The sequence below is a fragment of the Oryza sativa genome, chromosome 1, assembly GCF_034140825.1.
Source record: "Oryza sativa Japonica Group chromosome 1, ASM3414082v1".
NCBI lineage: Eukaryota > Viridiplantae > Streptophyta > Magnoliopsida > Poales > Poaceae > Oryza > Oryza sativa.
This window is the reverse complement of record NC_089035.1, coordinates 22,070,885-22,142,973: the sequence shown is the minus strand read 5'-3', so window position 1 is coordinate 22,142,973 and position 72,089 is coordinate 22,070,885. Positions and strand designations below refer to the sequence as shown.

The window sequence follows — 72,089 nt, the reverse complement described above, 5'->3', positions numbered from 1 at the left end:
AAGATACGCAAATAGTAGATCAAATAGTTGATCGGCTGACAAGCCGATGCAGTAGTTCCAGCCGATGCCGATTCCAGCAGATGTCGATAGGGTTTTTAGCAATCGGCTATATGTCCAATGTAGATAATGATAAAAAGATAATCGGCTGATGATAATAAAATATAACAATAATATAATCCAATAGAAACCAATCGGCTAATAATGATATGATAGATAAGCATCGATCCAATGGTCAAAGCATACATCGGTTGGAGGTCCGATGTCATAAAATCCACAAGATTAGATTAGATAATGAAACCTTTGTTGCGATCGGCTAAACCCAACTTGTATGTAATCCTAGCATGAATCTATCGGTTTAACCAGACTTATACTATCAACAACAATTTAGTAGGTCAAACCTAACCGATGCAGCATGAGATTGTATATGATAATCTAATACTCGATGAGCCGATAGATCTGTCTAATGTGATGGATATAACAAATCTATTTAGAACATCATTGTGATTGTAGAGATATATCGGCTAAGACAGAAGATCGGACTTAACTGAGACAGTTCTAACTAAACCGATGCATCTCTAAACACAATGCAATTAGAGATAGAATTGAGATATCAGGTAGGCAAATATATCAACCAAACTAGAGCGATCCAAGAGATCGAAGCGATGCAGCCTTAAACAACACCAATGTAGTCAACAGATTCACCAGGGCCGACGGAACGTAGGACTTACCCCTTCGCCGGAGATCGAACTGAACCGATGCAGCCCCGCGTCAGGTGCCAAATTCCGCTGGATGATAAGTAGTTATATTGATCGAGAGTAGTTATATTGATCGAGAGATATTTTACAATGACGCCGGGTGTACATATTTATACCCATGGGGAGATACTAGTCCTTGCAGGACAAGAAATAAACTTTCGTAAAGATAAAAGGAAAACATAAAGTCCTTACAGGACACTAAACACACTTTCCTAAAGATAAAAGGAACTAACAAACTACCTAATTAATAGATACACTTGCCATGTCACATCCTCCTTAAACTCGGACTCTTCTGGTTAAATTTCCTTTAATTGATCCGACTCCACCAAGAACACAACTGCTGGCGACTTGACGACTCCCATCGGCCGATTCCAAGACTCTGAAGCCAATACCGACTCTAGGCCGATGATGACTTCGGGCTTACCAAATTTTGGCGTTAACACATGCCCCCCAGTTTTGGAGTATGAAAACTCATGCTTCAAAATTATTTTCTGTCTGGTCTTGATAACTCTAAAATTGATCTTCCTTTGCTTCTTGCAATCGGCTTTCATGAGCCGATACTGTCTGCATTAGATGAGCTAGACTGTCAACCTCGTGGCAAAAGAATCTATCTCTGATAGGTGCTGCCAATAATTGGAATGCAAGATCTGCTAGCTATGAATCACTTAGGCTCAAACCATAACATCGGCTGCGGATATTACGAAACCTTTGAATATATTCCATAGCCGATTCTCCTTCTTGCTGCTCAACCGATATTAAGTCTGAAAGCTTCAATTCATCGATTCCAGCCAAGAAATACTCGTGGAATTGCTTCTCAAGATCGGCCCATCCTTGGATAGAATCTGGTGGTAGCGATGAAAACCATGTGAAGGCCGATCCAGTCAAAGACAATGGAAAAAATCTAACTTTCAGAGCCTCTTCAGCCGATGCCTCCCCACATTGTGCTAAAAACCGGCTGATATGTTCCTTCGTAGATACATCATCTTGCCCTAAAAACATTGAGAAATCTAGAATCTTGTATCGGTGCGGAAGTGGAACTCTATCGAACCATTCGGGATATGGCTGCCGGTACATATGGATCCGTTCCTTAGGTCTATGTCTAAACTGCTCCTATACTAATGTTGCAATTCTGTCGGCCCAATCTTCTATATTCGGATGTCTTTGAGATTCTTCTGGCCGATATTGTTGATATAGCGCATCATGCTGACACTGATGTGCTTGCCCCTCGAGACGATGCGGTTGTTGTTCTTCAATCTGCCCCCCGAGCTGGCTTTTTTGAATAATTAACTCATCAACTGTTACCTTGATCAAATTTTGTAATGTATCCGCCAAAACACCAGAATGATTAAACAATGCGCGATGAACTGCTTCATCAACTGTATCTTGAAGTATTTCAACTATCGGCTTGGGGAATCGAGTCTTTTGAGTTTGCCCTTCTGGTGTCATGATGAAACATTGAAGACAACGCATTTGAAAATCAGCTACAAACTGCTCCATTTGTTGCCTCTGTTCCTCCGTTAAATTCTCCACTATGACCATGATCTTGGCATTAACTTCTTCTTCAAACATGTGGATATAAAATTCGTGGTCCCACCGGGCGTGCCAAAAATGTGTTCATGCAAAAACACACACTGGCCTGGGAGATCTGCTTGGCTCCAGTGCAGATCCAAAACTTGATGAGATGTGGGCATGCCAGTCAGTTTGATCCTGCAACTGACATGATATGCAAATAGTAGATCAAATAGCCGATCGGCTGACAAGCCGATGGAGTAGTTCCAGCCGATGCCGCTTCCAGCCGATGTCGATTGGGTTTTGAGCAATAGGCTATATGTCCAATGTGGATAATGATATAAAGACAATCGGCTGATGATAATAAAATATAACAATAATATAATCCAATAGAAACCAATCGGCTAATAATGATATGATAGATAAGCATCGATCCGATGATTAAAGCATACATCGGCTGGAGGTCTGATGTCATAAAATCCACAAGATTGCACTAAACAGTGAAACCTTTGTTGCGATCGGCTAAACCCAACTTGTATGTAATCCTTATAAGCCGATGCAACGTCCAGAGATAACTTATCGGCTAGCACCCTGATAGAACACTAGCATGAATCTATCGGCTTAACCAGACATATTATCAACAACAATCTAGTAAGTCGAACCTAACCAATGCAGCATGAGATTGTATATAATAATCTAATACTCGATGAGCCGATAGATCTGTCTAATGTGATAGATACAACAAATCTATTTAGAACAATATTGCGATTGTAGAGATATATCGGCTAAGACAGAAGATGAGACCTAACTGAGACAGTTCTAACTAAACCGATGCGTCTCTAAACACAATGCAATTAGATATAAAATTAAGATATTAGGTAGGCAAATATATCAACCAAACCAGAGCGATCCAAGAGATCGAAACGATGCAGCCTTGAACAACACCAATGTAGCTGACAGATTCACCAGGGCTGGCGGAACGTAGGACTTGCCCCTTCGCCGGAGATCGAACTGTGCAGCCCCATGTCAGGTGCCAAATTCCGCCGGATGGTAAGTAAAAACCTCAGGAAAGAGGGTGGCGATGCACCGTGAGTAGTTGTATTGATCGAGAGATATTTTACAATGACCCTGGGTGTACATATTTATACCGATGGGGAGATACTAGTCCTTGCAGGAAAAGAAAGAAACTTTTCTAAAGATAAAAGGAAAACATAAAGTCCTTACAGGACACTAAACACACTTTTCTAAAGATAAAAGGAACTAACAAACTACCTAATTAATAGATAAACTTGCCATACTACATCCTCCTTGAACTCAAACTCTTCTGGATAAAATTCCTTTAATTGATCTGACTCCACCAAGAACAGAACTGTTGGCGACTTGACGACTCCCAATGGCCGATTCCAAGACTCTGAAGCCGATACTGACTCTAGGCCGATGATGACTTCGGGCTTACCAAATTTTGGCGTTAACAAACCGGGACTAAAAATTCATTTTTTAGGGAGTAAAGATGGAGCCAGGTACGGTTACGGTTGGTTTTTTTTTTCTTTTCATTTTTTTAACTTTGAATATTGATTTCACTACATCCCTAACTCGAAATCCCCAAATCAATCATCATAGAAAAAAAGAGATCATCTCCAATTCCCCAAATCGATCATATCCAAATACATCACAAATTCTAAAAAAAATTACATCACAAATTCAAATACATCGCATATTCACATCACACACAGATCAAATATATCACAAATCCAAAAAACAAACAAATCTTCCCCAGCCTGGCCGCCACCTCCCTAGCCCCGACCGCTGCCGCCCCCGCTTCGGTCGACGCCTCCCCAGCCCGGCGGTCGCCGCCCCCGCTCAGTGGCCGCCGCCGCTTCTCCCGTCGAGCCCGTTGCAAGATAGTGAGAGAGGGAGAGAGGGAGAGAGAGAGAGAGAGAGAGTACAGAGAACAATGAGAAAAGAGGCATGGAGAAGGGAGATCTCGATCTGGTCTTGGGACTAAATATCTCAGCGAGAGAAGAGGATGAGGAAGTCGAGAAGAGGATGAATGAGAGAATAGGATAAGGAAGTCTAAGTCGGATGAGGAAGAGGATGAGGAAGTCGAGAAGAGGATGAGGAAGTCAAGTCTCTAGTTCAGACGTGGGAGGGAGATATTTAGACGACGATGTTAGGGCGCTGAGGATCTTCAGTCTTGTTGGTGATGCATATAGTCTTGTGCACTTTTAAACTGGGACAAAAAATGGTTTTAATTGTAGATTTCGGCCAACCCATGAAAGATGATTTCTCTAGTAGTGCAGAAAAAAGGCGAAGGAAAATAATGAGTATATACGTATGGGCTTGGTCTGCGACGTGCGCGTGCACCACGTAACTTTAAGATGCCAAGCGCCTTCCACGTTAAGATGCCAAGCACCATCCTCGTTAGATCGTACAAAAATTGTAAAAAACATAGTATACGCAGCATTTTCCATAGCCTATACTGTTCGTGATATGCCCTAAAGATAATCAAAGAGATAATTGTATCACATACTATGTTTACATATTTATCCGACATTGTTCCATAAAATAGATAACTCATTATTAGTTAATGAATATATTAATCTTTAATGAGACTCTTTATGTTGTATGTTGCTATTTCTAAAGGATCCATTGCGCAAGCCAAGGAGCCTAGATCGCATCAAAAGTCCAAACACATTTTACGGCGGTATCACCTCATTCGCGAGGTAGTGGGTAGAGGAGATGTAAAGATATGCAAAATACATATGGATTTGAACGTTGCAGATCCGTTGACAAAGCCACTCCCTCAGCCTAAGCATGAGGCACACACTAGGGCAATGGGTGTAAGATACGTGCATGATTGACTCTAGTGCAAGTAGGAGATTGTTAGTGATATGTCCTAGAGACAATCATAGAGATGATTGTATCATATACTATGTTTACATATTTGTCCGACAATGTTCTTTTAAATAGATAACTCATTATTGGTTAATGAATATGTGATTCTTTCATGAGACTCTTTATGTTGTATGTTGCTATTTCTAAAGGATCCCTGATCAAATATCATATGTGTAACAAATATGTTTAGATGATCAGCACATGTATGGCTAATAGTCTACTATTCTATCTGCTCTAAGGGATAGCCTCATTGGTGGAGAAATGCTTTTTAGTCACGGTTCACAACCCCCTGTAGTCCCGGTTTTTAAACCGGGATTACCAATCCGGGACTAAAGATCGCTATCTTTAGTCCCGGTTCAAATACCCGGGACTAAAAATAGATCTTTAGTCCCGGTTAGTAACACCAAACGGGACTAAAGAGAGGGGATCTTTAGTCCCGGTTGGTGTTACCAACCGGGACTAAAGAGAGGGTTGCGGCAGTGAGATGATCCCCTTTTTCTTTCTTTTTTCTTTTTTATTTTCTCCCAAATCAAGTGGGATACATATCCCAAATCAAACCCCCAATCCACAAATCAAAGTAACATCTCAAATCTACATCACAAATCAAAGTTACTTATGCACACAAATAAATACATCACAAATCAAATACATCATAATATCCTAAAAAATTACTCAAATACATCACAGATCCAAACAATAAATCACAAATTTGTAACTTCTCAGTCAAATACATCTAAGTGAATCATCACAAATTAAAAAAAAAAGAATGCCGCTGCCGCCGCCGGTCGCCACGAACGACAGGCGCGGCCCCACCGGCCGCCCGCCGCCGGGCGCGACCCCGCCGCCCGCCGCCCTCCGCCGGGCGCGACCCCGCCGGGCGCCGCCCCGCCGCCCGCCGCCAGCCGCCGCAGCGCGCAGCCCCGCCGCCGGCCGGCCCGCCGGATGGGAAGGGGAGGCTGGCCGGTAAGGGGAGGAGGAAGGGGAGAGAAGGGGGAGGAGAGGAGGAAGGGGAGGAGTTGGAGAAGAGAGTTAGAGAGGATAGATCTGAGGAGAGGGGGTGAGATTCGATCTGTTAAGTTGTAACTGTGGAGGAGAGGATAAGGGATAGGGATTATATACTACGTGTTTAATTTTAGTCCCGGTTGGTACTATCAACCGGGACTAAAGATTGATCTTTAGTCCCAGTTGGTAGTACCAACCATGATTAAAGTGGTGATCTTTAGTCCTGGTTGGTAACACCAACCAGGACTAAAGATCCTCGGTCTCCTGACATACATCTGACAGGGGATGAACCGGGAGTAAAGATCATCTTTAGTCCCGGTTGGTGACCGGACCTAAAGATCAAAATTTTTATAACCGGGACTAAAAATAATTTTTACTCCCGGTTCTTTTTGGATATGGGACTATTTTGGATTTTGCCGGACCGACCAAAGATAGTTTCTCCACCAGTGCCTCTACACAAAATTCAAGAACAAAAGAAATGAGAGGGGTTGATGGGTGGTAAATGTATTGGGATTAGTGTATTAAATACAATGCATTTATATAAGTTAGTTTATTTATATGGATGGATGATGTGGATAAAATTAGAGGTGGCCACCACCTTTATTACAAAAGGTAGGTATGGGTTTTTGCACACTGTTGAAAATAAAAAGTAGGTGCACTCCGCTGCTATAAGTGCCATCTGATTAGTGCTGGACTGCTGGTTGGAAAATTCGACTTCTATATATATATATATGGAAAATTGGAACAATGCCATTATAATTTTGTAAAATTTAAGATATGTCATCCTGACCCACATGTCATCGACTCATATGGGTTCTACACGTCATTAAGATACCAATGACATATCTTAAACTTTACAAAATTATAATGACATGGTTCCAAATTACCCATACATATATGGATTGGAAAATCAAATTTCTACGTGGGGTTCTCAACCGGTACATAATCAGGATGACTAGCTTAGCATTTAGAGGTGGTTAATCTATTGTTGATTTGATGGCAGTAAGGCATGTTGATGTTGACAAGTTGATCGATGGCCACCAGGGCAACAGAATAAAGAATTAACCATATAAGGATTGAGCAACACTACTGGGAGGATGCAGGATCGGTGCCATCAAAATACTACTTCTCGAAAATATTTTTTAATAGATGATATTGTTGATTCTTTCTAAATATTTAACCATTTATCTTATAAAAATCTTTTATATAAGTATTAAAAAAATTAAGTCATTCTAAAAACATTTGATAATAAATCAAATCATAATAAAATAAATAATAATTATATAAATTTTTGAAATAAGATTAATAGCCAAACATATCATAAAAGGGAGTATCAAATAGAGCGCTTGCCGTCGTGGCAAGATTCCAGAGTCGATGATTTTGCCGGCGATGGATTGATCCACCTGCTATCGCCACGACTCGGAGGTCCTGTGCCGTTGGGTCACGCATACCAACAACCTGAGATCCAACAATCTGAGATAATGGTGCATTACACGGGCATAATAACAGATCTGACAGACTGTAATTAGACTAGCAATAAAAGAATAGAAGGGCTTTTCCACAAAATGGTATTCCTTTGTGCAATTTATCGATTGTCACATCTGTAAATAAAATAATACGTAGGTACACATATCATGATAATTTTATCGCATGTGCACCCAGATAAATATATACTTCATCTGTCCCATATTATAAGGGATATTGTGTATTTTGGGTAGATATGTATCTACCCAAAATCTCTTATAATATACGATGGATGGAGTATATAAGAAGAGATGCAGCCCATAAACAGGAAGGATATGAAGAATACAGTGAATTGAAAATAATAGAAAAATAAAAATAAATACTAAGAAGAGGTTATTCGCTCATATAGTATGCCTCATTACCCCTTATGCGTGCTTGCGGCATTCTAACTAGTTTCAAACTTAGAATTATTAGTCAAAACGTGCCATTTTGGCCTTATTTCACTGGCATGAAAACGATTATATCCCGGAACAACCGTTTTGCAAGTTTATGTAATAGTATGTTGCACCAACCTTTCATGTTCATGTACCAACAATGTCGGTTATGTAGGATCGAAACACAAGAACTAAGCCAACCAGAGGGAGTGAATAGTTGGTATGCCCAAAAACTAAAACTTTTAGCGGAAATAAAAGTTATCCTCAAATTCGACGGATCGCGGTCCAAATCCCCAAATACTTAAAATGCATTTTACGATCATCGAGCTTATCCAAGTGTGTAGGATTCTATGTGGCGCTCACATGACATGCCATACAGGCCTTGACTCATTTTGTTTAGTTTTATCCCTTTTTCTTCTCTTCTTTTGTTCCTATCCGTGTGGAAAAAAAGAAGGGAAACTTAGAGGGGAAGAAAAAAAAATTAGAACTGGAATAACCGTGTAGCATGTTACTTTAGTGTCCATATAGCATCCTGCGTAAGTGCCACGTATGATTCTAAGGAGTTGTGATAATTTTTGACCAAAATAACACACGTTAACAAATCCAGAAATATGAAAATACATCATGAGAGTTTGTAGACGTTGATAACCCTGTCGAATAAGTTTAAATATCAATAATACACTTTAGTCTCTTTTTATAATCTAGCCCAGGGCCCTAGGCCGAATCTCGGTGGGAGGTGAGGATTGAGATCCTCCTATTTAAGTCATATATGATTTTGAGTAGCGTGAGGATCTTTTTACGATAGAATCATATGTAATTAACCTAAAAGCCACATGACTTACATTTAAAATTCTCTGGAGGTGAGCTGGTGAACGAGTATTTTGTTTTTCTTAATCCAACTTATTTTTCCCCATCCAACCTGGGCCCCAGGCCGGATCTCGTTGGGAGGTGAGCTCCGGAGCGTGGAGGCGCACGCGAAAATATAGCTTGTCGCGGTTACCAAGACAGGACGGACGATTCACAGGGTGCTTAGTAAGTTTAATGACACAGCCAACTACTAGTTCCAAATCATTTATAGTCAATGTAATATCAAATTCATACAATAGTTGCTTACTATACTATTAATATCTGGCCCTTTCTATTATACAACTATTACGTCTTGGAGTCTGTGCATCTATAGCTCGCAGCTCATCTCTCTATTTTTTCTTTATCTCTTTAAAATATATTTATAGCTGGCTTATAGCCTGCTATTGTACCTGCTACCAGCTCCAATCCATCTATAGACAATCTAATAGTTCATTCATACTTACCTATAAGCATATACTTCCTTCATCTACTTGTGATAGTCATATTTCATCTTTGCACACAGATCAAGGATAAGTAATTCTACTTATCATTCATTTAAATATGTTACTAGTCATTCCTCGTAAACAAACGATTTATTAATATTTACATTTCTCGATGACTATGCAGCCAATCTTATGTGGAAGAATGGAGAGTCACACATTAAATCCGAGAAAGTCAATAAGAGGATAAGTTGTTGGATTAAAATATGCCTATCAAAAATAAATTTTTCAGATTTGGAAATATAACTATCAAAAGTAGATGGAGGGAGTACTACTCTATTAATATATGGTCCCACCTCTCATACACATACAATGTATTAGAGTCCGTACTGCAGCTGGCTACAAATCTGTAGCACGCTGTCTTTCTCTCATCTTTTCTGTCCTCCACATGTGCTTATAGTTGACTTATAGTCTGCTATTGTACTCGCTCAGTCACACGAATGTAGGACTGAATATAAGAATTTTAATAGAATGTGTTATATATAATAGGTTGGTTTTTCATCTAACAAAAGGAGTAACACTGGAGGAGCAGCAATTAACCCAATTACTGAGGTAGCTAACCGAAGGCATTTCGTTTTTCTTCTATTCAGAACTTCAACATCCTCACTTTCCGTTAGCATATTTTTCAAACTGTTAATTATTTTTTTAAAAAAAGTTTTTATATGGAATTTGTTTAAAAAATAGAATAAATTCATTTTTAATTTTTTTTTAATAATTAATATTTAATTAATTATGTGCTAATAATCTTTCTTGTTTCGTGTGTGTTCAAAATATCTCCCCAAGAGACTGAACACAGCCTAAGAGCAAGGTTAATAATATAGCCGGTCAATTGCTCCAAAACTTTTCCACATCACCTATAGCAATAGTTAGAGACACATGATACAGTAATAAACTGCAGCAAACAGACTTCTGAATATTACTTTTCATTTTATTTATTGCATTGCATATTCTTCATTTGCATATAGCAAGGCCAACTGCTGCTCATCTATTTGCTAGCCAATCACTAAAGCTTTGCAGTATCTTGAAACTCACGAGGAGTTGGCGATAATTTAGTCGCTGGCTGAATCGCTCTCTCTTCAATCTTTGCTTTTAACTCAGTTTTTTAAGCCACGGTGGACAACTATCGCCGACTTGAAACACTTATTGTTGCACCTGCTCTAATAATCTACAGCACAGTTGGTATGACCTAGAGCTCACCGGCAAACAGGAATCAATGCAGAGAACTAATCCATCTGTTTAGTGATGGGTTTCTTTCTCCTATATTTGATCCTCCGTCTTATTTTAAAAATTATGAAAAATTAAAAGAATTAAATTTGTTTTACCCTGGAACCAATTTTTGTATGTTGTATATACAATTTCTCTTGGTGTAATATGAACTGGTTTAAATTTAGTCTGATCTATGTAAATCCCGATCATAACCGATTTGATGCGGACTTAGGATGATGTCAAAGAGACACAAAATATGCTATGTGCTTGTATATTTGTGTATCTTGTTTAGCAACCTACTCAATCCTCTCATAAAAAATTAATCTAGTACCGGATGTGACACATCCTAGTACCATGAATCTGGATATACATATGTCCAGATTCATCGTACTAAAGTATATCATATCCGGTCCTCGATTCATTTTTTATGGGACGGAGGGAGTATAGCTGACTGATCATGCTTGCGCTGGGTGAAAACAGAAAAAAAAATAGCGTTAGAACTGGAAAAGACGTGGGAAAGGCACATATGCAACGCAAACAAAACAAAGCTTCTACTTGCGTACTGAGCCATCGAAGACAGAACAAACGAAAATAATGGGAAAAAAAGGACGCCCGGTGAAAAATCGAAGCGACGGACGAAAAGATGTGAGGAACGGAAAGAGACAGATATTTTAATTAAGTATAGATATGATTTTGAGTAACTATCCTAACGATCTTTTTTTTACTATATACCCATATCATCTCTTACTTTAAAGTTAATTAATACCCACTAACTTCTAAAGCTGAATGTATTCAGGTGTGACACAATGTTGGTAAAATGGAAATCAGGGTATCCATTCCCCCAATAAATTAGTATTCTCTTATAGTTAGAATAAATGACATGCTTAAACCATCCTTAAAACCGAAACGCATCTTCAGAGTAAAACGGCCAAGGACCCACCTGGGGGGTTGGGTCTCGACCCCTTCCTTGTGTGTTTCGGGATTGTCATAGGTTGAAATGTTCAAGTCCCCGGGTTGACCGGGGAAACAAACCCTCTTATGCACTTTGTAGATTACGCGGCATTCCTGTAATGAGTGTCGAGACCTACAAGATCTATATATTGAATATATAAGGCGAAGGGAGTCCAGGGTCCCAGCCTGCCCTAGGACCCAACCACAGCATCGCCCTAGTACGTCACAAGCACATCCTTTAGAGGAGCATGGAGATATATATAAGATCTACATCTTAAGATCTTAAACTAAGGGGAGCCTGGATTACGGCCTAGTCCGGGCTCCAGGGACCCTGACTTCTTGTAGGATTCACGGCGTTCCTAGAGAGGAGTGTCGAGACCTACAAGCTCTACATCTTAAATATATAAGATGAAACTTGTGCCTCTTATTTGAGCCTCTTGTAATTCAGCTCAAAGTTGTGTGTCCGTGAAGTGAGAGAGAGGAGTTGTATTTATAGCCTCCATATGACGGTTACAGGTATGGGGAATGACCAAAACGCCCTCAACCGTCATTGGGAATGCATCAGCAACGTATACGTGGAAGGCCAGGATCAGAGGAGACGGTGATGGTTCGGCCGAACCCTAGGCCCCACCTCCTGGCCTCTCCTTTGGCCAGGAGACTGATTGGATCGCCCTGATAGCAGTTATGGCATTTATGACCTTTTCCATGGTGGTTTCACCTGATTTGTGGGCCCTCCAATCCGTGTGCTCGCGTATGATTGGCCTGGAACTGTGTTTCCTCGCATGACAGGTGTGTTTTCTACTTAAAATAAATGTATACACTTATTTCACCAACACTAGTGGAGTTGATTAGTAATAATCTCTACCACTAGTTTGATACCATGTTTTATTTCATTATATGCATGTATTGACGGTCAAATATTATGATTTAAGGACCGTCAACAGCGTCCCGGCCTGTAATGGGACCAGAACCCTCCTTATACCCTTGTGAGATGCATCAATCTCTTTAAGAAGAGCGTTGAGACATATAAGATATACATATTTGTTATCTTTTCATCAAAGATTTCTTCGAGAAGCTCGTCCAAAAACAACATAACTATCTTTTCAATGACACATGCAGGGGCATAGACCAGAAGGCTTGTAGGGGTGATGAATGTATTCCACAGCCAGCTGTGAAGCAACATTCTCTGCCATAAATGAAACATGTTTATGGAAGAAGCCCCAGCTATTTTGGAGTCGAAAAGACGTGGACATCATGTTAGAGTCATTAGGATTGGTGGTGCCCAGTGACACCCGGTCTGACTGAAGGACAGAAAAGGAGCCATCGCCGTTTCAGGTATGTTGGGAGTTGCCTGGCCCACCACTCGCCACGTGACGGGTGAGCTAGAGTAGCCCAACTGGCCCAAATGAGTGCCCAGGGAGCCCGAGGCAATGCAATTTTGTGTTTTGGTAGGTTTCTTGGAGAGACTACGAGGGAACTAGCCGACATTGACAAGACGTCTAAAATATAAAACATAAGGGAAATAGAAAAATAGCACTATGAGCCCCTCCTTAAGCTATAAAAGGAAAGGGACATGCTAAAAAAAGAGGTTGCTTGTTTCTTAGTTTGAAAAAGGTATAGTTTGTACTTTCCAGATCCAGGTAGCAATAAAAAGGACAGGAGTAGGGTTTTACGTCTCCGGGTGGCCTGAACCTATATAATTCCTAGTGTTCATTGCTTCCTGTGGAGCTCGGACCCCATAGGTTTCTGTTTCTTGCACGTCGTGCACTGCTAACCCCCTGGTCGGATCTTCATTTCTCATTTCTAGTAGGGCTCTGCACTTCCCCGCTGACGGAGAATCACTCCCCCGACACACATCATCATCTACTAGCAATTATTATCTAGAGTATTTTAAATTACATGCAGGTGTGCCAGCAATTATTATCTAGATCGTTTTTAATATTATATAAATATGACATATCATTTATAATTTTATTGTTTTTTAGAACTCACTATGCAAGCAATGTCAAATCATTATTTCCACATCATTTTCATATTATATATATATATATATATATATATATATATATATATATATATATATATATATATATATATATATATATATATATATATATATATATATATATATATATATATATATAGTAAATTTGTTTGGTGCTCCATGGTGCCCGGGCATCATTGTTGAAATTGAGTATATACCCAATTCAAATGAGTATGAAACTTTTTCAATTACTTAGGTATTAACATTAACTACTTTACTAACTAGTTTAAAGCAAGTTTGAACTGAATTTGAACTTGTTTTTGTTAGATTTTGATTCTAGGTATATAGCATCCATACATATAATTAGTTAGGTATGTAATTATGGATTGTGAAATAAAGTTAAATTTGAGTTGTTTTGTTGATAAGTATAGGTATGAATCAAATTATTATAACTAGGTATATACTCACAATTTGAAAATTTTGAAAAATTTGAGTAATTTTGTGCATTAGATACCATGGTGCCCGGGCACCATGGTGCCCCATATGAGTGTCCTATATATATATATATATATATATATCAAATTTCTATAATGTATAACATTCATTCATTCACATATCCCGCAGCAAAGCACTGGGTATCTATTAGTATCATTGATTCTAAAGCCACGTGACTTTAAAATTAAAATTCACTGGAGGTGAGTTGGTGAAGTAGTATTATTTTTGGTTAATTTAATCCATGCCATTGTAAATGTAGCTATATAGATAAATGCCATTTCAATTCACTTATTCGTAGCCATGCCATTCATATTTCACAAAATTGGGACCATGTCATTGCCATCTTCTTCCTCATATGTACGTGGGACCTACCCATCCATCAGATTCATCTTTTTCCTCCATCCTCCCTTCTTTTTTTTCCATCTCTCTTCACCATTTCTTCGTTTCTTCTTTCTTCACAGGTAGAGGAGTGGAGCGGGGTGCCGGTGCTCCAGTGGCTGGGAGGTGGTGACGCTTCTTTCTTCACACTGTTCTTGTGAAGATGGCGATGAGAAAGAGATCTGCACGGCGACAAGGTCCTTGAACACCACCCGCTCGATTTGCAGCATGGCGTACCTCCGCGCTGGGGAGGCCACACTGCTGCTGGAACGACGTTGGCCTGCGGTGGTGGTCAGCGGCGGGGTCACGCACGCCACCACTGGGATTAGCTCATTCAGGTCCAGGTCAGTGTCCGGCGGCGCCACAAGCTCACGCGCGCGCCTCACCTCGGCTCAGAGCTCTTCAGCGAGGAACGCCGGTGCGTCGAGCACAGACACCGAGCTTGGCTACTAGTCGTTGCTGGCCTTGAACGCCTGGATGCTGCTCAGTAGCTTGCCGCAGTGCTGGAGCAACCGCGGTTAGTCCGGAGCTTGTCGGGGAGGGTGCGCTGCTACATTGCAAAGAACCAAAGATTCCAATGCTCCTGTGGCTGAGAGCACCGACGCCCTGCTCCTTTCCTCCTTGTGCTCTACCTGTGTTCACGGAAAGAAGAAACAGATAAATGGTAGAGAGGTGAAAGAAAGAGAGGAGAAGATGGAGGAGAAAAGGAACCTGGCATGTGGGTCCTACATACAGGTGAGCGGGAAGATGTAAACTTGATGTCGATGGCATGGTTCTAATTTTATAAAATATGAGTGGCACAGCTACGAATAGACAAATTATAATGTTATTTATGTGAATAGCCACATTTGCAATGATATGGATCAAATTAAACTTTTTTTTAATCCATCTCAGGGGGCACCAGGCATAATCTCGGTAAGAGCTAGTAGAATAATAGTACTTTCTCCATCCCATATTAGTTGACGTTCTAGGTTATTTATTATAGAGTAAGGTTTGAGGAAAAAGACTTTACTACCTCTCATTAAATATGATATGTTTAGATGTAGAAGGGTGGTTGAGGGTAAAAAGGAGATAAATTTGAATTAGAAGTGATTAATGAGACAAATAGTACTTTATTGTGACAAGTATTTTAGGACAAAATTTGAATTCCGAAGAGACAAGTCAACTAGGACGGAGAGAGTCATTTTTTTTCCCATCCAGCCCAGGGCCCCAGGCCGGATCTAGTTGAGAGGTGAGCTTCGGAGATGGATGGAGGAGCGCGCCTAAAGGTAGCAATGATGCAGTTACTGAAGACAGACGATTCGCAGGCTGCCTATAAAAGGGAAAGAACATAGTGGAGGAGCCGCAAGTAACCCAATTAATACTAGCTAGGTAGCTACCGACCCAAGGCATTTAGTTTTGCAAGCTCGCGCTCGGAAGGCAAGATGGAGTCCTCGAGCAAGGTTCGCGAGGTTGTGGCAGACCTTGAGAAGATAAGCCTGTTCCCCGAGGGAGGTTTCAAGCCACTCATCCATAAGATCCCTGCGTTACTCCGTAACATGGAGAACGCAGGTAGCCTCTTCGACCCGGACGTTGTCGCTATTGGCCCATGCCACCATGACAACCCGGATCTGCAAGGCATGAAAAATATCAAGAAGATGGCCGCGAAGGAGTTCTGCTCCAAGTCTGAGCACAAGGTCTCAGCTTTCTACCTCACTGTCCAGAAGGTTTCGGGGCAAGCTAGCAAATGCTATCCCACCAGCATTGACTTAAACGACTTCACCGATATGATGTTCTACGACGGCTGCTTCCTCCTGCAGTTCATTAAGTCCACGGCGGACCGTCGCGCGCGGTCCCCCTGGACTGATCTGATACGGAGAATGGGTTTGTGGGACAGCATCGCGCGCGACGTCCTCCTCCTAGAGAACCAGATCCCATGGGTGGTGCTTGAGGCCCTCATGAGCCTCAAGCATGTATCCGTCGACCGGTTCATTGCATACATCATCAGCTGGTTCGACGAGCAGATGGTGAGACCTCAGGTCCAACTTGACAAGTACAGACCGTCCCACCTCCTAGACCTTGTTCGTCACTTCCAGATCGGCTCTCGTCCAACAAAGGTCGAACCCATTTCAGAACCTCGGCTGGCCATTTCGGCTATAAAGCTAGCTGAGAACGGCATCCACTTTGAGCCGAGTGAGACGACGCGGTTCGGCGACATCACAGTAGTGAAGAAACGGTTCCTCTTCGGCAAGATATCTCTACCTCCATTGTTCCTTGGCCGGAGGACTATGTGCTGGTTGGCAAACATGGTGGCATTTGAGCGGACGAAGGCAGGGAGATGCGATTGTGGCGTGGGCTCTTATATGCATATTATTGCAGGGCTCATGAATAGTGAAGAAGACGTGCGCGAGCTGCGCACCAAGGGGATACTATATCCGGTGTTTAGCGACAAGCAAACGCTCAAATTTTTTAAGTCCATTACCCAGCACGTACCCTACGGTTACGATTATATGCGTATACGGACAGGAATCGATGACTACCACCGGCAACGGAAGCTGGCGGTGACTCTGCACAGGTTCCTGTATAATAACTTCAGATTCTTCCTCATGGCTGGATCAGTTATCGGTATTCTGTGGTAACCATTTTAAAAGCCATTATGTCCGTCAAACAGGGAAACACAATTACTCCATACGCCCCACCTCGCGGTTCGTGAATGTTGTGCCATATATATCGTGTTTCCAGCAAGTTTGTGGTCACCGTTTTCCAAAGCTTTTATTCTGATTATTGTACGAGTAACTCCAGAATGATATGCCCGCTCATTTACCTATTTTCATTTAGTTACTGTACCTGGCTATCTTTTTATCAATTGAGTACTTTTTTCTTATTTATTAATCACTTTGTTTGTATTGACAACTTAGACTTATGTATATATTTTTTCTTATGGTGACACACACACATATATTTGTTTGGTGCTCCATGATTTAAATTGAGTATATACTCAATTCAAATGAGTATGAAATTTTTTAAAATATTTAGGTATAACGTTAACTACTTTACTAACTAGTTCAAAACAAGTTTGAACTGAATTTAAACATGTTTTTGTTAGATTTTGATTCTAATTAAAATTTGAAAAGAAATTGGCAAACGTTAAAATGCGTACAAGAAAAATTCGAATGTGGCCCGAAGAATTTTTGTTAAATTCTCCTTGGTCTAAAAGGAGCCCTCAAATTTTACTTGAATTTTCATAACACCGGAAATAAATATTAAGCAACAACAACAATTATCAGAGTTTTAAAAAAAAGAAAACTAAAAATAATCCTCCTTCCTCCTTTGGGCCGAGTCTAGCCCAAAGTCTTCCTCTCTCTCTCGGCCCACAGCTAAAGTCCTCCCTTCCTCCCTCTCTTTCTCTCCCTCTCCTTCTCTCCCTCCTTCTCTTGGGCCTCCCCTTCCCCCTTGGCCCAGCTCCCTCCTCCTCTCTCTCCTTCTGGGCCGCCCCTCCCCTCACTCCTTCCCTCTCGGCCCAGCCGCCCAGCCCAAACCAGGCCGAGCCGAGCCAGCCGCGTGCACGCGCGCTGACCGCGCGCCCACGTGGGGCCCACGCGCCGGGTCGTCGTCCTCCTCCTGCTCGGCCTCCTTCCTCTCTCTCTCCCGTGTAAACCCTAGCGCCAAACCTCCCCAAAATCCACGCGATTCAAACCAGGGTTTCCGAAATTGATTAGGGGGTTTTAATCCCCATTGATTCCTCATCAATTCCCCCTAATTTCCCCCTTGATTTGTGGCCCCAATCGCCGGGAACGGACGCGCCAACCCCGGCCACCTTCCATGGCCGCCGGCCACGAATTCCGCCGCCGTTCCCCGCCTCTCCTGTGGCCGGCTCCCTCTCCTCCCCTATAAAATGGAACCCCCTCGATCCGTTCTCCAGTTTTAGCCCCTTCCCGCGTTCTCCCGTGGCCTCACCACCTCTCCCCGCCGCCCTCCTCTCTCTCCCACGCCGCCGGCCAACTCCAGCCACCCTACCGCCACGTCAATGCGCCGGCCGACGTCGCCGTCTCCACCTCCAGCATCGCAGCGTCAAGGTTGCCCTCGGCGTCGCCTCCCCTTCGGCCGAACCCGCCGGCGTTCGTCGTCGCCTCCTCGCCGGTTCTCATCGTCGTCCTCTCATCGCTCTCGGTCGTTGTGGCGTTCGTTCCTCCGTCAAGCCAATCCTGTCCGCCGCCCGCGTTTCGTCAAGTGTGCAGCAGCCCCGTCGTCGTCTTCGTCCTCGGCTCCACGTCGTCAAGCCTCGTGCCGGCCACGCCTCGCCTTCGTCCAAGGATCGCCGCCGAAGTCGTTCCCTCGCCGTTTGCTTCCGTCGTCCCCGAGCCGCCTCCGCCGCGCCCGTTCGTCGTCGTCGTTCCCACGCCTCGTTGCGTGGTGGTAAGGATCCCTCCTTCGTTGCCCGCCCTCGTCCTTTCAGTGCTGCCATTGTGCCCGTTGTGCGGTTGTCGGCCCCGGTACCCGTGTACCGGTGTCGGTAGTCGTTCGCGTGTGCGTGTGGTGACCGTGTTAGTGTGCCCGCTCGGTAGCCACGTAGTTTCCACGTGTGCAGCCCGCGTGGTGTCTGGTGGAGTCCGTTTGTCGGCCATTCGCCTCGGTTAACACACGGGGTCCGCTTCCGTCGACCCGTGGACCGTCTCTGTGTACCCGGTCCACCGTGGTCCCTTAGGTTGACATGTGGAGTCCGCATGTCAACAGTGCAGCCTTCCTGTCTTTTCCAGGCTAGCGCTTACACATGTTTTATAGTTGCAAAACCTAATTATAATAATCCGCAAATCTCCATATAACAGCATTAAACTTCGGATGACCATGTCTTGGTCATACGAACTCCGAATCGATCCGTTCAAGTCTCCTAATGTTTGTTATAACCTAAAGAACCCTGTGCTTTCTTTTTATGTATTGTTATTGTTTCTTTATAGGCTTGTAGCTTTGCTTGTGTGCTTCACGTAGCTCCTATCGTTCCGGAGGTTCTCAAAGCGTGGGTCGCGGTCATCGCTGAAGGTTCGGAAGGCCGTTCTCTCTGAGCAAGGCAAGTCGCATCATCCTTGAGCATATTGAATCCCAGTTTATAAAATTATTTTGATTTAAATTAATGTACTATCGCTTTATTTAAATTCCCGCTTTATTTAAATTCCCGCGTTATCACTGTTTTATTTAGCCATGCCTATTTACCTTTGTTATGACCTTATTATTATTGCTATTGTTATTATTACCTTGTTCACCCTAGAATAAATAAAACCCCAACTAGTGGATACTCCATTCATGGTTCCACTTGTATGAATTTAGGTAGATGCTTCGCTGATTAATTAGGCAACATTAGGTGGTTTTATAACTTTAGACTTTGGGGATTCTCATATCACTTGGACACTGTGGAATGGTTGGCTTATGGTGGAATTGGACATACCCCTCTCTTCCTCTTTCAAAACCCCTAAAACTTGTTTTCCGGTGGGGTTTGGGTGCATGCCAGCTGTGGGAAGTAGCACCCCGGCCAATATAAGGATTAAGCTCGGGCCTCTGTTGCAAAGCACTACCGTACTAACCACATGTCTAATGGGTAAGGCTTAACTTGGTGCTCAGTCTAGTCCTGAACAAAAGAACACGGATAGAGATGGATGAAGTCGTTGCGACGATGGATATCTCTGAGGCAAATGAAGGCTACGCGAGCTGCGGCTCGGTAATCAAGATGTCTAGGCAAATGAAGGCTACACGGGTCGGTGCCCGTTAGTCGAGATGCCATGGCACTGGACTAGTACACGGGTGGTCTCACCCCTATGTGTGTGGCGCACCCGGTCTAGATCCTGTTGATAGGGGCTCAATCCTGGCCTGCCTGTCCCGGGATACCGGCCATAGGCAGGGTTGGGTTGGTGCTTTTGTTCACGGCTAGGATGGGTAAAGGGTTATGTCACGTTTTTTATGATGGGTTCCAATTGCAATGGAATGCAGAGTAAAGGTGTGTCTTGTGGGTAAACATGTACACCTCTTATCAGAGTATAATCTATTCGAATAGCCGTGCCCTCGGATATGGGCAAGCCTAGCAATGTACCCAAGTTAGTGGTTTAATTCTTAAAATTTGCTTAACAACTAAAATATGGAATGGTTGGCCTGGGTTGGCTTGGGACGAGCTGGGACCCAGGTCAGGTTGCCAGTTCGGTCCGAATCATCGTAGGCCTTGGGTTAAGGCAGGTTCGTGAGGGTTCACGGCCTTGATTAATAATATTGTGTAGCTCTAGGATCATGTTTACAAAATAGCTTTGAGCAACTAAGTGTCTTTTAAACGCTCTTTACTGCAAAACCCAACCCTATTATTATTACCCCTTGTACCCTCTTTGCATTAATCATGCATCTACCGGTGTGACTTGCTGAGTACTGTGGTGGTACTCATTCTTGCTCAATCTTTCCCCCTCTTCAGTAAGAGAAGCTTTGGAGAAGAAGTCTTAGGTGGAGTCCTGGCTTATACCCCAGTTGAGCGCCTGTGAAGATGGAGCCGTAAGCCCGCTAGTCCGTTGCTGTTTATTTTTGATTGTCAGGCCTTAAGCGCCTTTGTAATAATGTAAATATTATCGATATAATAAAGATATGCCTTTTGTATCATGTTTGTTTGGTGTACCCCGGCTTTTCCTGGGACGGGGATTAATACACTAGCGTTCGGGAAAAGGCAATTTTTCCGGGCGCGACATCACGGTTCCAGTTTTCGCAAAAAGAGCAACAAACCCGGGTATGGGCCCATAGGGGATAGCGGGCTTTGGATAAGGGGTACATTGTGAACTTACATTAATTGATTCAGATTTTGTAACCTCCGGAAGTTTGGGAAATTCCAAATTCGTCACCGTCGGATGAAGTGGAAACCTCACCGAATCGGAAGACTTCACCGGAGAAAAATCTGACTTTTGAAACCACATCTTCCCCGCCGGAGGAGATTGAAATCTAGCCGGGGTAGAACTAGAAACGGTCGCCGGGAAAACGGATGATACCTTCCCTTGCAGCGCTGAATAGATAGCCTCACCAACAGTTCTCGGCGGAGACTTCCTCGGCGACGGCAGCGGCCCGCTCCATGGCTTTGATGCGCACTCCAGAGAAGATGACACCAACGGCCAAGACTCATTTGTGCTCACCAGGGTTTACCTTATCGTTTGGGCGGGGTTATCACCACCCCACGATAGCGCGATAATCGCGATAATCGCACGATAATCCCCTAAAATCGCATAAAAATCATATCTAAAAATTCAAATTCAAAACTCGGCGGTTTCACGGTTTCACCGCGATAATAGCATGGTTTACCGCGATATTTGCATGGTTATCGCAGGCTGTGTAGCTGAAATCATGTAAATGTAAAATAAATAGGGAAAAAAAAATCAAAAATACGGTTGAATATGTGTAGAAAACTAGAAATTCAGAATAATTGGAAGAATATGTAGGATACTTAAGGCCCAATATTCTCTTTCTTTTTCCAATTTGTAAACTATTTTTGGTTTTGCCCTCAAATTTAAATTTAGCAATTACAAATCAAAGAACTACATCCATGATTTTTTTTTCATTTTTTTCGATTTTTTCCGGAATTTTGAATTTGGTCAAAATTCAACCAAACCATATCGCCGATTTCCCCTACCGTAGCCCCGTGATAAGCGTGATAACCGTGATAATCTCACGATTATTGTGCGATATGTGAAACCCTGGTGCTCACCAGCCCGCCGGTACGTAGCCCCTGTTCAGATCATGTTGAAATTGAAGCTGAATGTCAAGAATTACACTTGGTAAGCTATTCTCGTTGTGTAATTGACATTGATAGTCAGCTTCCATTTGGTTTCGTACTATCCTTCTTAATTAATGCGAGTTTACGCCGATCAGCCGATGAATATTCTGCTAATCATGCATAGTATTAAGCTTTAACTCTTTTTATCCCTGAGAATGCAGATCAACAGGAAAAAAAATGCAAACAAACTTGGTAGAAATTCAAGCACAGTGTTTGAAGCACTAACCAAGCCAACAAACTCTAATTCCAACTTCATAAATTTAGTCAGAACTGATATTTTATTGTTAGTGTGAGCAACTTTACCATCTAATATTTGGTGTCTCGAGATACGACAAATTTTTGGCATTTGTTACCTCGAGATATTCTATAGTGTAAAAATTGATATCTCAAGATAGTAGTACTTTAAAGTACAAAATTTTTATGTACATTTAAAATGTGATACCTCGAGTTACCAAATATTGAATTGGTAAAATTGCTCTATTGGTGTATGTCTTTGAGCAAGTACGTACAGTACTAGAAAACATATCGACTCAAAATTTTGTCCGGGTCTGGTGATGATATTCAGCAATGCTTTTTGTCTCTTTTTCAAGCAAATGCAAAAACTGTCTTATTTTATTGATATACAGAGAAGTAAAAGTACGTTAACCCAATAAAGGGATACACTCAAAATAACGCGACCTGACACGAGTACAATCACCTTAGGAGTCCAAGCTTATTAGTATAACCGAAATACACAATTGATCACGAATGATCCGGTGATGACACAGTGGCACAATTGATCACGAATGATCGCTTCAGTTTGCAGGCCATGGCCTGAAACGTTTGAAGAGGAAACCTGTCTCCGTCTTGACTATCCCCGAGCCTTGAGCAGCGCTGCTGTTTGTGGCTGCACTCGTGCCAACATCGGCGGCAGTCGTTGGCGGTGTAGCAAGACCACTAGTAGTAGTTGAAGCAGCTTGGCCTGCATCTGCCTCCTCTTCTTCTACCACATGTGGGACGAAGAGAACGTGTCCAGGATACGTAGGTCTATCATTCTGTACTACAGGCAAGGAGAATCCCGGCTTGACAGGACGACGCTGAAAAGATCATACCGTAAATTAGTTAATTATCTCCCGGAGTAATAGCTCTTAGTTAATACTCCTTCCATTCCATAATAGTATACAGTAAATTAGTTAATTATCTCCCAGTAATAGCACTTAGTTAATACTCCTGCATGTATGCATGCCATTAACTATGACATATTATCCATTAAATTACTACTTTTTAAATCCTTCACTCTCACATTCTCTAACTCTATTGGATGCATGCCTTATATTTATTAGGATGATTCAAACTACAAAGATAATAATAATTATTTCTTGGTCTTTGGATTAAAGGTGGTTGTGCCTTATATTTTAGAATGGAGGAAGTACACACTGTTGATAAATATAATAAATGCATTTACTTATTTGATTATTTTTTAATACATCAGTATTTTTCAACTTTTGAGTAACAGTTACTCTAAAAACTTATTCAGTGACATACAAGTGGTACCATTGGATACGTATTTAATAATACTTTCATAAATTAAGAGATAATCAAATGGTCAATATTGCTTTTATGGTTCATGATCATGTTTTTAGTGTAAAATTTAATATATTTCGGTACCTCTAAATTTGATACTGTTTGTTGCCTCTCAAGAATCATAAATTTTCTCAATGATCAAATTTCAGTGTTAAAAACCTCTATTGTATCTTATAGAATATTTCTTAGTTGAGGGATCAGCAAATAGATTGGAAAAATGATGCCGCTATATCTATAAATATGGTATATTTTCCCTTAACCACATCCAAATTTTCAGCCATTGAATTACCTTGGGAAGAGCTCTGGCTGTCGTCTTGGCTTCATTCGGGCCATCTATGAATGGTCCTGCACATTTGCATCACAATGAAGAACGTGGCTGGTATCCCTCAAAATGTTTTTCAGACGAAATCGGCCGGAGCATGGATGAAAGAAAATGACTCCGGATTGGTCAAATTGACACAAACTATAGTTGTATATATGGAAAATTGCAAAAACCATCCCATAAATTACTTGAAGTTTGACATTCCATCCCATAATTTATTTTGTTGCAAATACCCATCCACCTACTCAGTTTTATTGTAAAACCACCCCAATGTGCACATGCTTAACCAAATTAATATGTTTTCATAAAGTGTGCGCTGCCAATTTGTTCTTTACCAAAATTATATGTTTCCAGAGTGTAGTCTTGCTATTTGTTTTTTAGAGATTCCACAAATAGAATTGTTGATGAGAGTTTAAATATTGCCGCATTGAGTTTCGTTTTATATAAAAAGAAAGTTCAATCAAACATGAAAATAATTTTAACGCAAGCACTTGGGTAAGATTGAGTCGGCTAACTTAGTATGCGGTGACTCTACATCAGCGTCTGATAATGAACTGATTATTTACGATTAGATAATACCTTCCTAAGAGCACCAGCAGCTATTAATTACGATGTGTACGATAGTACCTTCCCAAAAGCAAACGAAGTTAAAACCAGATTTAAATACGGATTTGTATTTTCAAAAGCGAGCGAACTTAAAAACCAATTCATATACGGATAATATACCGAAGTACTAGAAAAATATCTTCAATTTTATAATAGTAAAGATAGAGAATTGAGGGATGACAACTCATTCTAGACTCAGACAGGCAATAACAGAGACAAATAGATCCCTCATTACGCCATGCTTGCTCATATGAAAATGAAATGGACAAACGGGGAACATTGATCTCTAGCATATGCAGTAGGGTGTGCATAACAAACGAACATACTATGAATTTCTACAGCCTCCGGAAACCGTAGTAAAAGAACCAGACCGGCCATCGAATCCTTAAACTATCTTGTTTTTAAATAGACGATATTTTAACATTTAAACATACGTCTGATTATTCATCTTAACAATTAAACGCACACAGATATATATATAGACTTTAAGCATGAGTTTTATATTTTTATATTTGGACATTTTTTTTGAATAAAACATGCTTTAGCCATTAAATACTCTTACATGTGTACGACAATTTCATAGGATTAGATCCCAAAAGTGCGAGTAATTTAAACAAGTGGTCTAAGCAATATAATAAAATATTTTTTTATTTCTCAATTTTTTTTGAAGAAAATGTATTTTTAAAGGATGAATTAAATAAGGCGGTAAATAAGTTGAAAAGTACATGAGCCTTAGGTATACTCAATTCACTAGGACCTAATTTCTTATTGTTAATTAAAATTGGAGCTCAACATCCCTATAATAATAAGATGCTGACATATACAGTATTTATTAGCAGATATATACGGGCGGATACCTTTTTCCTCTGCTTCATTTTGTTTAGCTGTCTTCCGTTCAGCTAACTGGACGTACAGATAAAGAGTTGCATCAGGGGGCACAGCAGCTTGGTCTCCAGTAGAATCCCTGCCTTGAGCACCGAAAGCATCTACGATCGAAAGAAATGTAAACCGCCATTGAGAAATAATTTCATATGGATACCTTGCAATTGTATTCTTTTTATCAAAATTCGAATGGTAGAATTGTATAATTGTTTGGAACAAAGGAAGTAGCTATTATGCTATTGAGATAAGGTTACATAGAGCCACCAAATTTATGCTCAACTTATATAATTAACTGTTTGATTAGAAGAAAGGAGAAATATATATGCCAACTATTATATTATAATTAATGGTGTCAATTGAACATTGCAACTTTATACGACATTCATTTGTCTTTACATAACACAATCGATATCACGAGCTGTTGAGCTGAATATACATCGAATACAATTGTAATTCAAATAAATTTTATCTAAAACTGTGCTGTTTGTGTAAAAAAAAGGCTAGTCATTTATTTATAATCCAAATATTTTTTTAAGAAGGGCAAAATCTTTGCCACTTTTGTATATAGATAATCCGAATTATTAGGCTCTTGACAAGGTGAAAATTCAGATAAGTCTTGAAAGTGACGTGATATTCAAACAACTGCTCCCTCCGTCCCATAATATTGTAACCTGGCACCGGATGGTACGTATACGAGTACTACGAATCTGGACTCCAGTACTCGTATACGTACCATCTGGAGTCCAGATTCGTAGTACTCGTATACGTACCATCCGGTGCTAGGTTACAATATTCTGGGAAGGGAGTAACTTCAGAATACCTTCCAATCAAAATTGTTATACGGCATATCATTAATTAGTATTCCCCAGGAAATGAGAAAACTAGAAGTAACATTAAATTAGCTTGCTACATTAATTTGTTTCCGTGTTAATTTGCTATATGTTCTACACAACCATTAATTCTACATAAGCTAACAATTTATCTATTTCCTCCTAAGCTAAGCAATCAAGCATATAGTGCGGAATAGTATAGTAAAAGCTAATTCGATATTCATAGCTTACATCTTGGCTTTACAATGAATATCGCTTCCTCTCCTTCCCTCATAGTCTTCACAGCATATTTCAAAGCTGGACAAAAGAAACCTGGATTCATTTATTTTGTCAGAACATTGAATTCTTGTTGTCACCGATCGATGACTCGATTTGTGTGTATGTGTGAGTGTGTGTATGAGAGAGAGATACCGGTACGACTGGCAAGGTTCAATTCAAGACGTTCAGATTTGGAAACTGAATTTCCGTCTTCTAGACATGCGTTGTAATTCACTATATGAGAGGAAAAAAAATTAATTGAGAACATCACTTCAAGTGCAAATTAAGAATAATACTTTCTCCGTTTCACAATGTAAATCATTCTAGCGTTTTCCACATTCATATTGATGTATATGTCTAGATTTATTAACATCAATATGAATATGAGAAATGCTAGAATAACTTGCATTGTGAAACGGAGGGAGTAATACTTTATAGCAATAAATTTACAGGGGAAATAATGGAATTGATAGATCAGGCAGGTTTTTTTTTTTTGGAAACTAAGGATAATAAAGGTAAATTTTTAGCAAGTTGGTTAAGAAAAAAAGAAACTGAGGTAATAAAACAGGACGTTTATGATAAAAAAAACTGGTAGGTGACGAACTTACCAATTACAGTATCTGCATGATTGGAGGGAGATTTGTCCGGTAATGGGCGCTTGATGATCTTTTTCAATATGCTTCCATTTTCGAGGATATCAGTTATAGCAAACAGCGAAATGAGTTCAATCTCAAACCGTAGTGTTTGCTCGGGAGGTATGCTTGACGGAATACTGGCAGGGGAGCCAGACTTGGTTATGGCTAACTTTGGAGGGATGGTGAATATAGCTCTCTCCCCTGGTCGCATTGCGCTGACCACCAAGCTTAAGCCATGCATCACATTCTCTGCCCCAACAAAGCAAAGATTAGCAAACTTTTGTTTCATATAGGAATTTTGCAGGACTATCGTTTGCACTAAAAGCGAGTTTTATTTTGATGATCCACATTGTGAAGTATTTAAGAGGATGGAATTCTAGCAATGAGTTAATTATTTCTAGAGTTGTTTTATACAATGGTGGTAGTAGAACCAATCTTGACAATTTATATAAATTTTCTAGTCTAATACATCATATCTACTTATAATACCACCGCGATTAATTATACTATAATAATTTTTTATTGGTAATAGAACTCAAAATCAACGATTCAAATCATCTCTACTGACCATGGTGATAATACTAGTACTAGAATACTTCCAATAGATAACGGAGAGCTTATCTATAATAGTATGGTTTCTACGGTAGTATAATTAACTGTTTATTTTTTTACTCAAATGAATTATATCTATTTGTAGAACCACCTGATCAGCTATTGGTAGTATGGCTATTTTTTTTATACGGGTGGTAGAAGCCATAAATCAACTATTGAGATCACTTTTATTAATGACAATATTGACACTATAATATAATACTACCAACAGATATTACGATAAAAGGTACTCTAGGTATATACCTCTTATTGCAGGTATCATACTACACATGTAACAATATGATATATTTGTATTTATCGATACTTTCAAACAACTCACAAAACTAATGTCACTAAATAATTTCTCCTCTGGTTTCTAATATATGACACAGTTAGCTTATGGACATATGTTTAACCATTTGCCTTATTCAAAATTTTATGTAGATATGTAAAAATGTAAGTCACTTAATATAACTGTTGAACCACAAAATTTAACGAGAGCGAGGGAGATTGAACAAGAGGAATGAATTCTTTTTTTTTAACGTCTCGCACAAGATGGTGCGAAGTTCTATTAATAGAGCAGGAAAAAATTACAAGATTACAACCCTTAAGGGTTGTAACCAGGAAAAAGGAAAAATATACCATCACCCACACACCGACAGCGCTAACACACAAGACCAGGAGAAGGCTAACACCGGACCGGCCGCTGCTAAGCGTGACTAACCGCCGCTAGACCGACAAAGGAACACAGACGAGATCGCCCAAAAGAACACCCTCAGAACCAATGCAAAGCCAACATGCTTGCACCGATCAAGAGGCTTCAGCTAGGGGATGCCAAAACGACGTCTTCAAGAAGAGAAGCGACGGAAAACCGCCGCCGCTGTTCGTCAGGGCTTAAAGGAGCCAAGACTGGGCTTTCGCCAGGCAACCACCCGTGAGGGATGAGATAGCACGACAACGCCCTCAGGAGGGGGAATTCCATCATTGTCGGTCCGGCCAAGGCCGGGCTAGGTTTTCACCCACTGCTCACCACCTGTGAATCCACGGCTGATGCAACGATGCTCCACCACCACTCAACCTCTGCCGACATGTGGGACCACTACACCGGCGTCCCTCGCTGGCCAGCCTTCGTGAACCGAAGATCGCGCCACATCCACCGGCAGCTCCTCGTCACACCAAGGTCGCCTCCTCCACCGCCGGCCGCGCCTCTCGCGCCAAGCCGGCCTCGTCCACCAAACGCGTCTAGCGTCAATCCGGCCTCCCTCCATCGGCCGCACCTCTCGCGCCAAGCCGGACTCCATCTCCACCGCCCGCGCCTCTCGCGCCGAGTCAACCTCCGCTTCCATCGGCTACGCCTCTCTGCGCCAAGCCGGTCTCCGACCCTCCTCCAGCCGTCTGCCACGCCCTCGACTAGCCATTTGAGCCGCCATGCCTCCTTCCACCACCGCCGCCGCCGCCGCCGCCGTCCTTTCGCAGCCATCATCGCCCGTTTTCGGTCGTCGACACCGCATTCGCACCCCTTGGACTCCTACTTCTCCGCGCCTTCCCCGCCACTGCATCCGCCAGCGTCGCCAACCGCCGCCGCCACACCGCCACCACTACCACGGCGCTGCCTCACTAGCCGCCACCACAGCAGCCATCCGGCCGCCGCCACAGCTCGCCAGCCGCCGCATCAGTAGCTGCCGCCTCAGCAGTCACCATAGCACCCGCCGCCTCGCCACCAACCAGCCGCCGCCGTCACCTGCCACTGTCGGCAGCCACAGTCACCACCAACCGCCGCCAACCAGCCGCCGACCAGATCTAGCCGGAGCCGCGGACGCCAGCCAGCCGCTGCCGCCAACTCCGGCACCACCGCGTCGTCCACCGCCGCCACCTTCCTTCCCCGCCGCCGGCTACCGCTCCCCCAGAACCGGCCAGCCATGGCACGGATCTGGGCACCGCCACCGTCGAGCGGCATCCCTAGCTGCCACCTCCCGCACCGCCGCGTTGTCCACCGTCGCCACCTTCATTCCCCGCCGCCGACTGCCACTCCCCCAGATCCGGCCAGCCATGGCGGATCTGGGCACCACCGCCGCCGCTCCGAGCGGCGTTCCCAGCCGCCGGGCGCCGGTGGCTGCGAAGGGGAGGGAAGCCCCGCCGCCGCCGTTCTTGCGGGCACACGGCTTTGCCGACGCCTGTTTTTGGCAAGGAATGAATTCTTATTCATCAATGGCTTGCATACACACACATATAGGGGTAATTGGTGGCAACCGGAGTACACGATGGATGGGAACCACCGCGATGGTTGCATGGAGCGCGGAGAGGGCGAGGGGACACGGTGCTATTGATGTGGTTCCTTGTTGTTGAGTGCAGGAGTGAGGAGGCACGGTACAACCGCCGTGCCTATTCAACGGGGGTGCCAATCCCATCGAAAGGTATGGACGATATCACCCCAAAATTTCATAACAATAACTTTAGTGATAAACCAACTCACAATAAAATAAATAATAATTAATATTTTTGAAATAGGTCAAACATATGTCCATATGTCCTAAAGTCAATAGTATCATCTATTAAAAGCGAGAGGGAATATGTAGAAGGAAATATGTTTTATAAACTAATTTTAGTGATATGTGTTTCGAGGAGTTTAATCAAAATTGGATGAAAAGCACGAATTTGTACTTCCTGCCCTAGTAAAAAACTTAGTCAAACTATTGAAATTTAACCATCGTATCAATAATTTCTTAGTTCTTAGTTTGAAAGAAGGAAAATGTTATACAACTGGCCTCGAAATCGACATCGATGACTGAACGCTGAAGAATGTTGTAGAAGATCCAAACGCGATAACGACACCGAGGCACAATATTTATTAACGGAGTTCAACTAAAGCATATATCTTCGGAGCAATGATTATGGCCACTCTTTCCTGATTTAGTATAATTATAGCATATCTAAGGTATCCACGACCATCAACCGGTTACGCCGCCAAACAATCGTTCCTAGCCTATGCTAAAGTCACTGTGCAATTATAATAGGTGCGTCAGTCTGTTTAAGAGAGGTTAGGATAAGAGTCTAATTACTATACTTCATTTTCATCTTCATATTCAGGTGAAAAGAATACCACCTAACAGCTATCACAATTCCCAGTTTTAGCTGACTTTCAACAAATATTCAATAGAAACTCTAACAGAAAACCGGAATAGATAGATTTGTCTACTTTAGACACCAATAATATAAGTATCAACTACCTTTTTAGATACCAACAATTAATATGGATAAAGGAAAAATAATGTCTGCGTAATTTTGGGCCATTAGTCACGGCCGTAAGGTAGTCGATTATTTTAAAAAATATCTCGCTAGAGATTGTCGGTTCTTTGTTTTTTTTATTTCGGGAATCAAGATGTTGAATTCGGTGTATATGGTTTTACCTTGTCCCAGTATAAACCTTTGTGGAACACCATTTTCTCGGGTTGAAACGAACTCGGTACCGTCAAGTTGTTCTCCAATGAAGTGAACTGCACGGGATTAACCAGGTGGTGAATAAGATGAAGGAGAGAAAGGATAAAAATTTTGGTTCTTTTTCATAAGAATTATTTTATTTCTCTAGTTAATAGCAAAGTGTCTCTGTACATTGCATGAGAAAGAAGCTAAAAATTATGATAAGTAAATCAAATCTCTCTATATAATTATCATGTACCCAAATAAAGTGATGTTATCCTAATTGACATTTGCTGATCGACGATATCTTCGTATCAAAATTGGACAGATGATATAGGTTTAAATGACATCTAGAGCATGATGTATATGTAAACGACTTTTGCAAATTAATAGTAAGTGTGTTTTCTTTTACCACCATCGGCAGTATATAATAGATACACATTTATTAAAAATATGAGAGCTTTGAGAACTTTTACGGTGTTTGCATTCCAAAAAGGGTAAACATCTAACGCTCCATAATAAAAGGTACCACTTAAATACCAATTTAAGTACTGTTATAGGTATTTAGGTGAGAAACATGAAAGAATATTTTTTTTTGGAGATGGAGAAGGCCATAATTGTCTCTCAATATTAGCTCTAGGTACATAGGTACCGCATCGGTACTTCATCTTCTATAATCTTGCACTGTGTTATTTATGTGTTTTTTTTTGATTTACATTTGATATCTAACAACATGGTCCAACTCTATTTGGGGCCTTGGGTGAGTTTGTTGGACCCAACCGAGAAAGAACAGTGTCAATCCTATCACTATTCGTCTTCTTCCTCCTGTCCAAGCCTTGGGCAAACAGGAGGAGGAGGCTAAGGGCGTCGAGATTTTGGTGGTTGTATGATGACGATGATGGTGGTAAGACATGTCTCACGGCACCGCGCACCCACGAGAAGTGGAGGAAGGCACAAATGACAACCAGAGCGCTCAGAACGCGAGCGCTTTAGGGTTTGACTCAGGGAAAGAAAGAATGGCTGGTAGCGAGCTTTAGTTGGTATTTGGCCACCTAAGGGCGTCATCATGCGTCCCAGATGATAGGGAATCTATTTTCCTGAACTTGTCGACGAAAGTGGTGTGGGAGTGGTTAGTGGCGGTGGAGCATGATGGCAGGGCGGAGGCATGGCCATGGACAAGAACAAAGCGGTGGAGGAGAACAAAGGAGACATCAATCTTTGTTTTTTCTCCCTTGCAGATCAATTCAATCCACTAAATGTACGGAAGATTTACTTTGTTTCAACCAAACGATATACTAATAACCACTAAATCCCGTGCAGATAGTTCACTAAATCTTTGGAAGATTTACTCCATTTCCTATTGAACGATACCGATCACAGGCAGCTACCTATTCTCAATTCACAGAAAAACACTGTATTTTCCTAGAGCATTGCTCCAGTCCAGCATATTGTACCTCGAGGTACCGGTACCTTGAGGTACCAATTTAAATCCGGCCGTTCATTCACGGAGGGTAAGATTGAAAATCTCACACGCTAAGCAGCTCGTGATGCTCCTTCTCTCTGACTGAGTGACTGTCAACGAAGACTCCAAGAGCAACTGAGCAAGTCCAAACCAAGAGCAAGGGCGTGGTGGGAGCGGGACGAGGGGTGGTCGGCGCCGGTGGTGCCGGGGGCGTCGTCGGCGGGGTGTTGGACGGCGGCGCGTTGGGCGCTGGCGGAGCAGGAGGGGTGCTCGGCGCTGGTGGTGTTGGACGGCGGCGCCTGCGTCGGAGGCTGCTAACGCGGCGGCGGAGGCGACGAGGACTTGCGTCGGTCGCTGATGTGCTCGAATCCAACAGCGAGATTAGGGGAAGGGCCGCAGTAGGCGTATGTCACCGGCGAGCTTGGGGGAAGTGATGCACGGAGGCTCGTCGGCCCCCTCCACCTCCACTACGGCTAGCCTGTCCATCCCTGGTGAGAGGCATCGATCGATGCAGGCATGCAGCATCTTTTGGAGAGAGAAAAGACAGGAGGAAGATGAAGAAGATACATGTGAAATTACTTAACTACCCTTGCTTCTTTAGTACCTCTCTATGCTCTGTAAAATCACGTGGACAGTACTACTAGGTACAACTCTTTCTCACCCATTGGATCAAACGAAATCGATGGCTCAAATTGCATGTACCGGTAGGTACCGGTAGGTACCAAGGTACCTGCTGGACAGTAAAAAATCTCATTTTCCTAGCTAATAACCCCACTGCCATCGTTTACGATAATTTTATTCCATAGCTTACCCCTCTCTTAATCAACGATACACATTATCCTACCTCTCAGTACTTCTGAGTATCTAGCAAACATCGTGAACATTTGGTTTATGTTTTTAATGAAAAATACTAATAACCAATATATTTATGAATGAAGCAGATCTAAGATCAAGTGTGTTTGCAATTTTTTAATGAAAAATATGCCGCACTGGAAAGACCGTAGCACTATCTATTGTTGAATAGTTGCTAGAAGGGTAAGGGATATAATATATAAGTGGGAGAGCCTCTCACCTCATTGGCTACGAGAATGCTAAGGGGTGATCGATCGCCCCTAGTGAGCACCGATCAGGGGGTCCCCCTTCTCTCCCTCCACGTGGTTTCCTTTTTTGGCATCGAATTACTTTCCTATTTTAGTGAATTTATGCACCTAAAATTTATACACATCAAGTTTACACATCTAAAGTTTAAAGACCCAAGGTTTATAAGTCAAAAGTTTATATATCCGATTCAAATTTGAATTTGAATTCAAATATTTTTTATATATAGTATTTCTATACATCTAAAGTTTATACACTTAAAGTTTATAGACCCAAAGTTTATAAGTCAAAAGTTTACATAGCAGTTTCAAAGCTGAATTTGAATTCAAATATTAGTTTATAGACCAAAGTTTATAAGTCAAAAGTTTACATAGCCGTTTCAAATTTGAATTTGAATTCAAATATTAGTTTATAGACCCAAAGTTTATAAGTCAGAAGTTTACATACCCGTTGAAATTTGAATTTGAATTCAAATATTAGTTTATAGACCCAAAGTTTATAAGTCAAAAGTTTACATACCCGTTTCAATTTGAATTTAAATTCAAATATTTTTTATATATAGTATTTCTATACATAATTTTTTCCAACTTTGTTTTTTTTATTTTTTTAAAAAATTTTATGGTATACTGTAGTAGGAAGAGAAGAAGGGAAGGAGGAAGGGGGAGAGCGTATAGGGGGAGGGGGCGGGTGATTTATCGCCCATTTAGCCACACCCCATTGGCAGCTTTTACGATAGGAAAAACCCTTTACAATACTATAATTGGTATCAAAACTTAGCTAGTTCAGCATCTCTGGTTCCTCACTTTATTGATTAGCTTTTAAGATGGAAAAGATTCTTTAGGATCCTACACCTAAAAATCCAATTGGCATAAATGTAAGACTCTTTACGATCCTACAACGTATAAATCCAATTGGCATTCTATACAAGTGATCCTTACTTAGTGTAGTTATTAGGATTTTGCTGAGATCTGGTGAAGCCACGTCACTCTTTTAATACCAGCCGTTCGATCAGCTGCTGCAAACGGTTCGATCCGTTCCATCCCTAAGCGCTGCCTCCCTCCACCGAGCGCACCAGATTCTCCGCCGCCGCCGCCGGGCGCGTTCCTCTCACCGTGCGCGCGACTCCTCCCTTCCCCACCAGCCCGCGCGACGCGCTCGCATCACGCATCCCAGCCGCGCCGCTTCTCCTCCAACCCCCTCCCCCCGGCGCTTCTCCTCCACTCCCCCACTCCGGCGCTTCTCCTCCCCCTCCCCCTGCCCCTCTCCCTTCCCCAGGTGGCAGGCCTTCCCGTGCAGGTGCCCCAACTCGCCCCACCGCTGCCCCTCGGTCTTCTCACGACGCTTCCTCTCTTGCCTGTGGCCCTCCTGATCTGCTCGCCTACCTTCCTCTCCCATCGCTCCATAAACCTGCTTGTGGGAAAACATCCGCTTCATTCGTCTCCAGTGCCGTCGGCCTCCCCCTCGACTCCATTAAAATGGAATGGGCACCATTAGAGGACCTCATCGGTTGGCACGCGCATACTACTGCCTAGACCCTAAGCACGCCAAAAAACGACCTGTTTCCCTCTGTAAGTATGCTCATCTAATTGGTGATATGTCGGCCCTCTCTTCTTATAGCCATTTCAAGCTTTCATTCAAGTTGTTGATTTGTTCCTACACACCCTCCGTTTATAAAAATAATAAAAAAAAGATTTGGTTTCTGTTGTTCTTCAGGTTGTTGCTTTCTTTCTATTCATCAATATTTTGTATACTAGGAGCCTCCAATTATGATAGAACTATAAGATCAGAGGTACCTATTCCTAATTTTACACTATTGCAGCATCTATTGGTTTTACTTCTTGCTTTGAGTTTTACTTCTTATCAACAGATAGATAGCCTTCTACTGGGTCGTACTGCTACCACCTACAGGCTGCAGCAGAGGTTATGCCTGGTTCCCAGCTTCCCTTCACATTCCTGTCTAAAATAGTTGCTACATAAGGTACTTTGTCCTTCAAGAAAATGTAAAAACCTTCCTGGTCAAAAAAAGAAAATGTAAAAACCTTTTCTATCTGAAATACATATGATTCAATTCGCTTCATATTCATCTATGTTCACCTGATTTCCAGAAAATAATATATATGTTCATCCCAGGGTACTAGCTTCGCAAGAAATACAAGAAATTTCTTCCACAACAGCACTTCCAGATATTTCCAGTGTAAACTATCTTTGGCTAAAATTTAAACTGTCATTAGTTCAGTGTTGACATTAAAATTGAGGCACATATTGCGCCATATTAATCCTCCTTTGCTATAAGATATCCCTAATTTGGAAACGGATCCTCTGACTTTGGCTTGGAAAGTCACGGTGTTGCAGTTCGCTTCATCCCTGCCGACCACTACATCTAACGGCACACATCCATCTTCCCTCGTTTGCTTGCATACTGTGCGATCCAGTTCGGCCCAAAATCACAGCACGGCCGGCGTGGAAAAAACAGGGGTGCAGCGGTAGGTAGTGGAGGGAAAAAGGCAGCCCTCGCTCAGTTTTAGTGCCAAAGTATAGAACACTCTGGGTTTTGATCCTTTCTTTCTGGGTTCTAAAAGAAAACGAAGTAATGAAGTACAGGGAAAGCAAGAAGCAATCAATTGAATATCCATCTTCCACCATCGGTCAATTTCTGCTTTGGTGAAGAAATGGAAGAAGAGGCTCAAAGAGAGCACCACGAATCCAACAGGTGAATAGTACTAATCTAAGTTGTCATTGGTGATATGAGGTCATGGATTTTGAGTGTTGCTATGGACGTCTAAATATCATTTAGAAATCAATGTAATCTAACTGGACTAATTTTTACTCTGAATCTTTCAAGGCTAAGAATGATGGTTAGGAAGCAGAGCAAACAGATATTGCTTTGATGGGCAACACAAAAGATTCTGAGGAATATAGGGTCATTAATAGTTACACTCAACTATTAACGGAGATCTTGCTTATAATCCTACTGTTTTAGTCACAATATCCATGGCCTTATAGTGCTGTCCAAAACTCATTTGTTGGTTTGCAGTGCATGAATGATGCTACTTGAAAGTTGAAACTTAGGTCTTATTTTGAATTATTCTAAATGGTTTATATCTGTTTTATGCTTCAGCAGTTCAGGTTCTGTTGAAAGTTGAAACTTTGCATTCATGCATGTAGTAGCAGGCGACAGCATACAACAAAGTTATTGTGGCCAGATGGGCGCCGATGGCCGCTGCATGCTGAACTGGGCCGCACAGCATGCAAGCAAAGGAGGAAAGATGGATGTGTGCCATTGGATGCAGTGGTCGGCAGGGATGAAGCGAACTGCAACACCGTGGCTTTCCAGCCAAAGTTAGAGGATCCTTTTCCCCCTAATTTGTATTCAGGTCTATAAGCTATGGTTTTGTGATTGATGCTTTCCAGGTTTCTGTTCTTTCTGATTGGACTACAGAGGATGTTCTTCATAATGGTAGAATAAAATAAATCAATTGACAAAAGGGAGATTCATCAGGTTAGTGCAACTATTTATCTTGAGTTGTATAGATCTTTCAGTCCAAAAATGCTACAAGTGATTTTGTTTCTATTGGCGCACGCTTATCACCAAACAAACAACTGTCCATTAATATTCTCATGACAAAGAAACTAAAGATGGGGAGTTTCTGGTGCTCTCTTCACATATTTATACCAACAGATAAGAATTTAAATAAAATAGATGATTTTTTACTTTCCAGATGACAAGACATAGTTATTTAGTTTTAAAATCACTACACACTAGGCTATGGTGCACGCAACAAATTTCCTCAAAACAACTATGCCATCTTCTCGGCTTCATTTTTTCTTCATTCAGATTTGTTCACATTTATTCTTTCAAAGTTTACAAATTTTCATTGATGTTTCATGCATGTGTTTTACTACCAAATAACTCCTCCAAAAGTAGTGTTTAATTGTAATATAATACTTATAATCTCCACATGGCAAACATTATTATACCTATAATCTCCACAATTAACTCAATCCACCATTACCACTCAACTTATATAACTATCAGGGACACCTCACTTGGTTTCTCCCAACAATAGCTTATCTTTCCCATTCCTCCTATACTCAACAGCACTATACTCATCCCCACACATGGACCATGAACAACCAGCCAACAGGTTTTCTCTAATCCTCAATTAGTAATGTTATTACCTTCAATTCTGTGTTTAGGGGCCTCAAATTATCTTTTATGACCTTTGCATTATTTTCACATTTTTATACTTCATAGCATAAACTACTATTATTTCCTGTCATGAATCTACCCAAACCTTTGTATGGTGATGTTCATTTCTGTTTTGTCCATATTCCACAAGTGAAGGCATGCAATTGTTCAAATGAATTCTTCTACGATGCCAACAGTTTCTATAGCTGTCAGTCTGTCACGGGCAAATCCACAGGCAGAGACCACAGCAAACCGAAGCTTCAAGACACTCATGTTCCTACTCATACATGAAAAATGGATTACCTCACATGCAGCTAAGTACAATTGAAGAGGAGGTAAAAAAACAAATTTGTGATCAAACATCACTTTTGTTGCTTCGGTTAATAAATTTCATCGTATGAAAAATGTCATTGTTTGCTGAATATAATAAAACAGACATTTCCTATGTGCTGTCTATTATATTTATCTTATATCCCCTCATGTATCTCTCAGAATCTATTTACAAAATTCCGCAACAACGCGCGGGGTATCATCTATTAAATATCTGAAAGTGAGCAGTACACATTTATTCAAAATAAGACAAAATGATTAAAAATACCAAATAAACATTAAGCTGTTTTTCAAAGTAACGTGTCAACTGGTATGTAGCATCCATCGGTATGAGTTACTATTGAAGTGTTACGTAGCATTCATCGGCATGAGTTACTATTGAAGTAGTTCGTTAGGAATAATTAATTATTTACCACTCTTATATGTGGTGATAAAGAATTTATTACTGGACGAGAAGTAATCTTTGCTGGGTCAGGCAAAAAAATTACAGTAGTCTTGGTTATCTTCCGGTTTTAAAATTTACTACTGGACGAATAGTCTTGGTTATCTTCTGGTTTTAAAATTTATTACTGGACGAGAAGTGATCTTTGCTGGGTCAGGCAAAAATTACAATAGCCTTGGTTATCTTCCGGTTTTAAAGCCCATGGATATTTTTTGACACAGCTCCCTAATGAGTCCTGGTTCGATACTTGGCAGGTCCCTAATGAGCTTTAATCCCCACGGGTATTTTCGTGAGTCCTGGTTCGAAACTTGGCAGCTCCCTAATGAGTCCTGGTTCGATACTTGGCAGGTCCCTAATGAGCTTTAATCTCCACGGGTATTTTTTTTTGACACCAACCGTGAGTCCTGGTTCGATACTTGGCAGGTCCCTAATGAGTCCTGGTTCGATACTTGGCAGGTGTCTAATGAGCTTTAATCATTTTTTGACACCAACCGTGAGTCCTGGTTCGATACTTGGCAGGTCCCTAATAAGTCCTAGTTCTAATGAGTCCTGGTTCGATACTTGGCAGGTCCTAATGAGCTTTAATCCTAGTTGGTATTACCAATCGGGAGTAAAGATAAATCTTTAATCCCGGTTGATGATCGGGAGTAAATATTACGCGCGCTCTCTCTCTTTATCTACTCGTATCCGCACGCTCAGCCTCCTCTCTATCTTCTTTCTACTACTCCACTCCACTTCCTCCTCTCTTATCCACTCCTCTCTTTCTTCTTTTCTTATCTTCTTTCTTACTATCTTTTCTTCGTCGGCGCATGCGGGTGGTAGACGGCCGGGGAAGTGCGTGGGGCGGCGGCAGGCGGCGGACGCGCTGAAGGGAGGCGGCGTGCGGCGAACGCGCCGGAGGGCACCGAAGGGAGGTGCGGGCAGCGGCGCGCCTGGATGCCTGCGGGCGGCGACCCGGCCGGAGGGAGGCAGCCGGCTGTGGGCGTGCCTGGATGGGAGGCAGCCGGCGGCGGGCAAGTTAGCCGGAGGGGATCGATGATTTTGTGATGATTTTGGGGATGATTTTGTGATGATTTTTGGGATGATTTTTGTGTTGATTTTGGGGATGATTTTGTGATGTAAATTTGTGAATGATTTTTAGATGGTTTTGTGAATTTGTTGATGATTTTGAGATGTAAATTTCTAGATGATTTTAGATGTTTCGGTGAAGTTACAGATGAATTTGTTATGTCAATTCATGCATGATTTTGTGATGTTTCTGTGTGAATGATTTTGTTGTTGAGTTCGGTGCAAAATCAATATGCAAGTACAAAAAACAATTAAAAAAAAGAAAAGAAAAGGAGCAACAGTCATGTGGCGCTAATATTTTTACTCCCGGTTGGTAACCCCAACCAGGACTAAAGATGGATCTTTAATCCCGGTTATGTCAACCGGGACTAGTCCCGGATTCGGGGACCCGGTTTACAACCTGGGAGTAAAGGGGTTGTAAACCGGGACTAAAGCCCACTTCTCCAGTAGTGCACAGACATATAAGGGTCCACATGTAATAGATAACGAGTGATACATTTTTAATTGCCAGATCTTAAAAGTGATAAAATGTTAAATGTCCCGATTCGTTAAGTTGGCTTGGTCAAACTGTACGGAACAGTAGTTCCCTTTGGGTTCAGGCACTTAGTTCGATCAAACCACAAGTGCACCAATCATGCACATTGACGAGACAATGGATCAGAGAAGGGAACTGTGGAGATGGATGTGAGCTACGATGCTGGAACTGTTGAATAGTCCCACATTGGTTGTGGAAGGACAAAGGACTTAAGATATAAGTGGGGGAGCCCCTCACCTCAATTGCTAGCTTTTGGGGTGGGAAAGGCCCTTTACGATCCTACACCTGGTATCAGAGCCTAGCTAGGTTAACATCTCTGGCCCGATGGACATAGTGTGTGAAGACTTGATGGACCGTGGGTGCCTGCGGGGCCCGTATACTTGATGGACCGTGGGCCGGTGGGACCCGGATACGGTGAAGGGGCTGAGGGACACCAATGTGTGAAGTGGGAAATTGTTGAATAGTCCCACATTGGTTGTGGAAGGGCGAAGGACCTAAGATGTAAGTGGAGGAGCCCCTCACCTCAATGGCTAGCTTTTGGGTTGGGAAAGGCCCTTTACGATCCTACATGCTTGGCATTTAAATTCTATACTTGAATTAAGCAAATATGCAATATTGATGCTAGCATATGGTTTGATTTGTAAATGCTTTATATATATACTTAATTAAATTGTTATTCCTCAAATAGCTTTGTAATTTCTCATTGTGCAAAGAGAATAAAAAATATGAAAAAAATTAATACCGAATCCTTAGAAACAGTTTTGACGACAACGATGTATTTGATGTGAGCAAAATAATGGGTGCCGAATCCTTGGAAACGGTCTTGACGACAAGGACGTACCCAGAATAATCAAGAAAAAATGAGAAAAAGGCTCAAGTAAAGAAAAAGTTAAAAATTTTCTTGGTTGTTTTGTGCTAAAGCTTATTTGAGAAAGAGTGATAAATGCAATAGGTATATGTGTTTAGTGTTTATTCTTCAACATATGTGCTTGTTAATATGTTGCATTATAAATCGTTTGAAATCATGAATTTTGATTGTTGATTCCAGCTTAATTGTAAAATCTTTGGTTCATAATTATACTTTAATGCATTCTTGCTATATTATAGATGTGTTCATCTTCTTTTTATTGCAATACATGACATGATATGCTATATATATGCTAAGCTCTTGAAAATTGAACATTAATGAACATAATTCCTATGCTTGATGAAATCATTGTCAAAAGGGGGAGAAGCAATGTGTTTTTGAAAGGAAAGCAAATGAGTTTTTGAGAAGAGCATGTTTTTGCTTCAATTGGGAATTTCTTTCTTTTCAAAAGTGAGAGAAGTCTTTTGGATTTTCGAGTATGATGTATACGTTTGTATGAAGTGTGCTTTTTACCACTTTTGTTTTTATTTTTCCAAATAACAAAACAATTTTGATGGGTTTACCAATGTGTTCATCAAGGGGAAGATTGTAAAATCAAAGGTGTTTTTGATTATTATTCTGTGATGAACAATTGGCATTGGAGATTATTGGTTTTGATATTTGGAATTTATTTGCAAAGTGGTTTTGGAGATGATTGGATTTTACAGGTGATCTGCAGGTACTACTGGATGTGGTCCGGTCAGACCGGGCAGGTGTTGCCGGTCTGACCAGCGTGTATTGCACGGTCAGATCGACGCAGCCTATGGTCTGATCGGCCAACTCTGTGTCGATTTTGGTTTCGGGTTGTTTATTTGGATATCCGTGATTGTTTCATGATTATGACTTCTAGATGGATACTATACGTATGTTGCAACTAATGAGTCAAGTTGGGAATAGCTTGGTCTCGGAATATGGTTTCTTTGTTTGTTACATGTGTAGGTGACTTGATGTCTCGGGAGAGTATTTGCGGTGATGGACCGGGAGTCGACTTGGTGGTAAGGCGATGTCCGTGGTGGTCAGATATCATGCGGGATACTTGGGCTAGAGTTCAATGCAAGTGGTTGGTGAAGATTCCCTATGGCATACGATGGTGATATTGTGTGCGTATGAGATGCGGAGTCGAATTTGGAAGGAGTCCAAATTTGGTATGATTGGTTATGTAAAGTTTGTTTCTTGTACGAGAAGGTTTCCTATGGGGATTAGAACTTCTAATATGAGTTTGGTTCGTGGTTTTAGGCTGACTATCTCATGTATAAATAGAGAGGGAGCGTGAGGCTTCCTGGTATCGCTTTTGAGAGCATTGAGTTGATAGTTTAGTTAGGGTTTCGAGTTTAGTCGAGACTTTTGTAAGGAGTGCTGTTGGTGCACTTTGTAAACACAGAGAGAATCAATAAAGTTGTCATCCACTTTAAGAGTTATTCGATTTGTGTTTTCCCGGGTGCGGCGATCTAACTGGCAACTCACCGGCGGTCAGACTGGCGGCATGTAGGCGGTCAGACCGGCGGCGGCGACAGGCAGTGGCAGGTGATTTCGGCGGTTCAACCAATCGATCTACATCGGTCAGACCGACTTTCATCAGGCGGTCAGACCGGCGCATCTACTTCTGTAAGACTACGATCCATTTAATTTGAGGGTAACTTTTATTTCCGCTAAAAGTTTTGGTTTTTGGTATACCAACCATTCACCCCCTTTGATTGGCTTAGTTCTTTTGATTCGATCCTACAGGAACCATCGGAACGTTATGAGCAAAAAAATATTCTCGAGTGCTGTGAGGTCAAGTCAATGATATTTATCTATTATATATTAAAATTCCATTAAATATTGTACAAACACTCCCAATACGTCACGTGGCGTTCCTATATAAACGCTTTTAAACCGTCATGCGGTACTATTTAATCTCACCGACGATTTTCATTTAAATTGGTGGTCTGTACCATTCATTTTCACTTAATTAAATTGATGGATCATATATATATATATATATATATATATGTGTGTGTGTGTGTATATATATATATATATATATATATATATATATATATATATATATATATATATATATATATATATATATATATATATATATTTCATACTCATTTGAATTGGGTATATACTCAATTTCAACAATGGTGCCCGGGCACCATGGAGCACCAAACAAATTTACTATATATATATATATATGTAAATTTGTTTGGTGCTCCATGGTGCCCGGGCACCATTATTGAAATTGAGTATATACCCAATTCAAATGAGTATGAAACTTTTTCAATTACTTAGGTATTAACATTAACTACTTTACTAACTAGTTTAAAGCAAGTTTGAACTGAATTTGAACTTGTTTTTGTTAGATTTTGATTCTAGGTATATAGCATCCATACATATAATTAGTTAGGTATGTAATCATGGATTGTGAAATAAAGTTAAATTTGAGTTGTTTTGTTGATAAGTATAGGTATGAATCAAATTATTATAACTAGGTATATACTCACAATTTGAAAATTTTGAAAAATTTGAGTAATTTTGTGCATTAGATACCATGGTGCCCGGACACCATGGTGCCCCATATGAGTGTCCTATATATATATATATATCTGTGTGTGTTGTACTAATACATTCCACCTATACATACGAGAGAGAATAGGTTCGCAAAAAAAAAAAAGTAAGTACGTAAGATTGAAAAAGAACGATAAAGCTTTACGTAGGGTTCGCCTGGAAGGAGAAAAAAAACATTCCCACATACGTATGGTAAAAGAATAAAGCCACGTGTCAAAAAAGATGAAACCAAAAAAAATATACATATATAGTATCATATAAAAAAATAAATTAAATTCTACCATATACTCCCACAAATTAGTTATTGTTAATAAATTTGGAAAAACAATAAATACATTCTTCTAATGAGTAAAGGTGTCTCACGTGATTATTAACAATAAGGGTTGAAAATAAACCAAACGCTATAATATATATTTGTCAAAATATAAATAACAATATGGTGCTATGATAATTATCATAGTGGTATGTCTATTTAGTTATAATTTTTTTAGTATTGTCGAATTATAACTTCGCTCATTTTCAAATTGCAGTATTTGTAATGTTTAACACCATAAACAATAGGTGTCTACTCTATACAATGAATCTACTCAAAATTAAAAAAAAACATTTTGATTCCTCCATCTTCTCTTTTTTCTTCCATAAAGGGCACCAAGCATGAATAATGTAGTTTGCTACGTTGCTATAAGCATAAACATATACTCGAGTTAATGCGGTCCCAGTGGAGACCACCGTCACACCAATAATGCTCAACTTACTACTTAGCGATGCACTACTCCATAAGGACGTGTTAGTAAATTAGAGATTAAAATTATGCTCCAGGTTGGTCTGGGGGAGGGTACAACTGCATCGATATGGGACCCATTTTCAAAGTAACAGACAAAGAAAGTCGTTACAATCAGTTTCACTTAAAGGCTATACGTACTAACATTTTCTTACTAAATTCTTACTAACACTGATGTGTCATGCTATGAGTGCATCTAGATTTTTTTTATAACTTCCATCTACTTAAATCAAACGGTTGAGATGATTATTAGTAAAAGTTTAGCAAGAAAAATTTAGTACGTGTAGCATTGCTCATTAGAGAAACACCCATTAATTTATACAAGTGGTATTTTTACAATATTTATATATAGATTTTAAAATTGGTGAGGCATGAAACACTTACGTGTAGTCGATATTTTAGGCTTATTTTATTGGTACTTTATGTAGTTCATCTATGAATAGTTACTTGGCTTTTAAACAGTGATAATATATTGAAGTGACAACAAGGAAATTTATATATAACAGGGGCAAAGTAATTTTATTTAATCTAGGAGAAAACCTTATTACATAACTATATTAAAGTCTATAATCTATTTCCCAGCTTATAAATGATGAGATATGACTTTGTTTTAGCATTATTTTCATAAAATTGCGCACGTATCTGCGCTGGTTTCCTTCCTAGCTAGTTATTGATTTCAAAGGGGGTACATGTACTGAATAAAACGCCAGTCTAGACCTGAAGCCACAACGATCCTTGACACGGGATAATCGATTATTTCGTACGATCAGCCCGCCCACACACAAATATATCGATTTTCCCAGATACGGCGCTGCAAGCGGGCCGATCCACCGCACGAGATAATAAACCCAAACGCACAGGAAAAATAGTGTCTATAGTAGTGATGGAACAAATAAAATGACTGTGGTCTAGAAACGGATTGAAGCAAAAGAGCATTATGTGTTTATCTAAACATGGGGATTTCGTTTTTAGTGTTTTGGAAGAAAATGAGGCGTTGGTTTTGTTGAAGAAATCGAGGACGCGGAGAAGATTGTGCATGAAACGACGGCAGCGTATCAAGGATGAAGTGGTGGGAAACAAGATCGAAATTATCCGCATCTTAGGGTAAGGCTAATAATTCAGCGAGTTATTTACTTTATAGATCTTTATAACTTATTTTTCAGCTCACTCATATATGATTAGCTCTTCATCATAAATATATGGTCCATCTGTCTATCACATAGATTTTTTTTCCTATACATCTTACAACCCGTTTCTCATCTGTCTTCTCTTTTCTCTTATCTATCTCAGCATTTACCCTTCTTACCCTTGTTAGAACTCTATATTATACTCTCCTAATGGAAAAGAATCGGAGAGTCGCGCTGATACAAACGAGATGGCGCGATTGGAGAGTCGTGCCATGGACCGGTCGTAGTCGTGCCACGCGCGACTAGCACGCGTTTTAGATTAACGGACGATGGAAACAGGAATTACAAATTTATAATTTATTAAAGTAGTAGAGATCAATAAGGTAAGGTAATGGAATATGAGCTGCGACTACACTGCCATGAATAATCAGTCAGAAATATAATCCTCTCCAAAAAAAATCAGACAAAAATAATCTGTGCATGGATAATAGATTGGGCATGTGTGGTAATCTTACGAGTGTACTCCCTCCGTCCTACTAAAGGAAGTCGTTTGTAGAAAGCGACACGGTTTCTAAAACACAACTTTAACTTCTTATTTCTATAAAAATATTTATTAAAAAATAATATATGTATACTTTTATGAAAGTATTTTTCAAGATAAATTTATTGATATAATTTTTATATTTTCAAACTCAACAATTTGAGAGTTATTCAAGATTTATATTTCTAAGGTTTGACTTAAATATTGTCCTAAACGACTTCTAATACGAGTATGGAATGAGTATGTTAACATATCACCAATATGTTGTTACCTTGGGCCTCGACGCAGTATACGGCATCATCATCCTCGGGTTTGGAGCACTTGGAGGCTCCAGGAACGGCGTACATTAGTTCAGCTGCGGTTGCGCCTCCTGGAAATAATAAGTTAATGGCGGTTGAGCCAGCTGAAGGCTTTTGGACGGTCCACATATTAAATCCAGAGTACTCATGGTCATCGGCATCAGGTGGTAATATCGTCAATATATTGTCTTCCACCCACACGAAGAACCTCCTGTTGTCAGGCTCGCCCAGATCAACCGGGATCGGCATGCCTGCCTGCTGAGGCTAGGCAGGCACCTGCGTTTCTCCTTGAGTTGCTGCCAAGAGAGAAGGGTGACATGATCCATAAATACATATGCACAGCAAGGCAAAAGAAAAGCAAATCAAAGGCTGTGTTTAGTTGGATCCAAAGTTTAGATTTTGGTTGAAATTGAAGATGATGTGACTGAAAAGTTTTGTGTGTATGACAGGTTGATGTGATGAAAAAGTACTGAAGTTTGGATACAAATTTTGGATCTAAACACAGCCAAAGATAACTAGTACCTGTCGGCAGTACTGCGCGCCCTGCAATCTGCAAAAGTGGGCAACTGATCGAGATAAAGACTTCAAGGCCGCCGGTTGAGCAGCAATTCGTGCCTCCGCGGTTTATATCGAGCGTCTTTCTTGGCGATTGGAATCTTGCTACAGATAATTAGAGCTCCATTTGCAAGACTAGGAATAGTCTGCATTTCTGTCTCGATGGCGACCCACGGGCCACGGCTGCTTTCCATGGGAGAATTTACTATTTCCCACTCTCCCAGTGCTCAAATGTCACTCTCTCAAATTTTTATTCCCAAATGCCACCCGGGTCTACATGTCAGCCTCACTCTCCATTCAAACAAAAGTGATGCGGGACCCGATGATGAGTGAGGCTGACATGTGGGCCCGAGTGGTATTTGGGAATGAAAATTTGGGAGAGTGGCATTTGAGCACTGGCATATTGAGAGAGTGGAAAATAGTAAATTCCCCCGCTTTCTGACACAAACAAACACTTTGTTTTTTGGTAAAAGACTAAATTACCCTCTGAACTACTTTTTTTTTCGGAGACCCTCTAAACTACTTTGTTTGACTCATTTTAACCATTGATTTTAGTATCGGTTATTTTAGTCAAATAAAGAGTTGTTCTATATTAGATTAATAATATTTTAAAAATAAGTTGTTCTATATTTAAGAGTTACATTGTTACATTGTGTTTAATATCATTTTTACATGATTGATTTTTTCACTATATTAGTCAAAGTTGAAAAATGTTTTACTTAGCACTATTCTTAATATGCTTATATCCTTTCATTACCTCTCTCCACCTTATATCTCTTCGTTGTTTCTCTTCATCCATTCACGCGATTGATGCAAGCGAGCGAGGGACGACAACTCCAACGGCCTCACCCAGGTGAGGCGAGACGACGGCGACAGCTGGCAGGTGAGTTCGCCCCACCTTCTCTAGCGAGCCCCCTCATTCTCCCTCCGGCGAGCTTTTCTCGACGGTGAAGACGAGACTCAGACGAGCAACCTCCCTCCGGCAATGACGACAGCCTACTTCGGCGAGCCCCCTCCTTCCTACGGCGAGTCCCCTTCTCCTCCCTCCGGTGAGTCCCCTACTCCTTCCTCCGGCAAGCTCCACCACCGACTCATATTCTCTCCACCACCGTCCCTCACCGTGCCGCCTCCCGGTCTCGCCGGCAAAAAAAGGAGTCAACATGCTGTCGCGGCCCTGTCCGGCCGGCCTCTTCCCCTCCCCCTCGCCTCGCTTTGCCCACCACCAACACTGGCCCACCGCTCGCTGCCGACCCCGTAGCTCCGGCGGCGCCGCCGCCGCATCACTTATGCCCTTGTCCTCTGTCCACCATCAGTCCGCCGCTTCCTAGACCATCTCTCTAAGTCCCGATCCCCCACTTCTCGCTCCCAGGCACCACCCTCCCCTACCCCCACCCTCATCCTCACCATTGAAACCCTAACCCCACCCCTGCATTGTCACAATGTGGTAGGGAGACCATTCATGAGATGGCTAGTTCCCGCACGTTCACGAAATAGTCATTACTATATTCCTTTGTGCGCAGCATTAGGAGGGGAAACCTAAGCTTCCTTTTTTCCCCACAGCCAGTTCATAGTTATTTAAACATAATAGATCTATAAATTTCATTAGTGAGTCAGTCTCAGAGTGTCACGTGGTAACTTAAAAAAGTTTGTACAAGTTATACGTGATAGCTTAAAAACGTTTATACAAAATTTTATGGGTTTTTAATGGGTTTTTAGTATATAATAGATATATATAGTTTTCCTCCAAATATCCTATTTTTAGAAGTTTTTGGAAAATATACGTCTCATGCCGAATGATGTGGCGAGACATCCAGCAGAGCAGTGACAACCAGGGTGTCGTGACAACCAGCAGAGCAGTGAAACGACCTGGCTTGTTAACCCTACCTGTGGCGACCGCGAGACGTCTCGCTAATGCCAACAACAAAACTACATACTCCCTCCTCTATTTTGGCCCCGTTTAGATCCCACCCAAAATTTTTCACCATGTCACATTGAACGTTTGAACACCTACATAAAGTATATATGCTCAAAAAATAACTAATTGTATAGATTACGACTAATTTACGAGACGAATTGTCACGCCCAGAAATTCGCTAACCCGAATGTCAAGCAGATGTGTATTAAATTTCTTTCCAGGACCAGTCAGAGTATACAAACGATAATTCAATACAGTTGCACGTCTTACAAAAATAACAAAATAAAACTCATTTGATACCTCTGCTTGTGTGGGGGGAGGGGGGGAAGAAAAATTGTCGTGTCACATCACGTAGGACCCAACAAATTGATTAATGACTGAATTGCATCTTGGGCCTCTTTTTTTTACCATTGTTGCAAGTTGGACTAGGGGTAAACAAATATTTTCACTTTGGACCACTTATGTTTACCCATTGCTTCACTTTGGGCTGGTTCTTCTACCTCCAGCTCTCCTTCCTATTCTCCATATCCCAAATTAACCATCACCGAACTGCGCTGGCTGCCTCGTTAGGAATGTGACGAACCTGGCGCCCGGCTAGCAAACGGCTTGATCGGCTGATCCTCTCCATTAGGAAGGTGACCAGCAAGCCTGCCATGTACCCAACAGCATGGAGATCAATGTGTCCGAGACAAATGAATGGATGGTTAGTCCGTTGGTGAATGGATGGATCAGCATCGGCATTGGTTGGAAGCGTCCACCAAGCCACACTGGCGTCGCTACACGTTTGACCATGACCTTGAGCACTGTCGCGCTGTCGTCAGTGTCGCGCTCAGCCTTGAGCCCAACTCTACGCTGGACCTTAGTCCAAATAGCTCTGGTGCCTCACTTAAGTCGAGCTCAACCGACAGCTTCATGCTACACTGCATCTTGAGCCCACCCAGCATCCGATGAGGGAATAGAGAAAGTGAGAGAGCACAAAGAGGAGAGAGGGAGCTGTAGGTCTGAGAACAACCCCAAGGTGAAACTTTTGTAAATTTACCTGGTCCAATATGAAAATGTAGATATACCCCTGGTCCAAGCTCAGGTAAAAATAGTGACCCAATATGCAATTTACTCTTGATTAATCTAAATATGTTTCCTTATGGTCTCCCAGCCTTCCATTCCACAATCTTTCTTTTAATCTAAAAATGTTTCCTTAATTGTCTCAAACTTCTTTTTAATCAATTTTATATATGGAATGTGTGCATCTATTGTGTTCATTAAATAAGATCATTGTGGTAATTTTTCAATCCTACTATTTTGTCTTAAATTAGCTAGAAGTGCAATTTATATGGAACTGAGGTAGTAAAAAATAGATTTACTAGTTCCTGAATTATTGCTGTTCAAATTTATTAGCCACTTCAATTTGCGCTCGTACATCTCAAAGTCACACGATATACGACACGACATACAGTACAATCCTTCACCAAGTCAATACTAGAAGAATATAGCTATTCGCCTTTAAATCTAGCACCCCTAGAAGTACCATAAGTACGTGATGGTTTTGTTGAAACGAAACTACTCAATGGTACTTGCTGTACTAACCCTGTTGCATAACGCTAATTAAAAATAGAATGACTCATTAGCACGTAATTAATTAAGTCTGAGCATTGCAAACTAAAAAAATATATTTATATGATTTTTATATTAACATTTCTGTAGATTTTTTATTCAAAAAACCTGTAGCCTGGCAGTTTCAAAAGTGTGCGCGCGAAAAGAGAAGTAGAAGTTGGAAGAGGAGAATAGAGAATGCAGCCTAAGAGTGTGTTTGAGACAAGGAGATAAAGAGAAAATTAAGAAGATACGTAAAACGAGAAGCTATTAGCGTAAAATTAATTTAATATTAGTTATTTTAAACTTAAAAAATAGATTAATATGATTTTCAAAAGCAACTCGTGTATATAATCACTAATGAAGAAGTGATCTTTGTTGGGTGGTGAAAAAACCATATTAGTCCCGGTTTGAATAGGAACCGGAACTCTTTAGCCTGGTTAAAAATCCCAACGCCATTTTATGACCGGGACTAAAAATTGACGCGTCGTATATAATCCCTCGCATTTATCCTCTAGCAAACTCCTCCTCGACCGCAAACTTCTCCTTATCTCCTCCTCATTTTAACTTCCTCCTCCTCCCATTCCTCCTCTCTCCACTTTCTTTCAAGCCAACAGAGGGCAACGGCCTGCACGGCAGGCGGCGCAGATATTTATGGTTTTGTTGATTTGTATATGAATTTGTTGGTTTGTACGTAATGTCTATGGATATGTAAATTTGTGATGTGAATTTGAGAATGTTCATTCGATCTGTGAATTTGTTGATGATTTTGTGATGTTTTTGTAAATGTGTATGATTTTGTTGTTGAGTTTAATTTGAAATCAATATTCAAACAACAAAAAGTAATGGAAAAAGAAAAGAAAAAAACCTTAAGTCTTAGTTGGTGTTAACATTTAGTCCTGGTTGGTAAAAAATGGTAGCCTAGCCACGTGGTGCTACCATCTTAGTCCCATTTCATCCGGGACTAAAGATATCCATCTTTAGTTCTAGATTCGGTGTCCCGATTTGTAACCCATGATTAAAGGGGTTGCAAAACTGAGACTAAAGAGCCCTTCCTAACAGTGAATTGTTTGAAGAGAATATATTGTTTAGCAGTTCGTGTAACGTGTGTGTGAGAAACAGACATTTAATTCGTCTTATCCCCTTCTCATGCGAACGCAGACTAAGTCAACTATCCAGATGTAAATCTAAAAATAGTGCACTGTGAATTGGTTACGTACCTATCGTCGAAGTTCATCTGATGGCCAGTAGATGGCCCGGCTTGTGCACCAAAATTGCTGCCGATAGACCAGTTATCCAACTGACCGACCGGAGCGATGACCTCCACCATCGCCGGCCTGCCACGGTCTGCCGCCATTGCTATGCCAACCTCTGCCGCCATTGCCGCGACCAAAACCTCGATTAGCAACAAACCTACTCCTTGCAAACCGACCTCTCCCAGCCTGAGACCCACCTCCTCCATACCCCGGTTGAAAACCCCTAGCGACGAAGTTTCCTTGACCGCCGGCGCCCTGGGGAAATCGCTGGTTGCTTCTCTCCATTGGTTGGCGAGCTACGGCGACGTACGACAGATGCGAACAAGCCCTAGCTTTACGTCGAGTAGTTCCCGTCTTAGCAAAGAGAGAAACCAAACCAGGTGAACATTGTTTGGAGTCAATCAAGGCGGTTCATCGGTGGGAAGGCCGGCGGCTGGTTTCACTTTCCCTCCGGCAAAACAACCATCTTCGGCAGCGATGGCACAGGTTTCTTCGGCTATACCGCAGGCTGCGTTTTCGGTTGGCACAACAAGTTTTGCTGCTGGTCCGTTTGCACCGGTGCAACCTGCTGTTCCGGCTGAGATGGCGCATGCTTCGACACTGCCGGTCAGTGCTGCGATGCCGTGCATCCCTGTGTCGTTAGCGGCATCAAATGCACCTGTTATGGCAGGGACAGCAGAAGGTGCTTTTGGTCCGGTTGATTTAAAAGGAAAAGCAAAAGTGGAAGGTAAAGGTTTTAATAAAAATCCATATTGTTATAGATGCTTTACTAAGGGTCATACGCTATAAGAATGTTCATCAAAGTTTTATTGTGATATCTGTGAAAGTGAGGATCATGTGAGTTCTCGTTGCCCGCTTTTTAGAGAGAGAGACTAAAGAGCATAACTTTGTGGTTATGCTATGGATGGTCTTGGTTTTTTCTATATTCCTCTTACAGTTGGTCAAAAGGTAAAGCATGAGTCCAAGGCATGCTTGGTTAAGATATAACTGGAGGACAGATGTCAGTAAAGGATGTTATCTCTGAGCTGGAAAGATTAATTCCAGGGAAATGAAAGTGGGAGGTACATGACAATGGTGATAATACTTTCCGTACTATTTTTCCTTCTGATGTTGAATTAAAACGTATGGTTGAATGGGGCCCAGTTCATACCAAGATGGGTGAGACTAAAATGCAGATTGTTGAAAGGGGGGGGGGGGGGGGGTTAGCAATGAGGTTAAATTTGTTCTTCCAAAAATTTGGGTTCAGTGCAAAGGTTTACCTTCCGAGTTAAGAGAATATCTTATCATTTGGGCTGTTGGTTCTATCTTAGGGGTTACTAAGATGGTTGACATGAAATTTACTAGGAGGTATGATATAGCTAGGTTGTAAGTTTTGGTTTTGGATCCATCTTTAATTTCTGACGTAGTTGATGTGGCAATTGGTGATGACCTGTATGAACTGGTTTTTAAAGTGGAGCCAGAAAATGGACCTGATGAGCCTGAACCTATGCAAATGGAGAATGAAGGAGGGAATGATAATTGTAAAAAAGATTATGGGAGTAATCTGCATGATAATGTTAAGGAAACAGGAATGTCAAATCCTGTTAAAACTTCTTCAATTGGCATGAGTGGTCTTTCCAATGAGAAGGGTGGTACTTCTTTAATTTCCATCTAATCAGGTTATGCTTTTACCTGAGTCAGATGGATTGACTTTGTCGGATGAAGATTATGATGGTTTAATGGATGATACTTCTTTGGTGGAGGGAGTACATTCCTAGGATAGCTTAGCTGGTAAGCTTGCTGCTATTCCAGAGGTGATAGTATCTCCAGGAAGAGCACGAGGAGAGCAAGTGACAGTGATCAACTAGTTATACAAAGGGCAGAGAAGCTAAAGTCTGGCAAAAAATTGGAGAATCAAATGAACAAAGGTAACTTGGAAAAAACCGCCTCTTTCTTACAATTTTCTAATGATGAAATATCTGCCTCCTTACAAAATCTTGGTATTTTGTTGCAAATAATGATGTTAGTTTAGATAATGCTATAAATGACATAAGATGTGTGGAATATGATAGACTTAGGGATCATGCTAGTTTGAACGATACTCTTATGTCTTCTTCAAACCTTGATAATGATTCTGTAGAAGATCAGTTAGAGGATAATTTTTTACTACAACATTTATGTAGTGAAATTATGGACGAGGTAATGGATATGAGTGGTGATTACTTTAGTAATCTTCAAACTACTTCTGATTTTGTTATACCTCCCATGGATAAAAAGAAGGGAAAAAAGGTGAGGGGAAATAAAGCTCATAAAAATAAGTTATAATGAAAGGTGTCTTTTGGAACTGTGATGGTTTAAAGACCTAAAAAAACATAAGTTTATTTCGGATCTTACTAAGGAACAACAACTTGATTTTATTGCCCTATCAGAGACTGTTAGGAGGGATTTTACTTCTACTGCTCTTAAAAATCTTTGTGCCGGAAAAGATTTTTTGTGGCATTGCAAACCGCCTAGGGGTAGATCTGGTGGCATGTTATTAGGAATAAATTTACAATCTTTTGATATTGGTTTAATTGATGAGGGTGATTTTTATATTAAGTTTTATTTATGTAATAAATTGGACAAGTTTAAATGGGCTTTGGTGCTGGTTTATGGACCTGCTCAAAATGATTTAAAAGAACATTTTCTTGCTGAGTTAGTGAATATGTGTAGCCCTGAAGCTTTACCAATTCTTATTGGTGGCGATTTCAATATTTTGCGCAGTCCTGATGAAAAAAATAATGATAACTTTGATGGCCTTTTCTTTTTAATGTAATTATTGATGGCCTGAGTCTCAGAGAGCTTGCAATGTCTGGAAGAAACTTTACTTGGGCAAATAATTTAGCACATCCTACTTATGAGAAATTAGATAGAGTTTTAATGTCGACGGAGTGGGAACATAGTTTTCCGCTGTCCTCAGTATTTGCTCTAAATAGAGACATTTCTGATCATACTCCTTTACTTTTAAATACAAATTCCTCATCACCGTGTATTGGTCAACAAAATTTCAAGTTTGAATTAGTTTGGCTGCTACGGGATGGTTTTGTAGATATGGTAAAGGATATTTGGTCTTCGGTTGATGAGGGTAACACCCCTTTAGAGCGTTGGCAGGCTAAAATTCGTAGATTAAGACAACATTTGAGGGGATGGGCTAAACATACTAGTGATGTGTATGAAAAAGAGAAGAAAGATTTATTACATAAGCTTGATGTGATTGATAAGAAGGCTGAAACAGATCTTTTGACTCAGGAAGAAATTGATATTCTATATTATTTGAGGAATAGACTTGCGTGTTTACTGAGAGAAGAAGAGATTAAATGGTATCAACGTACTAAGACTAAGGATATTTTAGAAGGTGATTCTAATACAAAATATTATCATTTGGTTGCAAATGGTAAACATAGGAAAATAAGAATTTATCAGTTACATGATGGTGACCAAGTTATAAATGGTGATGCGAATTTAAAATCGCATATTAGCACTTATTATAAAGGCTTGTTTGGGCCACCAGAAGATTCTATATTACAATTAGATGAGACTAGGATACATGATATTCCTCAAGTTTCTCAAATGGAAAACGAGGCTTTAACGCAAGAATTTTCTGAGAAGAAGAATAGAGAGGCAATTTTCCAAATGGAACATAATAAAGCTCCGGGTCCAGATGGATTTCCAGCTGAGTTTTATCAAGTTTTTTTGGAATGTCATTAAATATGATTTGTTGGAGTTATTTAAGGGATTTTATGAGGGAACCTTGCTTTTATATTCTCTTAATTTTGGTACTATTATTTTACTGCCTAAGTGCAAGGAGGCTATGAAGATTCAACAATATAGGCCTATTTGCTTACTTTAATGTCAGTTTTAAAATTTTTACTAAAGTAGCTACAAATAGAATTATAGAGGTTGCCCAAAAAGTCATTAGTCCTACTCAAACTGCTTTTATTCCGGGGAGAAATATTATGGAAGGAGTGGTTATATTGCATGAGACTATACATGAAATGCATCATAAAAAGAAAAGTGGGGTAATTTTTAAGATTGACTTTGAGAGGGCTTATGATAAAGTGAAATGGTCTTTTGTTCAACAAACTTTGAGGATGAAAGGATTCTCACCAAAATGGTGTCAATGGATTGCTTCATTTATCCAGGGAGGTCATGTTGGTATAAAAGTAAATGATCAAGTTGGCTCTAATTTTCAAACTTATAAGGGTCTTAGGCAAGGTGATCCATTGTCTCCAATTCTTTTTAATATAGTTGTTGATATACTTTCTATATTAATTAAGAGAGCCAAGGATGATGATCAAATTAGTGGGGTCATTCCACACCTAGTGGATGGTGGTTTTTCTATCTTACAATATGCTGATGATACTCTTATTTTTTTTAGAGCATGACTTGCTACAAGCTAAGAATCTAAAATTGCTTTTGTTGACTTTTGAAAAGTTATCTGGCCTTAAAATAAATTTCCATAAAAGTGAACTGTTTTGTTTTGGTCAGGCAAAGGAATGCTAGGAATTTTACTCCATTATTTTTTGTTGTAAGCTTGGGAATTTTCATGTAAGATATCTTGGTATTCCGATGCATTTTAGGAAACTTAGTAACAAGGACTGGAAAATAATTGAGGAAAGAATTGAAAAGAAACTTACTAGTTGGAAAGGCAAACATTTGTCTGTTGGAGGAAGGTTAGTGTTGATTAATTCTGTGCTCTCTAGTTTAGCTATGGTTATGATATCTTTTTTTGAGATTCCTAAAGGTGTTCTTCAAAAAATTGATTATTATAGATCACGTTTCTTTTGGCGAGGAGATGAGCACAAGGAGAAGTATAGGCTTACAAGATGGGATATTATATGCCAACCCAAAGATAAGGGTGGTCTAGGAGTGCATAATTTAGAAATTCAAAATCAATGTCTTTTGAGTAAATGGTTATTTAAGCTAATAAATGAGCAGGGTGTGTGGCAAGATCTGTTAAAAAGAAAATATCTTAGTAATCATTTTTTAAGTCAAGTTACGAGGAAACAAGGGGATTCGCATTTTTGGTTGGGTCTTATGAAAGTCAAGACTACGTTTCTAAATATGGGTACCAGGATTGTGAATAATAGTGAACAAGTAAGATTTTGGGAGGACAAATGGGTAAGAAACTATACCTTTAAAGATAGATTCCCATCGCTTTATGCTATAGTAAGAAGAAGGAATTCCTCGGTTGCAAATGTTATGCCTTCTCTTCCACTGAATGTCTCTTTTAGAAGAGCTTTAGTAGGTTGGAATTTGGCTAATTGGCATAATTTGTGTGCTTTAGTTGTGCATATTCATTTGACACAGGACAATGACGTATTTAGATGGAGTTTTCATCAAAATGGTCAATTTTCAGTCCGTTCTATGTATTTAGCCTTAATTAATAATGGCTACATTGAGAGGAATAAGTTTTTATGGAAACTTAAAATGCCTCTTAAGATTAAGATTTTTATGTGGTACTTGCTTAAAGGGGTCGTGTTAACGAAGGACAATTTAACAAGGAGGAATTGGTATGGTGGTTTGAAATGTTGTTTTTGCATGAAAAACGAGACTATTCAACATTTATTTGTGGAATGTCACTATGCAAGATTTCTTTGGAGAGCTCTACAATTTTCTTCTGGTTTATATACTCCGCTTAGTATATCTCATATGTTTGAGAATTGGCTGGTGGGGGTTGATAAAAAAAACTAGCAAACATATTCTTGTGGAGCATCCGCTATTTGTTGGGCTATATGGTTGTGTAGAAATGATATGGTTTTTGACAAGTCACCATTTATATATTATATGCAGGTTCTTTTCAGGGCAACATACTGGCTCCAGTCTTGGGCTCAATTACTAAAGTGTGATGAAGATATAAAGTTAGTGAAGACTGCATGTCACAACCTTGTGTCAACGGTTATGCAGTTTTTTCGATAACTTTGGATGGAGATTCACAAATATAATTCAGTTATTTGGTGAACTTCTCATGTTGTGTGCGTCTTTAGTAGTTGGTGTGCTCCTGTTTTTTTATGGCTATGTTTCTTTATTTTGTTGAATTGCTGTAATAATTGGCTGTAGCTCCCTGAGCAAAGGCCGAGATTCTATTCCATTATCTTATAAAAAACCTATCGTACGATATGTACCAAAATTTTGATAAATTAGTCTTTTCGTAAAACTTTTATAAGAGCAGCCAGTATCAAAAACTAATTTAAAAAATGAGGCCCCGACCTCAGCACTATGGAAGTTGGTGCTAAGATCTTGTCTGAGGTTGTACGAAAGCTGGTGTAAAAGGTCCTAATCCCACCAGCCCAATTTGTTGTTCCAGGTTTTTTTTAAAAAATTTTATTCTCCCTTGACTTGCTCTGCTTGTTATGTTATTTTTATTTTAAAATGCCATGTGTATTGTTTAAATAAAAAAACGTGAAGTTTTAAAAGAAATATCACTTTTTTAAGATTTATTTTATTTAAAAGAAATATTGCATTCAGTACATATTTAAAAATCGAAAAATGTATTTTAAGAAAAACTTGAGTCTTTAAAAAGAAATTTTAAATAGTAAGTTGAGAACCAAGGGTAAGTGTTATTTCAAAATGTCACGTGTTTTGTTTAAATTAAAAACACTTGAACTTTTAAAAGAAATATCACATTTTCTTAGAAAATATTTTTATTTAAAAGAAATATCACATTCAGTACATAGTCAAAAAATAGACGAACGGATTTAAAAATAATTGAGCTTTGAAAAAAAATATAAAACAGCAAGTTCACATATAAATGAACTAAGAAAAGATGAAGAAAGATGAAGGAGGATAGTTTCGAAACCTGGTTAATTTGACGCCATCACAAGCATCTACCACTAGGCTATGTCAAACTTCACAGTTATAGTTTCTTTCACAACTATTTAGACCTTATATAGGTCAGTGCCGCTGTAGCTACATAGCGATTTCAAGTCACATCGGGCGAGATCTCAGCGCCAAAAACTGGCACCAAGAAGTTATATCTCAGCGTCAACCTCGATGGTGCTGAGATCGCTACTGATATTTAAAATTAGTTTGACATTATCTATTTCTGTAATAAGTTTTACAAATTAAAGAGTCAATTTGTCAAATTTTCGGCCATATGTGTGCAATGGCTTTGTTGGCAGGACACTACCACAAACAAATATTCTTAACCTCATATAACTAATGGTTCCTATATACTCGTTTGAGACTGGTTAATCTCTAATAATTCTTGAAAGAAAAATCCATTTGCGATCTGGCTCGAATCTATCAAGGGTACTACTGACATATTATAAAGGGCCAATTTCGTTCTCGCTCCTACTTCGATGTCCAATATTAATTTTGCCTCTATTTTTTGGGCTTTCTTTTTGCCCCTATTTTTTTACACAAAAGAGTCGTTTGCCCCTATTCCGTTAATTCTTGATAACAGTGTTAAATGTGGGGTAAAAAGGACAAATATACCCTTAGATATTTTTCGGTACTTTTGTACACCTCTTTCAAATTTGACCTAAATTTTGGTAAACTTTCACAAAATTTTGACAAATTAAATTACTGCAATAATATGGCATCAATAAATTGGTATTTTGATTATGTCGAAAGTACGGAAAAATATTTAAGGGTATATTTGTTTTTTTCCCCTCATTTAATACCGTTAGAAGGAATTAACGGAACAGGGGCAAACGGTTGATTTATTTAAAAAAGTAGGGGTAAAAACAAAAACCTAAAAAACAGGGGTAAAATTAATAATAGAAATCAATATAGGGGCAAGAATGAAATTGTCCCTATTTTAAAAGATCCTGTATAGATCCTGTATATAGGGCTCGAATCTTTAACTAGGTGAGGATAAAGGATATAGGTATATAGAATATTATAAAAAATGATAGAGAGATATATTGAAATATTATATAAATTATGTGGGATGATGATTGAATATGCTTACATTCTAAAACTCTAAAATTTAATAAATTATAAAATGATAATGTAGTATCTTTACATATTAAGTTTTAGGTTTTAGTAAGGTAAAAACTTTATAGTACAATAGAACTCTTTAACAGTACCCTGGGTGAATTTGTTATACTTGTCACTACTAGTGCCATACATATCGGGAATCCTCCAGATTGGTCAACCGGAGGAGGAGCAAAATCGTTCGCTCACCCCTACCCCAACGCGCGCACGTGCCCCCCAGACCCATCACATGTCCCTGACCCCCACCTGCCACGTGTCTCTACCACATAGTCCGTTGCAATAAATTACCCACATATTTTGGAAACCCTCTATGGAGGGAATTCGTTTAATTTTCTGTTCCACCAAAAATGGTTCACCTAGTGTACTCACATTGTTTTACTATGTGTAAATCTAATGTTGTACTGAATTGAAACATTCTTTTGCAACAAATCACTTACATATTTTGGAAACTTTCTATTAAGGAAATTCGTTTTCATTCTTTGTTCCTATTTACACCCAAATTTAGCAACTATGGACGAAATAGGGGAAAATTGCCAAAGTTTGGAAAGTGACGGGTTTTCTTCATAGAGCCGGTCAGACCACAGGTGTGTAGACGGTCTGACCAGCTAATAGGGCCGGTCTGACCGCAGGTATGTGGGCGGTCAGACCGTCAGGGTCCGAGTCCGAGTCTTTTTCCGTCGGGTCTCGGGTTTCCTTGCTCGGGAAGGCAGGTTTCGTGTTTCTTTGGTTTCTATCCCGAGTTGGACGTGGAGAAGGGCCTGTAGAGGGCAAGACCAACCCCTATTTAAGGGACAAGGCCGGTTCATTGTAAAACCCCCGAATACAATTTACTTGAATCGACTATGTTTTTCTATTTTACCCTAGTTTAGTCCATCTTTGTCGGTTTGCGCCGTAAACCGTCCGCCGCCGCCTCGAGAGTGCGACACCTCTTTGTAGATTTGTCCTGACAACCTTCCGTTTTGCCCACGAGACGGGTAGTTATACTCATATCGATCTAAATCGGCCTAGAGGCTGATTTTGATCTCTAAATCGGCTCCGCTAGCCGGTTTAGCTGTTTTTCTACAAAACCCATCTTGATTTGGCCCTTTGGCTAGATCGAGGTAGTTGGTGACTCCATATCACCGCAAAGCGTTTAGTTGTTGCGATCGTGCTTATCGACTTGTCACAAAAAGTTGCTAACACGATTTTTGGCGACTCCGCTGGGGACGATATAATCGGCCATATCACGGCTGAATTTCGTTTAATCTAGTAGCTACCATTTCGTCAAATCAAGTTTCGGCTAAACGGCCAAAATTAATCTATTATCGCCGGATTAGGCGGCAAGGTTATTTGGTCATCACCGAATCCATCTGAACACTTGCCGTGTGTACTGAAGATCATCATAGGGGCAGCAGCCGGCTCAGCAGCGCTGTTTCTTTTGTTTCGCACGGCAACAGAGAAAAAGATCAGGCTATTAGAGCCGATCTACTGAGAGACAAGCAGCAGGAATATTATTTCTTTTTATTGCTGCACACTGTTACCGAGAAGGATCAAAAGAAAAAATCAAAGCCGATTCAATTTGCAACGGCTATCACTAGGAAGTTTCAGTTTTTGTAAATTTTTGCTACATACACACGGTAGCATACCGACGGAAATCAAGACCGTATATTAATTTATTCGGTCAAATATTTCGGCTATGAGCTATATGGCCGGATTTAATCAAGGAATTTCATCATCAACTATGACGAGCGGAAACGGGTTCAACAATATTACTACACAATACATTAGGACTGATCAAGGCGTCGTGAAAGAAAACGTCCCGCTACCTCAAGTTGTAGTTTCACCAAAGGTAACCTCCGATTCACCCAACCAATACTTTGCTATTCAAAAGGTTAATGATCATTGTGTAGATACATATGCTACTTCTAGTTTTGCTCCTATACAATATGCTTATAATGCTATGGGGGTCAATGGGTGATTATACAGCCGATTCCTGTGCAGAACCTAGCTAACGGTATAACCGCATCCTATGCCAGTCAGACTGTGCCTACCATAGCCGGTCAGACCGTGCCCTATTCTGGCCAGATCGGACCTCCTGTGGCCGGTCTGACCACACCACTGACCATCGGTCTGACCGGCCCTCCCTGGGAGTTTCTCCAGGTTTTCATACCACGACTAGTAGTACTGATATTAATTATTATTCATCACCTGTTAATACTGTTAGTCATGCTATTCCACATATCCCTAATGCCTACAATGATATTAATAGGGGATATCCTCCCGATACTAGGTATGGCCAATATAATTATATTGCGCCGCAACAACCACCTCTTAGGCCACCAAATACACCACCAGATCCACATAGGTCTAAAGATATGGAGGAGTTAATTAGTATTATTATTAGGAATACATTTGGGATTGAAGCGGAGGATCGTGCTAGGGAGTACCAAAAGCCGTATCCTGAATTTTATGATATGATCCCACATCCTCGTGGTTATAGAATTCCTGAATTTACCAAGTTTAGTGGTGAGGATAGTAGGACCACATGGGAGCATGTAGATCAATTCTTAGCGCAATGTGGTGAGACTAGTAATATGGATACATGTAAATTGCGCTTGTTTCCTTTATCTTTGTCTGGTGCTGCTTTTACATGGTTTACTTCTTTGCCGGCAAATTCAATTTTTACCTGGGCTCAATTAGAACAAAAATTTCATGATTATTTTCACACTAATGAAAGCTTAAGTTGTCTGACTTAACATCGGTTAGGCATAAATACAATGAATATGTTGCTGATTATATTGAAAGGTTTAAAGATGTTAAAAACCGATGTTTCAATTTGAAAATAACTGACAAAGATTTGGCCGACATTGCATATGATGGATTGCTTGATTCTATTAAAGAGAAATTGAATGGCCAGATATTTCTTGATGTTGATCATGTGTTGCATGGAGCTTTGGCCTAGGAAAGCCGAGTGGATGACAATAGCTTACAAGCTAGTTTAGATGAAAATGCAATATCATGTATAGCCGAACCAAGCGATGGTTCGGATTGTGCTAATAATTTGTGCAATGATGCCATAATAAGTATAGCCGAACCAAAAGTTGGTTCGGATTGTCTTGCTAGCTTGGATAATGATGCAACAACCATTATGGCCGAACCAAGCGACGGTTCGGATTGTTTTATGAGTTTAAACGATGATGGAATAGCCGAATCAAGTAGTGGTTCGGATTGTGTTGCTAGTTTAGACAATGACATCATTGAAAATATAGCCGAACTAAGTGACGGTTCAGATTATATCACAAGCGAAACTGAAATAGCATTGTCATCTAAGACCGAATCACAAATCGGTCATGTGGATGTTGGAAAAGATAATGATAATGTCTTGCGGGATAGTAGTGAGATAGAATCTAAAATAGTTATGCATACATATCAAAGGCCGTACCTGAACACGTAGATTCGGTCCTATACCCACAAGGATTTGAGGTGCCCAACTTCACGAAATTCACATGTGAGGATGCTAGAACAACAATGGAGCATATCAGCCAATTTATTGATCAATGTGGTAAGGCTGATTTGCTTAAGTTAAAGTTGTTTCCTCTTTCTTTGTCAAACTTTGCATCTACATGGTATAGTTTACTTCCTCCTAATTCAATTTCTACATGGTCACAAATGGAGCATGAGATTCATGGTTATTTCTAAGATGCAAGCTTGATGGAGCAAAGACCAATTGATACTTCATCGGTCACTTGTGAAACTATTTCGGTTACATCTATGCCTAAGCCCGAAATTGTTAGTGATCCTCTCCCTGTTAGTTCTATTGATGTTGGCAAAAAGAAAGGGAAAAGTGTTATTATTGGAGATCCTTGGCCCAAGAATAGGATCAAAAATGCGAAGGCCGAAGATCATAAAGTTGCAAAGGATGAGTCATCTAGTTCCCAAAAGACCAAAAAGCCGAAACTCACTTTTGAGATGCTTATAGCTAAGTACAAGAAAGGATTAGCCGGTCAACGATTTGATAATCAAACTAGTAATTCAAAAAGACCAAGATCATCTCGTAGGGAGAGATTTGGTCAAACACCAAAGCAATCGGAGACATCAACTATACCAACTCCATAAAAACCTCCGGTTGTGATGTCATGGTATCCACATCCAATGTCACCATTTGGTTATCCTTTTATGTATTACATGCCATGGATGCCTCAACCACCTATGCCGTGTCATCAAGGATGGAAGGAATCACCTAGGACGGTGCCAAATCATTCATCTAATTCAAGACAAGACCGTTTCTCACAAAAGAATCGGTCCGGTAGATCAAAGGTGAAAAAGGTGAAGAAGGTGTGGGTGAGAAAAGAAGCCAAAACTCTGGAGGTCGTCACTATTAAGGAGGAATCTCAAGATGTTCAAGTACCTACTGGAGATGCGGCGAAAACTATACAAGCGGAGAAGACTGAAGCCGACGCCGTTGCTGTCGACATCGGTGGTCTGACTAAGACAGATGTCGACAGTCTGACCGAGACAGTTGGCCGGTCTGACCGGGGGGCATTAGAGAAGAGTGGGAAAATTGAGAGCAATACAGGAGCTTCCACTTCGACCAAAAATATCAAGAATCATTGCTTAGCTCCTAGAAAACAACCACAGCCGAAGTGGATACCTTCTGGCTTATCTCGCTCTCAAAAGAGGAGGCTACAATGTCTTCGAGCCATAGGTCAAAAAGAAAAAGAGGCCGAAGATGTGAAGGACAAAGCATGTGAAGATTTAGAGTCTCGAACAGCAAGTAAGCGAGTGTGGAGACCCAAAGAGGTAAAAGTTAAGAGACCGGTGATTTCCGATAGTAGAGATAAATCTAATTTGATGAAATAGGAATCATCGGTCATTAGAGATAAGTCTCCTTCACATGATGCTATGTATGTTGGTGCGGTGTTCGTCTTGCCTTCAAAATCGTGCAGTCGAGAAAGCCGATTTTGCTTGGGGGGCAAGACATTAATATGCTCATGAGGGAACCAAGAGAAGATGAACGGAGATGGATACAACATCACATCTTTGAGCTGCCGTTTGTTGGATGCTAAGGCAAGGTATGGGTTTATTGTGTTCATCATCATATTATATGCCTATGCCATGTTAGAACATTGCTTGCTATGTAGCACATGTGTGTTTTTGCTTATCAAATTGATGCTATACATACATGTTGCAAATGCTAGTTCTAAATAATGGAATTGATAGGTTGGCATATAATTTGTTTGAAGTATGATTTGGCTCATGAGTCGTTGATATTTATTTAAAGCCAAATCATATGTGTTTTTATGGATCACTATATAAGATATAGGTTTCATATTTATTGCACCATGAAAGTTTTGCTTATTAGTAATTCGGCTAATGTCAATGGTTAATGTGATAATTTGTTCTAGAGTTGTTTTATTTAGGAACATTGGCATTGTTAATATTTTGCATACATGCTCAAGCCGATTACTTACATTTGTAGTTTATTAGAATCTACGCATGTCACACGTATGACTTTGGTGATTCATTATTGATCATACTTCAATTGGCTAAGTGTTTTGATGCCATGATGATTATTGTTTCAAAAGCCACTTGAATTAGTATTCATCTAGACATATTAGTTGAATATTATAATTTTTTTCAGATGTCTAGAGAGAAGGGATTTTAGTCCAATAGTTTGATACACCAAGCATCTGGCCATTATGTGAAGAAAAATTATATACTAAAAGCCGATGCTTGATTTCAAAACTTTGGACGAAATTGGCAAAGCTATTGACCAGGGGCGGTCTGACCGGTGGTACCGGCGGTATGACCGGCTTTGCATGGCCGGTCTGACCGGCATTGCATGGCCGGTCTGACTGATCCTGAGCAGAGAGTTGGGGGGCACGTTTCAATTGATTTAAAGGCCGAATTAATTATGAATTCGGACATTTGTGCCCATGAGTTAGAAATAGCTTGGAGAATTCCTTTGATTAGATATTTTAAAGATCCTACACTTAAGGTTGATCGGAAGATTCGGCGGAAAGCATTCAAATATTATATCGCCGAAAAATAGGTGGTGTATTGTTGAAGTTCTTAGATAATGATCAATCTAAAGTTGCTAGGAGAGAAGTACATGAAGGGATTTGTGGAATTCATCAATCGGCCCATAAGATAAATTGGTTGCTTAGGAGAGTTGGGTTTCATTGGCCGAAAATAATTGATGATTGTTTCAAATGCTATAGAGGGAGTGAAGCTTGTCAACGGATCGGCAATGTTCAATTAGCGCCTACCGCTGTGTTGAATCCTATCATTAAACTATGGGCGTTCCAAGGATGGGCTTTGGATTTCATTGTCAAATTTATCCTTCGTCATCAAAAGGGCATTGGTTTGTGCTAGTTGCAATGGATTACTTCACTAAGTGGGCTGAAGCCGTGCCGCTCGAGAATATTACTTGTATAGAGGTAATTGACTTTATTTTAAAGCATATTGTTCATAGATTTGATATTCCTCAAACATTAAAGGAGCTTCTTTTATGTCCAAGGAAGTGAGAAGTTTTGCCGAATCTTATGATATTAAGTTGTTGAGTTCTTCTCTTTACTACGCTCAGGCTAATGGATAAGCCGAGTCGAGTAATAAAACATTGTTAAAATTGCCGTTTTGATAGTTGAGGTAAATCTTAGCTCTCTTCGGTATTTCGAGCAAGACGACTTGTTGATTGAAGATTACAAGACCTTGATGGGAGGTAATATTGAAGACGTCATCGACAAGCGTTTGAAGACTTTGAAGGAGATGAAGACACTTCAAGACGGTGTTTTCAGAGAGCAATTAATGGGAAATACTTGAAGAAATACTTCCCGTGCATTTGGCAAGATCCTTAGGAAGTCCTTTGGCCGGTAATTGGATTATCGCCCTGAGATAACATGTTCTATGCTTTTAGGTTCACGTATGTTAACCAAAAAAGCAGGGGGGGCATGTGTTTATACCCAAATTTGGCACCTACGGATGAAATAGGGGAAAATTACCAAAGTTTGGAAAGTGACGGGTTTCCTTCACAGGGCCGGTCAGACCACAGGTGTGTGGGCGGTCTGACCGGCTAGTAGGGCCAGTCTGACCGCAGGTATGTGGGCGGTCAGACCGTCAGGGTCTAAGTTTCCTTTGGTTTCTATCCCGAGTTGGATATGAAGAAGGGCCTGTAGAGGGCAAGACCAACCCCTATTTAAGGGACAAGGCCGGTTCATTTTAAACCCCCCAATACAATTTACTTGAATCGTTCTTTTACTATGTTTTTCTATTTTACCCTAGTTTAGTCTATCTTTGTCGGTTTGCGCCGTAAACCGTCCGCCGCTGCCTCGAGAGTGCGACACCTCTTTGTAGGTTTGTCCTGAAAACCTTCCGTTTTGTCCACGAGACGGGTAGTTATTCTCATATCGATCTAAATCGGCCTAGAGGCTGATTTTGATCTCTAAATCGACTCCGCTAGCCGGTTTAGCTGTCTTTCTACAAAACCCATGTTGATTTGGCCCTTTGGCTAGATCGCGGTAGTTGGCGACAACATATCACCGCAGGGCGTTTAGGTGTTGCGATCGTGCTTGTCGACTTGTCACAAAAAGTTGCCAACAGTTCCACCAAATATATTTCACCTAGTGCACTTATAATGTTTCACTATGTATGGATCAAATGTTGCAGTGAACTGAAATATTTTTTCGCTATTTGCTAAAACATTGTTTTTATATAAGGTGAAACAATGCCCGATTTAAACGATTGAATCATTTTTTTATCTAAGTGAAACAATTCCGATATAATTGGTGGAAGAGCGTGTAACATTTAAAAATAATTAAATAAAAAGCTAAACTTTTTTTATCAGAATATATCCATTGTGGTCTTGTTTTAAAGATTTAATTGCAATGAATTTAATGGTGTAATCGGATCATGATTTGGATAAATAATTTAAGAGAAAAAATAGTTTAGTGTGGTTTTACACGCAGCATCTTGCTGACGTCAAAATAACGTGAGCATCTGATTTTCTCACCCCGAAATCAGGCGTCCGAGTTGCGTCCGATACATATGTTATGTCATGCAGTGTACGAGCTACCCCCTCCAGAATATTATCATGTCAAATAAAAAAAATAGTCACAGGAACGATGATGATGAGAATAAAGCCTTTAACCGTTGTTTTCCGATATGGTGATGAGTCTCCATCGAGACATCGACCCCAAACAACTACCTTTTCTTGAACCGCGGTAGTGCATGCATCCCCATTGATTAATACCGATCAATCAATATGTGTTTGACTGACTGAGCCGACGAAATAACCGAGCCGCTCTCGTCTAGTCGCCTCCTCCATAATGAGTTGACTGACCCGACGACTGAGTCCGAGTCTTTCTCCATAAGAGCAGGTATAATAGCAAGCTATAAGCCAGCTGTAAATATATTTTAAAGAGTTAAATGAGGAGAGAGAAGAGCAGCGGGCTACAGATTTATAGCCAGCTGTAGCACGGACTTCAAATCACAGTGTGCGTATGACAGGTGGGACCATATATTAATAATATAGTATGCAACTATTGTATGAATGAGCTATTAGATTGGCTATAGATGAATTGGAGCTAGTAGTTGGCTATACTATTGAACTTGCTCTAAGAGCATGTACAAATGATCCTTTCAACTGAATAATAGTTAGTTAAGGAGGCTATAAGCTAGCTATAAACATATTCCGTGGAGATAAAAGAGGATAAAGTAGAGCAGCGAGCTATAAATTTATAGCCAACTACAGCACAGACTTTAAGATGCATGTGTGTATCTTAGGTGGGACCAAGTATGAGTTGTGTAGTACTCCTTCTGTCCCAGAATATAGTAACTTAGGATAAGATGTGACCTATCCTAGGTCAATGTATCTGGACATGCTCATTCTAGGACAGAGGTAGTATATGTTTTTAGGTAACTATCGTATGAATTGACTACTAAATTGATTATAGCCATCACATCAAATGTTTGGACACATACATGGAGCATTAAATGTGGACGAAAAAAAATCAATTGCACAGTTTGCATATAAATCGCGAGACAAAACTTTTGAGCCTAATTACGCCATGATTTGACAATGTGGTGCTACAATAAACATTTGCTAATTACGGATTAATTAGGAATAGATTTGTCTCGCAGTTTACAGGCGGAATCTGTAATTTGTTTTATTATTAGTCTATGTTTAATACTTCAAATGTGTATCCGTATACTAAACACAGCCTATAAATGATTTGGAGCCAGTAGTTGGCTGTTCTATTAAACTTGTTGTAAAGCACTTGACTAGTGGACTGCAGAGCAATTAGGATGTATTTGGTAAACTAGAAAGGTAGCCCACGCAACATGTATCGTAAGTTGTATTTGAGACACTTATAGAAGCGGAATATTAACTGGGTAACATTTGCATGCCATGCTTCAAAAGAACAATTTGTTTCATAAATTTTCTTTTTGTCATTGCTTAGATAATTTTTCTAACCTATTAGAGTTGTTCCAATTATCTAAGGCAATTATTACGCAATGGTTATTGCAATAGTCGTTTCAATTTAAGTGCACAGTAAGAAGCAAAATTTTCCTCAATTGGTTAAATTTACTAACTATTGATATTTTTATATTTTCTATTTTATTTTATACAAGTCTTATTTTAAGTATAAAATTTGTGATATGATAAATAGTAACATAGCATTACACTTTTTTTTAATCAACTTTCATAAAAATTTCGATCACCTTTTATATAAGTTGGTAAGGCCAATATATATTCTCATTATTTAATAATTGGTGGATTGGATGTGACATGAGGCTACACTACACAACATGGTTTGTAGAGTCCAATATGATAGTGTGGTGTGGCACACAAACTATTTGTGAACACTATGTGCGTGGTATGCAAGGCTTCATGCAGCCTAGCGTGAAGACGGCCGAACAACTAAGTATATATAATTGTGTATGCATCATTATATCATTATTTTAGAATGTCATCATTATATTATTATTTTTACAATGTGGTATATTATGCTTGCTTACATGATTTAAATACTTTTCTATAAAAAATTTTATTTAATATTATGAATTATGTGCTTGAAATCGACTACCATGTTTTTAATTTTTATTTAGCTAGCCTGTATCTGGCATGTATTAAGTATATTTAGATTATTATATATAAAGCCCATAATTCATATCCAGTTGCTATAATTATGTTGTATTCTATTATAATAAATTCTTTCATTTTTTTTCATTTTCTAGCATGTAAATTGTTTGTTTGCTATACGGTCCTCTTGTAATTCATAGTAAATATGTTCCATGCCTAAAAACTAAGGCCTAGCTATACTTGTTGTGCCTTGTCCCACCTAATATTGATACGTTATTCTTAACTCGTGAAGACAGGTCTAGTAACTCTTTCCTCACTTCTATTTCACTCCCATGCACTCGTTTATGCAAAAAAATATTTGGGTTCCATAGTCTGAATAAATTTATTAGAATTTGTGCGTGTCTAGTATATGACAATTGTTTAGTAACAATGGTTTTCTTTGCAGCTCCTAGTCACCTTGCCCCATGGTTGTAAATTGTAATGCTTGTGTAGTTTGTGAGATGTATTGGTTGTACCAATGGAGGATGTGTTACGATCTATTGTAGTGATGTTTACATAATTTACATAATTGATCAAGTTTAGTTAATCATTTTTTTAATGTCCTTAGATAGAAATGATTCATCTTTTTAATGATTTGTGCATAAAGAAATAAATGAAATTGTGTTCATAACTAAAAGGTGTAGAAGAATATCTATATATGATATATGATGGCGCAAACATGTGTTGTTGAATTATATTGTAGCTTTTTATTCAATTCAGACGACATGCAAAATGGTAAGTGTTGTCCACCAATAAGAATATTCTTTCAAACTTGAATTTTTTTTGGATTCTACCGATTTAGTTTAGCTATGCATATTTATGCAAATTTATAGAATGATTTATATAATGATGTAATATGTTGATATATTTTATCATATTTTTTTCTATTCGGATGACGCATAGAATTCATGGGTTGACTATGATATATTTCTTATATGGAAAAATATAGGCGTACGAGTCTTAATGTGTTTTTTTAATTATAAATATAGAAATAGTTATATTAGAAATCAAACGTGTAGCATGTAGCTTAAAAGTTATCATCATTTCAAAATTAAAATTATTAATTATTTCTCTTTTGGTTGGATAGCTAAATAATAAAAATGGAGAGTGGAATGAAGAGTGCTAGTTCGAGCTAGTGGGAGGAGCTTACAGCGATATATGCATTTGAGGTGAGGGGGAGGCAGAGATGAAGGAATCTTTGTTTGTTTGAGATATATTTTTTTGGCTTCACAGGTGGAAGAAGTAGATGGAGTTGTTTGTATATGTATGTGAGTAATTGTCAACGCTATTTGGTAAGAAAAGGTATAATACGGTTTCGTGTGAAATTTTTAATTAAAGTATTGTTAATAGTGATGTAATATTTTTTCTTTTATTGTTTTAAATAGCCATATGGATCATTTGTTTTTTCGATGGTAGATGCATATGTACGCACATCTTCTTTTTTTTTCCATCGATAGTGCTTGTTTTTTGCATTTTTTTTCCTTCCACGGTATGTGCGTACATACGTTTTTGTTCTTTTTTTCCCCGTGAATATGTGTACATATTTTCGTAAGTACATGTTTTTTCTTTGATTTTTTCTCTTGGGGCCACCGGTAGCACAAGTGGAGGATCATATATACAGTACCATATATGGGCTAACGGGGTTGAGGAGAGAGATGGATTATGTGGTTTTGAATTTTTTTTTTTAAGATTAATCTAATAGTTAAAAGTAGTGGGTCCATCGATTTATTAGAATATGATCTAATCTAATGGTTTAAAATAACGGACCCACCATTTACATGAAAATTGAGGGCTGAATGTTTCTAATATATTAGAAGGGAGAGCATCTATCTATTTGTCGGGTGATTTCTAATAAAAAATCACTCAAATTTTTTTTACCCTTGTATTTACATCCAACGGACTAGAAAAGAAAAATAAAAAATACATATTAACTTACACATTATTTTTACCAAAATTACAGTGCACTTACATGTCAAATCAACTAAATTTAGAAATGTAATTTTAGTTATATAGGACTGTAATTTTATATTTTAAAGAAAATAATAAGTACATATTTACTTACATATTATTTTTATCAAAATTACAGTGTACTTAC

At 40.0% G+C, this 72,089-nt stretch overlaps 2 protein-coding genes and 3 long non-coding RNA genes across 8 annotated transcripts; 4 read left to right on the top strand and 1 right to left on the bottom strand.

Annotated features, from left to right (window-relative positions):
* The first annotated feature begins 15,843 nt into the window (after positions 1–15,843).
* LOC9268340 (UPF0481 protein At3g47200) lies at positions 15,844–17,037 on the top strand. The gene has a single exon (XM_015782770.1). The coding sequence runs from the start codon at positions 15,844–15,846 to the stop codon at positions 17,035–17,037; it is 1,194 nt and encodes a 397-aa protein (XP_015638256.1).
* Positions 17,038–18,002: 965 nt separating this feature from the next.
* Positions 18,003–21,025, top strand: LOC136354864 (uncharacterized). The gene is made up of 3 exons (XR_010738735.1): positions 18,003–18,814; positions 19,354–19,463; positions 20,844–21,025. It is a non-coding gene; the product is annotated as an uncharacterized lncRNA (long non-coding RNA).
* A 1,753-nt stretch (positions 21,026–22,778) lies between these two features.
* LOC4327925 (peptidyl-prolyl cis-trans isomerase FKBP65) lies at positions 22,779–47,347 on the bottom strand. Of its 3 annotated transcripts, none has more exons than XM_015765768.3 (9): positions 47,143–47,347; positions 46,593–46,916; positions 31,279–31,365; positions 27,254–27,529; positions 26,799–26,879; positions 26,619–26,699; positions 25,533–25,661; positions 24,037–24,092; positions 22,779–23,260 (listed from the first exon to the last, which is right to left on the bottom strand). In XM_015765768.3, exons 2-9 carry the CDS (start codon positions 46,867–46,869, stop codon positions 22,979–22,981), a joined length of 1,269 nt encoding a protein of 422 aa, XP_015621254.1. In that variant the 5' UTR covers positions 46,870–46,916; positions 47,143–47,347; the 3' UTR covers positions 22,779–22,978. The 3 variants fall into 3 exon arrangements, with proteins under 3 accessions (XP_015621254.1, XP_015621255.1, XP_015621256.1); XM_015765769.3 differs by having other exon boundaries at positions 26,619–26,684; XM_015765770.3 differs by lacking the exon at positions 31,279–31,365.
* LOC9270518 (uncharacterized) lies at positions 34,922–38,482 on the top strand. 2 transcript variants are annotated; one of them, XR_010738872.1, is made up of 6 exons: positions 34,922–35,416; positions 35,562–35,637; positions 35,716–35,768; positions 35,979–36,042; positions 37,260–37,347; positions 38,194–38,482. It is a non-coding gene; the product is annotated as an uncharacterized lncRNA (long non-coding RNA). The 2 variants fall into 2 exon arrangements; XR_010738873.1 differs by having other exon boundaries at positions 35,716–35,826.
* LOC136354948 (uncharacterized) lies at positions 36,252–37,253 on the top strand. The gene is made up of 2 exons (XR_010738874.1): positions 36,252–36,558; positions 37,017–37,253. It is a non-coding gene; the product is annotated as an uncharacterized lncRNA (long non-coding RNA).
* Positions 47,348–72,089: the final 24,742 nt, after the last annotated feature.

Excerpts from the sequence above, each read along its gene's own strand:
- LOC4327925 (XM_015765768.3), bottom strand. The coding sequence starts at position 46,869 with ATGCCGATCCCGGTTGATCTGGGCGAGCCTGACAACAGGAGGTTCTTC. Across the intron at positions 27,530-31,278 it reads AAGGTTTATACTGGGACAAG|AGAATGTGATGCATGGCTTA; the intron begins GTAAAACCATAT and ends TTGTTGGGGCAG. Across the intron at positions 26,700-26,798 it reads GAACCTTGCCAGTCGTACCG|GTTTCTTTTGTCCAGCTTTG; the intron begins GTATCTCTCTCT and ends AAATGAATCCAG.
- LOC9268340 (XM_015782770.1), top strand. The coding sequence starts at position 15,844 with ATGGAGTCCTCGAGCAAGGTTCGCGAGGTTGTGGCAGACCTTGAGAAG.